At 42.0% G+C, this 72,089-nt stretch overlaps 1 long non-coding RNA gene across 1 annotated transcript; it reads left to right on the top strand.

The window, feature by feature from the left end:
• The first annotated feature begins 14,186 nt into the window (after window positions 1–14,186).
• On the top strand, window positions 14,187–62,163 carry LOC148022528 (uncharacterized). The gene is made up of 3 exons (XR_015693477.1): window positions 14,187–14,292; window positions 14,985–15,398; window positions 62,086–62,163. It is a non-coding gene; the product is annotated as an uncharacterized LOC148022528 (long non-coding RNA).
• Window positions 62,164–72,089: the final 9,926 nt, after the last annotated feature.

Genomic DNA, 72,089 nt, shown 5'->3' with positions numbered 1-72,089 from the left:
AGCAGAGGGCTGAGGATATTTAGCCATTGGAGTGCAGAATTGCTGATTTACAGCAAGATTTGAGTAATGCAGAAGAGCATAATGAAGCCAGGGTTGACACGAAATACAAAACTGTGGATAAGAAGGTAAAGCCGGTAGCTGTACCGCTTCCACCTGACAGTGATCAGCAAATAGAGAGGGCTGCTAAACAGCCAATTTTGAGGAATCCGGAGTATATTGGTCATAAATTTACAGCAGAGACTCTTGCTGAATTGAAAATTGGAAATGGTGATTTTTTGTTACCCATAGAGAAGCAATGCTTTTAGGAGATGCTTGAGCGACATGGAAGGGGATTTGCTTTTTTCCCGCATGAAATTGGATGTGTGAATCCAAATATTGTTGCTCCTATGGTAATTTTTACTATTCCTCATATTCCATGGAATCTCCGACCTATTCCAGTGCCTAAAGCACAACTGCCAAAGCTGATTGATTTATTGAATGAGAAAATCAGGATGGGAATTCTTGAGCCTTCATCTGCATCATATTCAAACAGGTGGTTTACAGTTCCAAAGAAGAATGGTACTCTCCGATTTATTCAGGACATGCAGCGAGTGAACAGAGTTACTATCAGGAATGTTGGTATAGGTCCAGCTGTGGATGACTTTGCAGAAGCATTTGCTGGACGTGCCATCTATTCTTTAGGTGATTTGTATTCGGGATATGATCAGTTTCAGCTGGCTTTGGAAAGCAGGGACATAACCACCATGAGAACTCCTATTGGGCTTGTCAGGATGTGTACCTTGCCTCAAGGTGCCACTAATTCTGTTGCACATATGATGAATGCCATGCATAAGGTCCTTCGAGATTACATACCTCAGCTTACTATGCCTTTCTCGGATGATGTGCCCATTAAGGGTTGTGCAGAAGAAGAGAAAAATGAGAGTCTAAATGATCAGGGATGTAGATACTTTGTGGCTGATCATATTTCAACATGTGAGAAGTTTTGGCCAGGTTAGAAGAAGTGAACTTGACACTTTCAGGGCAAAAATCTATTTTTGGAGTGAATGAGGTTGTCATTGTTGGACATATGTGTGGATATTATGGCAGGAAACCATCACCTGATAAGGTGAATGCTATAGGCAAGATTGCGGAGTATTGTTCTACCACTTCAGAGGTACGGAGATTCATTGGAGCTTGTGTGTTTTATATGATTTGGATACCTCATTTTGCACACATAGCAGATTGTTTATATCAGCTGCTTCGAAAGGGGCAAAAATTCTATTGGGATGAGAGCCACACTAGAGCCATGCAGAAATTGAAGAAGTTATTGTAGAATGCTCCTACTCTCAAGAAAGCGGATTATAATTGTGGAAAGCCTATTGTATTGACAGTTGACACTAGTCCAATTGGCATAGGTTGGGCTGTGGGTCAAGATGATGCAGATGAAAATAGGTATGCTATTTGGTTTGGGACGAAAGTCCTAAACGAAAGACAGAGGAGATATCCGCAAATCAAGAGGGAGTTACTGGGGATTGTTACGGCTCTCAAATGTGACAAGGAGTACTTTATTGGAGCTTCAGTTGTGGTAGAGACAGATTGCTTGCCATTGATTGGTATGATCACGAGTTGCTCTACTCCGGATATAGCTATGCTGAGATGGATTGCATACATCAAGTCATTAAATCCGGAATTTAAACACATAGCAGGGAAGGATAATCTAGTGGCAGATATGTTGTCTAGAGCCAGATATGATGATGAGGAGACTCTACTTGTAGAAGAGGATGATGCAGAAATTTCAGCCACTATGGTTGATCATGTTTGTCATGTCTATGATATTGTGGCTTTCATAGAAGAACTCTGTGTTGGAGATTGGTTGCAAATTGGCAGGTACCTTAGTACACTAAGCAAAAGAGATGAATGGACAGATGAAGAGTTCAAGAAGATCAGAAGGAAAGCCTATGGTTATTTTCTCAAGGACGGATTTCTTTGGAAGCATCCGAAGAAAAGAGGCGGATTACCTTTGCGGGTTGTCTGCGATAGAGAGACACAGTTACAGGTGATGAGGGAGTTTCATGAGAGTCCTTGGGCTGGTCATAGAGGAGTGTGGGCTACTTATGAGAAAATCAAGGAGAAATATTGGTGGAAAGGCATGTATAGAGATGTTTCTCACTTTGTTGAGACTTGCAGAGACTGCCAGATGTATTCAGTAGTGCGTCATCGAGATGAGCTTCATCCGACCTATCCGCTATGCATTCATTATAAGTGGGTAGTTGATTTGGTTACTATGCCTATGGGTCTATGGCAGATGAGATATATTGTTTTGGCTAGAGAGGATCTTACTAATCATGTTGAGAGCAAATCTTTGAGAACGAAGACCACTAGTGCAGTGTGTAAGTTCTTATTGGAGGAAATTTTCTGCAAGTATGGTTGTGTGGGTAAGATCACTGCGGATCACGGTGAATTGGATGCAGATGAAGCTAGGGAGTTTTTCTCTTAGCTAGGAATCAAGTTGGCTCTAACTACAGCATATAATCCAGAGGGAAATGGGAAGAGTGAAAGAGGGCATCCGCCGATAGTGAAAGCATTAGCCAAAGCATGCAGAGGACAGATTGGAGAATGTCCGAGACTTCTATCATTTGCTTTGTGGGCTGATCGTACGACTCACAGTGTTACCACAGGATATATGCCCACGGAGTTGATGTATGGTCAGAAACCGATTATGCCGACTGAGACTTGTGCTTTGACTTGGTCAGTTTTACCTTGGCAGGAGGATTTGACGAGAGAGGAGCTCTTAGCTCTTCGGATTCGGCAGTTAGAGAGAAGACCAGAGGATATTCAGCTAGCTATTGACAGGTTGAAGGTTGCTAGACTAAGAAATAAGGACAGGTTTGATAGCAGGCATCGCTTGCGGCCTAGAGAAATAGAAGAGGGAGATTGGGTATTAGTCTTTGATAGCAGCCTTGAAAATCAGCATACTGCACTTCGGAAGATGGTGAAAAGATGGTTTGGGCCGTACGTAGTCAGACATGTCTTTGATAATGCAACATATGAGCTGACAGAATTGGATGGGACAATGCTTAGAGTGCCTTGCTGGAAAAAGAATCAAGATTTTCAAGAAAAGAGATGATGAAGATTATGCATTGGAAGAATTTTCAAGAGAAGAGCAACGAGAAGAAACTTCAATGGAAGAGACAGATGATATGACAGATAATCTTGTTGATATACCAGAAATGCATAATGAAGAGATTGATCTGTTCGTGGATCTTGATGATAACGATCATGGGTAGTTGGCCCATTCCGAGGATGCGCAGGATTAGAGGGGGTGGATGTCGCATTGCTGCGCATTCGAGGTGTGAAAACCACCCAAAAGTTGTATGTGTGATCTGATACTTTGTACATACTTAGTCGTTATGTTTGCTCTTTTATTTTATGTGGGTAATATAGTGAAGAGGGGTTTGAAGTAAGAGGAAGAAATAAGTCGTGATGAGCAGACATACACGATTGCCCTTCAAGCCTGTGGTGCACTTACAAATGCAGAAGCTATTGTTTGGGAGGAACAATTGCCTCTACTTGGGTTTCTGGAAATTGGCCAGACATTGCATCATGATGCTTGTATGAGGGGTTATACTTCAGATATCTTTGTTGGTAGTGGCCTTGTGAGTATGTATGGAGCACATGGGACCATGCAAGAAGCAGAGAGTATGTTTATTGGCTTACTGTTTCGAAATGTCGTATCATGGAGTGCAATGGCTATCTCTTTGGCTTACTTTTATGGACACCATCCCAAGTTGAATGATGGAAATGCATTTTGCGTGTTGGCTGTTGCTTCTTTTCTTGATTTGCAGGACTTGTGCGCCATTTGTACTGAGTTCATCATTTCTGAAATAGGGACAAACAATTTTATGTTATACTAGGCTTTTGCTGAAAGCCAAGATTATGGGATCTATGGAGAACGTGTCAGGAAGGCTTGTTGGGGCAAGCCACTTGAAGTTTCTTGCAAATACTTTGTATATTCTGGCTTTGAAGGCTATTTTGGGGGGGAAAGCTTTCTCTGGGGAGGCGCAAGAAAATTCGAAAAAGGGGGCTTTTCTATTCAAGGGAACCACTTATTTTTGGAAGGAGATTTGTGTTTGTGATGACGTTGGGGGGAAGTTTTGGGAGGATTGTTGTGAGCTGACGAAAACGAAAGCAAAAGCTCGAAGAAGTTTACAAAGCTTTAAATCATATATAGCTAAGCCAGAGGCCACCTTCAGAGCCACTGAGATATAACCCTGCGAAGACGGACAAGCAAGGGGAAGATTTCACTTGTAGCAGATCTGTTTTTCTGAGGAGCATTAGAGGGCGTTTTCTTCCTCGCGCAGAGGTCACAATGGCAATAGTAATTTGAACGAAGGAGGGTGGCGCGGTTTCCTTATGGGCTTCTAGTCTAAAGGGGAAAGCCATCACATTGGTTTTGCATGAAGGATGTTGTCGACAGGGCAACCCAATCAATTTCATGGTCAGTTGGAATATATGTGTGGAATTCTACCGAAACAACAGATAATGCATCAATCTGATATTTGAGATATGGAGGAAGGTTGCCATTTCTGCTGATAAAACTCTGCAAGCTTGAATGGGCAGGCCAATCAATGTCATCGACAAACTTGTAATCTGCTGTAATCTTCAAATCCACAGAAACAACCCATAATATGGCAATCTAATTTTGAGAGGATGGTGGAGGATTGATAATGCTCTGCAAGCTCGATTGCAAACCACAGGGCTAGGTTTCCATTGTTTTTGGGGCTTTCTAGAAATTTTAGCAAACATTTCTGAATGATGAGAATATGTCAATGAAGTGGCAGACCTGTGAAACATATTCGTGGTCACTGCAAATGGAATGATTGGCTCTGCCTTGCAACATGGGCATCGCACCTGCCTGAACATGTCTGCAAGGTCTGAGGATGTTCATAGCACCACATGGTGTACTAATATCCTCCAAGAGCAATAGTGCGAGGCCTTTGCGCAACAGGCCTTGCACCACCTATCAAACATATACCTTCATGCATTCATTGGGTCCTTACATGAGCATAGTATAGCTTATCACCACAGGAACATGATGAACGTGTGATTTTTTCCAGGCTAGTAACAGAATATGTACGATGCCATGTTTATTATGAAGCTTCTAGTTTCAACTGCAGCCAACTCACAATATTATTTCAGATGCTGCATTGAAAAGTTGAGTGCTTTACACTGCTTTCCTTGCCAGAAGGTGTGAACTGTTTGGCATGGAGAACAGATGCAGAGACAAGGGGCTCATTTGTGCAGCATCGTGTGAGATCGTGAATGTACAGCAACCATTGAAGATGTATTGTTATACTTTTCTGCTGCCAATGAGGATAGATGTTTTAAGCCTTCTGCATTCAGTTGAATGGCACTAGTGTTGCCTGAAGGATGGCATGGTTTGGCACATTTTCAGTTAGAAAGCTGGCGGGCTGTGCTAAGGAAAACCCCTCAAGAGAGGAACTTCAATGAGCTATACATCCTTGAAGAGATAGCTACAAATATCAAGTTCATTTCCAGCCTCCCTTTTTCAAAGAGCCTTGAGTCTTCTAGAGGCCGCCACTATTGACCTTCTATCCTTCTATCCTCAAATTATTCAAAGTCCTCTGTGGTTGCGACTTTGTTTTCACAAACCCTTCGACAACGTGCAAGCAAAAGGGGGTGAACCGGAGTTTGATTTGGGACCTCAGGAGGAGGAATACGTCCTACCACCCCCTAAGCCACAACAAGAGGAAGTGCAGCCCCCTGACACATTTGATGAGAGGAAAGCAGCCCAGGCTAACTACACGAAAGAAATGGTAGAGAAGGCAAGGAAAAAGCTGAATGTTAGACCTGTTCCAAGACAGCCTGCCCCTCTCCTACCGTGCCCTCAAGATCCCCCTGCTGAATTCCATGCCGAGTTGATTACCTGGGAATAGCAAGAATGTAACCGCGACCCCTTCGACTTGAGCTTTGAGTTTCCCGCTATATTAAACAAAGTAATGCCCATTCAACTTGTAAATGACGCCATCGCTATGGGTGCAAGGCTCAAGACCAAGTGGCTAGCGGAGCAAGAGGCCAACCCAACTACTTGGGGAGCTGAGGACCGTGAATTTTGGCAGGATAAAGTCCTCCAGGTGCCTAGATCGGTGGAAGGCTATAATTTCCAACCCACCTAGAGAAGACACATTTTTTACGTCAACCTTGACGCGTGGATGGCATTTTGTAACACCCTCCCTTCTGAGAGAAACGACCCCACTTTCATGCCGTATCCTCGAAGGGTAGGGGTCAACGTCCATCCACGGCGGGTTCGACTTTTCCATTATCTATAACGCCAATAGCACCTCCCATAGAAACACTCTTCTCTTTACCCTCCCTAATTTATATAGCTCTATAGATAGATTTCTTAGCGAGTTCACCTTCTGTCCTGACCCCGCCTTCATAACCACTTGTAATTATCTTAGACTAATTCGATTCCTAGTCCACCAAGAGCCTGCACCTCAAGAACACCACCTCCCACCCCTCTACTTCGACCCCAACGCCATAGATAGTAGCACCATGACTCGCCTCATGATGCGCGCTTCTCTTTTGCCATCCTTCTGTGTTGCACTACTCGAAGATATGAGCGATAGCAGATTCACCCAGTGCAACCACCCCTTCCTTTCCACCACTACTCTCAAAACCCGCCTCAACCTCAAGGGCTACTTGTTGAGTCGTAGATTCCTTAACAAGGCTCCCCGCCCTCCGCCATCCCCTACTCGCCATTCGGATGACGAGGAGTAAACTCCCGTCATGCCCTCGTATCACCTGTATCCATGTATAAGCCTCTTTATATTTATTATTTTAAAAAAAAGAAAAAAAGAAAAAAAAAGAGAGATGACGAAGAAGAAGTAAGTCACAAGACAACAAAAAAAGGGTGAACTGGAAAGAAGAGACGACAGCAAAGCATAGCAAAGCCACGCGATGCATCTACCATTAAGCAAAGATAAGCGGTGAGACCTTCGCAAGATTCGCTTGCAACTCCCCTTCGCCTCGACGTGCACCACCGTCATTGCACCTAGGGTTCTCCCTAGCCCCCTCCCCACTTCACACTTAGGGCACATCAAGGGCAGGACTTTCAGACTTGTCACCCTAAGACTTGCACCACATTTCCAACGACACACGAACTGGGTCCTCAAGTGTGGGACATTACCAAGGGCTTGCCCAAGGTTAGACCCATCTCCCAATTCCATTGCCACGGGCACCACTCACTGCACGATGAAGTAGACACACCCCCTAGGGAGTGCACAACTTTTCTTGCAGGTTATATTCAAGTCTCAAGAACTGGCTACTCTACTAAAGAGGATCATCCACGGCATCCTTTAATGACCAAAACTTTTTCCTTGTACCGGTGTCCAACCATCTGCTTGTTGATGGCTACCATGATTGAACCAAGCCAAGATAGATCTGCCATTGGCATAGATCTTGGAACCTCATCTTCCAAAGATGCATGTCCAATGCCTCAAGATCTACGGATTGCTTATTGATTCCACAAGCCTGAAGATCTTCAACACAGTACTGAAGACCTTCAACTCAAAGATGAAGACCTTCAACTCAAAGACAAAGATCTTCCAATCAAAGACAAAGATTTTCAATGCAAAGAGAGTTTGGGGGAGCTTCTCCTGAATAAATCCCTCCAATACCATCCTCCTAAGGGATTGCTTATTGCTTCAAGCGTTTCTGATACTCGAGGGGCAACCGGCTACATAACGGGCGCCAAAACTGTGTGAAAGATACCGAGTATCTTCATGGAGCCTAAAGCATGCCTGAATCTCTCCTGGTCATCGTCCTTAAACTCCATCACCTGTCATTCACCCAACCACCTTGAAAGTAGTGTCATCCACCTACATGTTCCGCCTAGCAACCGACGTAACTAACCACTATGTCCCACTGCAGTGCCATGGGACTGGCACTTGGCTAGGAGGGGGTAATGTTACCATGTTTCCTGCAGCACAGAGGAGCGGAAAATGAAAAAAAAGAGAAGGGAAATAACAAAAAAGGTGCAGGATAAAAGAAAAAAAATGCGCTTGGCCATTACCAGACCCTGGAAATTTAAATGTTCGGGCACGACCCTCCAAAAGCCTCGGTGCCGCCCCGAGACAACAAAAGAGTAAAAGGGCGCACCATTAAAATGTGGGAGTGCCCCTGAATCTTTGTAAAAGAGTGCCAGGCTCGCTCCTGTGCAAAGTGTACACATTAGTTGGGAATAGGATAAATTAGAATGGTGGGAAATGGAAAAAAGGGCCTAGGCTATGGCCGGCCATGTAAAAAAGGAAAAAGGGGATGACCGCCCAAAAAGGACTTAGGGCTTTGTATATAAAGTTGAAAAGTGAATGAGAAGCTCATTCTTTGGTGTGTGGAAAAAAAGAGTCTTCTTCTTCCTCTCTTCTTCTCTCCCTCTTGCTTGTGTGTGCTCTTGAGAGAGGGAGTGTGAGAGTGTGAGAGAGTGAGTGTGTGGGAGTGAGGGATCAAGAGGGTGAAGCTCTTCACCATCTCCTCTTCTCTTCTCTTCTTATCTTATCTTATCTTCTCTTCTCTTCTCTTGTGCGCGCAGCTATGGAGGATGGAGCTCGGAGATGGAGGAGGCTTGAGGATGCTTGAGCTAGCATCAAGAATCGTGGAGCTACCGGAGTGCAAGAGAGAGGAGGGTGCTCGATCAAGCATCAAGGTAAGCTCACTACACTCGTAGGATCGATGGCGTGTCGGCTATGTGAGAGATAGCCATTAGAGCTCGCTTGGAATGCTTGAAACAATAAGCAGTCTGTGGGTCTTGGCAGTTGAGCGAAAGCTTCCACAATATAGTTACATAAAAGATGACATTTGGAGCATCTGCACAGATAGAGGGCCAATGGAATGCTTGAGGGGTTCACTCATGAATATATGTATATATAACGTGAGTTCAAAATAAGGGGTTTTTAAAACACCAATTTTATACATTTTTTATATACAGAAGGGTATCATATAAAGGGGTTACTTACAAATTGAATAGAAAAGGGTTGTGTTTTATTCAGGAAAATTTCAAAGATTAGGATATTTATAAATAGGCCATGAACACACATTATATAGAAAATATATATATAGTGAACCCCCCGAGATGGAATGCCTCATATGTAGGTTTACAAGAAACCATCTCCACCAGCTTGTAAGGGGCGATAAGTAATGTAGAAAATGATATAGAAAGGCTCTACAAGATCACCCTGATGAAACTCTCCCTCTCTAATAACCTAGGAGCGGCCTTGTACAATGAAAGCTAGCACATAATCTAGTTGGAGGCTTGGAAATTGGTCATGGTGAAACATCAAGAGCTATTCATGGAAGTTGTAATGTCAACTTGCATGCCTCAATCTGAAGATTCAAAAGAACTTAAATCCTAAGTAGGATTGCTCTCCAACACCTTGAAAAGTATGAAAAAGATCCTAGGAATCAATTTGATGATGACAGAAGGGCCAACCACATAAGGCCTTATCTGAAAGTTGAGGCAGAAAGGCTATGATAGGTGTAAACTCAAGGCACTAAGTCTAATACAACCCAAAAAACACAATACTAGTGAGTTTGGGAATCTCCCAAATCCCATTTTTTGAATACTAAAAAGGTGGCACCCGGATAACATGTCCATAAGTTTCTCAAAACCATATGATGTGACCTATCATTGGAAAGCGCTTGAATAATGGAATCTATTGAGCTATAGAATGCTTGATTTGGAGTTATAGTGTTCAAGTTATGACAAATTCAAAGATTTGACCACGTGTCCCAAACTTATGGGAAATTCCCATATTCCCCAATATGGTGTTAAAAATGCAATAATAATCTAGACTTTACAAGCTCAACCTTAGAGATTAATATAATAGGAAGAGAAAGAAAACCTAGAGGAGACATTGCAAAAATACCAAGAGAAGCCGGAGACCAGCCTTGTTGTGTAGTTTGATTTTCAGGTCAATGAGGAGAGTAGGTTTAGAAAACCACACTCTCATTATGCACTATATAGCCACTTATACAAACAACTAAAAACATTGCTATGAAGAGATTGGACCCTTTATACATGGAGGCTTATCTATGAGCACACAAAGTTTAATGAAGTAGGGAGAGATACTTGAAATGGAAGCCTAGGGAAGTGTGCACCAAGACATGGTGCTGCCCCATTTTGGAAGGAAACAAGACAGGTTGGAAATCCTTCATTTACTCTTAAAAGGAATAACCAATAGACTAACTCTTCCGTCCCTACCCAAGAAGGCATAGCCAAGAGCATCAAGAAAAGGAGCATGCTAACAAAACCTACCTATTTGAGCCCATTAACTTGGTCCCTTTTTGTGCTCATTTTGCAAGAGATTTGGCCAGTTGCATGGAGCCTCCTTCATTACCACCCATAATTGTCTTTGCCTCCTCATCAAGCTCCTCCGACAACTAGTAACCACTTATGAAGACAAGCTGCCCCCACTGTGTTTTGATGTCAGTATTGGAACTGATTAAGTGACAATAGTTCACCTTTACCTCTGCACCCTACTATTGCTTACCTATTGTGCCTGGTTACTAGAGGACATGGTGGATAACACTTTTTCATGTGTATATATCCTTTTTATGGGATACCCCAAATATCCAAATCCAACCATGGTAGTCTCTTAGATCTTTGGATTGCACCCACGTGTACAACTTTGTCCACTCGTAAGGCGGTATATTGTAGTTCCACTGAGGCCTAGAAGGAAGCTATATGGCTTACTCGTCTAGTGGGAGGCTTGGGTATTGCAAGAGATCTATCTACATTCATAGAATCTTTACCTTGTAAGTTCTTTACATATTGTAGAGTGCAGATTGGATAGTATCTTCACTATCTTCCTGTACTTCCATAAAGACACATTGTCTTTTAAGTGGGAGGCTATTGGGGTGGCCAATAGCCAAGTTGCCTTTTAGTGGGAGGTTGCTAGGGTAAAGGACAATGGTCAATAGCTGGGTGGCCACTACTTGTATAAGTACATACTATATAATCCGATATAAGTGAAGATAATAAAGAATAAGGATACCATTCATTGTATATGTTAAACTCTATTGTGTGTTTGTCTCTCTCAACCCTCTTGTAGTACTTAATTTCTACCTCACATCCCATTTTTGTTTCTCTCTCATCTACAATGGTGAGTGCCATGAGATTAATACTCATCTAGGAGGTGGGGTAAATGTTGCCCATAGAAAGCAATGATATGCTAATCAAGAATGATTGCAATGTGTTGATTATTATTTGGGGTGGACTCTAATTTTTAGATTATACTATGACAATTTAGGAACCATCATCTATAATGTGCATGAAGTAGTTGCACTGCTGTTTTATGATTAAAATCGGAGAGTTGGGTTCACTCTTGTACAAATTGTATTAGTGCTAGTAGACTCTTACAAATGAGGCAAGGAGCTCTATTTTATTTTCACCTTATGATGCATCATTTACCTTAGGTATGAATCACTCAATCATCATTTGACACATCCAGACTATTGGTGTTGTGTTTTGGGATCTTGATGGCTTTTCTTAATTCTTGGAAATAGCATGAAAAGGAAAATCCAACTAACTCATCCCAAATCTCTTATGGCTTGGCCTAGTATAATAGGTTAGGGATGAGGGGTTGTACTGAAATCTTATAAGCCAAATCTAGCTTTTGGTTAGGGGAGAGATTGGGAAGGACAAGAAAGCGCACTTGGGGTACCATGAGCATGAGATAAAGGAGATATGCCTTTTTTTGGTAGAGGAAAGAGGAAACATGAATGATGTGGGGGTGGCAAGGTGCAACTTGATCATGGGCTATTAGAAACATGTGAGCAATGGAAGCAAAGAGGTGATGCCGCTACATTTGTTGTAAACACAAAGAAAAAAACAACAGAACAACAAGAACACAATGAACTCAGAGGTTTGGGGGGGGGGGGGGGACAACCTGATCTCACTGGCTATTAGAAGCATGTGAGCAATTTATGAAAGCAAAGAGGTGATACTGACATATTTGCTATAAACACAAAGGAAAAAATAACAAAACAATAATAACACAATGAGCTGAGAGAGAATAAACTTGGGAAATGGACAAGGCTCAAGAGTGTGTACAATGGCACGAGTTGTAGGCAACCAATAGAGTGCAATAGTTTCCCTCTTTCAAATGGAAACAATTATCTGAGTGTACAAAATAATGGAGAAAAGGCTACCTATAAACAAGTAAACAGTAATACAATGTTAATGACCAATCGACCAACAATAAATGTAGCCCAAAATACTAGTTAGGCAACATTTGATCACACGTCTAGCATAAAACAAAAATGGGAATTAGGCACTATCACCCAAGATATGCACTTTGCTAAGACCCTCTCTCAGATTGTGGGAGGTCAACACAATAAAATGTACAATGATCAAAGACTCATCGAAGTAGGGCAGCCAACAAGCCACGACCAACATGTCTCAAAAAGAGAGTAATGTCGATGCTGATTGTAATTTTCGTGAATATAGAGAGAGTAGAGATATACTTCCCCTTAAATCACCACTCACATTTGTTTTCATCTTAACTCACCACCCACCTGGTCCATTGGATCTACCATTCACTACTTCCTGAGAATACTCCCAAGAAGATCCTCGAAATCCCCATAACTCATCACCCAGAGCACATAATTAACCCTTTCCCGAGTGAACCCAATGGTGAAGTCCACACAAGCCATCTTATAATCATGTTGTCTTCAAGGGTAGGCCCCTTCTGGAGTCTAAATTGGGAACCGTACCCATGTCCTAAGCCCATCATGGCTTCTCCTCATTTGGTGGCCTTACAACATTCAGGACTTGGATTCAGAGGAGGCATGTGACTTGAGAGGTGCGCATTTGACTAACCTCCAACGCTACGGGAATCGCTATTGAAATGCGTGGAGAAGGCAGGGCTGCATGGCAAGATAGATGTAAGAGGAGCTGTTTTTTGGACACTTTGGGCAACTCGAGGGGCATTTGGAGGCGCCCAAATGCTCACTTTCTGGGGAAATGCCCGAGATATACATCGTTTTGAAGCTATCAAGAACGGAAGACCGCCGAGGCTTTGGACAGCTTGGTAAAAAGGTATCTAGCTACATGGCCTTTTACTACAGGCCTCTTAGGAAAGTTGAGTAAAAAGTCTGGTCTCTCCCTCGGGTTCGCCTTCGGGAATATATGTAAATATCTCTTTCTTATTAAAAATGCCGTTTGATGGAAAAGCCCTTTGAAAAAGAGCCTACGCCTACGGCTATGACTGCGCGTTGCGTGTGCGTGTTTTGGCAAAGGTGCAGGGATGGGTCTCAAAGCGACTCTCTTGGCTTTAAAAGTCAAATGGCAAGAGTGCCGGATAGCGTGCGCCATAAGGCCTTTAATGGAGTAGACACACACCGAGTTCCGGAGCGGCCAACACAAGCTCTCTCTCGCGAGTTGTCTCCGATATACTTACTGTGATCCTTGTTGTTGCTTCGTGGCGGCCGCCGTGATGGACTCGTCGACCGGCAGCAGCAGTGGCAGCAATACGAAGCACGTCCAGAAGTTGTTATGGTGTTACTGCTGTGCGATGATGATGGTGATGCCGTGGACGACGTCGTGGTGCTGCTGCCGGGCCGACGTGGGTGCCATTGTCCCAGGACGTGTTCGAGAAGTTGTTGCCGGCGCGCCACGAGGCCCAGGATCCTAGCGGCAATCGCTGCTCGCCTGGCTTCTACAGCCGCGCCGCCTTCCTCGCCGCCGCCGCCGCCTTTCCGGCATTCGGCACAGCCGCCATCCAAAAGCGAGAGATGGCCGCTTTCTTCGCGCATGTCTCCCATGAGACCGGGAGTGAGTATCCATTCATGTCTCTTGCTCTGAATTCATGCCCAAAACATGTGAAATGGGCTTGGCCATTGTTCTGACTTTTAGTACACTTTTCTTTTAGAACATCCATGCGCCCACGCATTTTTTGATCAAGCTTCCACCTAGTGTAAAGAGGAAAGTTTCCGCCTTGCTTGCACATTGACATTGCGAGAGAGTATCGAGTGCGTTCTCCTTTTCCTTAATTTTTAGCATACAGGGCAGTGTTCGCACGAGCATAGTTTACACGGACTTGCAACTTCCACAAATGTGCTAAAAAGCCCTATTTTGAAACCTTGTGGCATTGTTTAACACATGGGACCATGCCTTGTGTGCCTAGCTTTACCACCTTGATTGTGTATCCTCTTTTCAGGACGTTGCCATGCAAGGCAGATCTCTAGAGCTGCACGTGATGACTACTATGGAAGAGGGCCTCTTCAACTCACTGGGTACGTAGATTACTTATTTTCAGTTGCATACAATGGTACGTATAATTATGCCCCTCACACTAGATTCTTGGAGACAACGTGGGGATTGGCATGGGAATGGATCAAGGTTGAGCATCGCATGCTTTAACATATCAATTTTAGTCTTTTCTTGGTCGAATACATTAAAACATGTTTTGAATTTGTGAATAACATCTTCTAGGATACTCAAGTCCATTCACAATGATGGCGAAGCACAACACATGTAGTCGATAAGCACATTACATCTTGACAACAATGAAGTACATCACATGAAGTAGATAAGCACAATACATCTCGACAAAAGCTTTCACACAACCCTTGCATGTATTGCTCCTTTTGCTTAGTATATTGCTAGATACTTTTTTGCACACTTCCATAGGTGCATGTGTATGCACACACACACACATAGGGCTGTGAATGGATATGTGTGAGGCAGACCACCCTCTTCTACCAACTTGGAAAAGACACCGACATTCATTTCTTTGTGATTACTATCATTGATGCTTGAGATTTGGCTTGTTGTGCTCTTTAAGGCCTTGTGCATGTTGCCTCGATACATAGACAACGTGCCTCAATCTTGAGGTTCCACCTAGGTTAGTGTGTGCTTGCTTGTTTCTTGAGGTGCTCAGCTAGGTGACACAATTGTTGGGATTTTTGTGTATCTACATGAGCAGGAGTTTCACGACATAGCTATGGCAGATGGTACCTTAAAGTTCTCATGGTTGCATATAAGAGAGAGAATATGCATGTGGAGAGGAAAAAGACCACTACAAGGAATTGGGCAATTAGCGACGCCGATTAGCGACGGCAGATATCGGCGTCGCTATTGGCGTCGCAACTGGCGTCGCTATTTGAATAGCGACGCCGCAGGGAAAAAAAGCGCGGCCGAAACCAGAGCGCCGTCTTCATTTTCTTTTCTTCGCCTTTTGAGAGCGAGAGCGAGGGAGAGAGCGAAGGCTTTGTGAGAGAAGAAGAGGAAGAGACTTGCTGCCGCCGCCGCCGCTGCCGCCGCCGCCACCGTTGTTCGTGAAGGAGAGGAGGAGCCCTCGTTGCAAAGAGAAGCCGCCCATACTCGCCATATCTCATTGGTGAGTCTCCCTCTCTCTTTCTTTTGCTTGTTGAAGGTTTAAATCGTTCTCTTTTGCTTGTTTAGGAGAGGAAATGAAAGAGAAGGAGAGGGAGAGGGAGAGAGAGGGAGAGAAAGAGAGGGAGAGGGAGAGGGAGAGGGAGAGAAAGAGAGGGAGAGTGCATTCTCTCTCTCTCTCCCTTTTGCTTGTTTAATGTTTAAATTACTTTCTTTTTTGCTTGTTTAGGAGAGGAAACGAGAGAGTAAGAGAGAAAGAGAGGGAGAGGGAGAGGGAGAGGGAAAGAAAGAGAAAGAGAAAGAGAAAGAGAAATAGAGGGAGAGGGAGAGGGAGAGGGAGGAAATAAGAGAGGGAGAGAAAGAGAAAGAGAGGGAGAAGGAGGGAGAGTGCATTCTCTCTCTCCCTCTCCCTTTTGCTTGTTTAATGTTTGAATCACTTTTTTTTTTGCTTGTTTAGGAGAGGAAATGAGAGAGAAAGAGAGCGAGAGGGAGAGGAAGGGGAAGGAAATGAGAGAGGGATAGAAAGAGAAAGAGAGGGAGAGTGCATTGTATCTCTCCCTCTCCCTTTTGCTTGGAGGATGTTTAAATCACTTTATTTTTTGCTTGTTTAGGAAATGAGAGAGAAAGAGAGATAGAGAGGGAGAGGAAGAAAAAGAGAAAGAGAGGGAGAGGGAGAGGGAGAGGGAGGGGAAGAAAATAAGAGAGGGAGAAAAAGAGAACGAGAGAGAGAGGGAGAGGGTGAGAGAAAGAGAGAAAGAGAGGGAGAGGGAGAGAGAGAGAAAGAGAGAGAGAGAGGGAGGGGAAGGAAATTTAAGATAATAGACTTATTGATAATGGTATGCAATGTGCTTTGCCATGGGCCACGTACTTCATCAAAATGAACCCAAAATTATTGTTATAGAAGAAGAAACCCTTAAATTGAGTATAGAATAATTTCTCTCAAGTCTTATGACTATGAGTAGAATTGATTGAAATAAATTTTATTACTATAGTTATAAAATTTCATAGATGGCGCTCATTAATTTTAAAATGGATTACTTATACTCAAAGCCAAGATATAACAAATAATTATCTACCGGGACAAACAAATCGTTGAGCATGATACAATGCCGAGATATAACATTGGAAAATCTCTTGACTACTATATACAATGCAAGGTTTATGGTCAACTTGCAACTTGACGTACATCTCCATAAAGCTATCCATTTAAGCCTCGTTTGCTGTAATGTAGATAAGATGGCAAACGAAGAAGGTCTTATTGTTCAAGACCGCGAGACGTATCTTAATCAGCGTGTCCCATGTCCTTGCTCTCAATGCAAGTTGGCAATTGTTAGAAGTCAAGCTCCCCGTGTAGTGTGTGACTGTCTTTATGTACTACCGACATGACAGCTAGTGTATAGCTGTCTCCTGCTTGTGACTACATTAAATAAGTTGGTTAGCTAGTCGGTGACCTGACTATGGTTAGTCTGTCTAGTCAGCGGGTCACTTACTCTATGTTACTCTTGTATGTGTGTTTTACTCTATTATGGAATAATGAGAAGAAGGTGTGTGGAACCTGAATGGTTCAGTTAGTGCTCAACCCTGTCTCTCTCTCCTCTTCTAACATGGTATCAGAGCTGGACTTGGTGGATCTCTGAGAGCTGGAGAGAGTGAATATCTACTTCCAGGAAGTGAAGACTCATTTTTTCCTTTGTGCAGACAGGCTGCCATTGTGGACTGCAGGTAGGCATTTGTTCACTACACACTCCAGGGTCAAGATCAGAGCTTGTGGCTTCTTGAGAGCCTTGAGGAGGCTGTTTAGAGTGCATTTGGGTGTGGCATCAACATCACCATCATCATCTTCATCAGCTGGAACAGAAAACAGGGGTCTGCAATCAGCGTGATTGCGCCTAGTTGGGCTGAAGGCCTGTACTGCTTATTGCAATCAATGGTCACCATAAATGGGTTATGAGAAGCATGTATGTCTTCTGTAAAAGGTCTTTGTGAAGTACATGGAGTAACTACTTGTGGTTGAGCTCTGATATGAGCTGAAATAGAGTGGGCAGAACTGTATAAATTGTCTGCACTGCTGTATACACAGCATACATAGAGTCTACAACACTTTGAAGAGCATTGGAAGCTCTAGAGTATGCCCAGAAGCACCTGTGAAGTATAGGTACATGCTGGAGACTACATGTACTTGTCTTGATCAATTGCAAGCTGAGTTTGGTGGCTTAAATACACAGATCTGAAGTTTTTTTTTGTGGCTGAAAACTGTCTTGGATTGTGGGCAGCAAGCATTTTGCTTTCTACTGAAGCACAGAGTGACAGATGCAAACATCCGAAAGACATATATGCTGTCATATGCATGTTAGAATTGTTTTGGGTTGAGAGGAGCATCAAATGCCACTGAATACTGGAAGTTTGCAGCTGAAGTAAAAGAAGTTTTGTCTTCTTGGGGTGAATATAAATTGCAGATATTTTGTTTGACTTACTTGTCAGATGTAGACAGGGTATTGTCACTATATAGTCATGTACTGACGGTGACATACTGAAGCAAATGTATGGTCTGATTTAAGGACTTTGTTGAGCTAGTTGAAGCGGGTTATGCTGGTTTATTGACTGCAATCTTTACATAAACTGTTGGCATTGGCACTTGTTAAGAATACACTGGCTGATGTCTCTAGGCTTATGTCTGAAGTGGCATATGTACCAGCAGTCAACTAAGCAGTTTTGGAACACGCATTATGTGTATTCAGGTGGAGTTTGACTTTGGAAAGGCTGCTGTAATTGCAGTTTACAGGTTTGGACTGCATACTTTTGGACCCTGGCAGTGGATCTGCAGGAGTTAAATCTGAACCAACATCAGGCATATGTATTGGCAGTTGTCTTTATGAGTTGGATCAACCGATTGTGACTTTGGTTGGAGCTGATATTTGACTGAAATTTACTGGTTTTTTTTCTGCAATTAATTGCAGAAAACTGTCATAAACAGTTTCTGGCTGAAGTTGAACTGTTAAGAAGATCTTGGTTTGCAGGTAGCCAGGCAAGGTTTGCAACATGGCAAATGCTGATAGAACTGATAATGTAACCCAGATTGTGGGAGAAAAGCTTGATAGCAACAATTATGCAATATGGAAGTTCCGCATGGAGAACTTTCTGATAGGCAAAGGATACTGGGACTTAGTGACAGGTGTTGAGGCTGAACCTGAAGTTCCAGATAGGAATCCTACAGCTGATCAAAGACGAGCGCATCGAGCTTGGACGGAAAGAGCTCGCAGAGTTTTACATTGGCTATCATTATGTATCTCGGATGCTATGGTGATGCAGATCATGAACTGTAAATCCCCAGCAGATGCATGGAACATATTGGTCAGGTACTATGGCACAACTACGAATGCCAGGAAGATACAACTGAAGCAAAAATTCAATAACATAGAGAGGAAGAACAGATCCATACAGGACTATGTCACGGAGATTAAAACCTTAGCAAATCAGCTTGTATCTATTGGCTCACAGGTAGAAGATGAGGATATGGTTGCAGTGACCTTAAATGGCTTGGGTCCGGAGTACAAGTCTTTTGACACTTCAGTATCTATGCGGGCTGAGATGCCTGATTTTAATGAGCTGGTTGCGTTATTGATTCATGAAGAGGTGAAGCTTGGCTTAGCTACAGGGTCCAGCAGCTCAAAGAATAAGGATGCAGTTTTTTATTCGAATCAGCATGGTCGTGGTAGCCGTGGTAGAGGCTATGGATCTGGCAGAGGAGGCCAGCAGAATGCATCCTATAGTAATAGCAATCAACAGTCATCAAATGCAAGAGGTAGTGGCAACTTTCGAGGCAGGGGGAGATCTAACTCCCGTGGCAGAGGCTCATGGCAGCAGCAGCGTCAGTCAAACAATCCAAATAAAGATAAGGATTGTCACTACTGCGGAAAGTATGGGCATATTGCAAAGGATTGCTGGAAGAAGTAGGGAAATCAGAAGGGCAAGCAGCATGGACATTATGCTACGTCCAGTCAGGCAGATGACTCTGGTGATAGACTGTTTGCCATGCAATATGTCAAAGATAAGGCTGCTAAAAAATCATCTGATGATGCAGTGTGGTACATTGACTCGGGGGCATCGAATCACATGACCCCTCATGGTGATTGGTTCATGGATATGGTGCCTGAAAAGCATGGATATGTATACACAGGTGATGACACGCAGCATAGCATTGAGCATAAGGGCAAAGTGCCTCTGGTTGTACATGATGGCAGGAAGAAGAATCTTCATGATGTTTTGCATGTCCCTTCGATTACGAAGAACCTATTGTCTGTGGGCCAAATGACAGAGCACAACTTGCAGGTTTGCTTCAATAAGCATGGCTGCTTTATTGAAGAGTTTGGCAATGGATGCAAGTTGATCGCGAAAGGCCACAGAAATGGAAGAATGTTCACTCTTGATGCTACACTGCCAGAGCTGAACTCCGCTATGTTTGCCCAGGGTTCTGGCACTATCAGGGACTTAGAGATTTGGCACAAGAGAGTGGGGCATGTCAATTTGCAGAGGCTGCAGACCATGCAAAAGAAGCAGATGGTAACAGGGTTACCTAGATTCCAGTATTTAGATATTGGTCATGTATGCGAGGCTTGCCAGTTTGGTAAGCAGTCACGATTGTCGTTTGTCAGGCATGTAAGACAGAGTACACGACCACTGCAGTTAGTGCACTCTGATGTTTGGGGACCAGCTCATAATGCATCTATGGGGGGTTCCAGATACTATGTATCTTTCATTGATGACTACAGTCGATATACTTGGCTTTACATATTGAAAACAAAAGATGAGGTCTTTGCTGTTTTTCAGAAATTTAAAGCACAGGTTGAGAAGGAATTTGAGTGTTACATCTCTTGCTTGAGATCTGATAGCGGTGGGGAGTATGTCTCCAATGAATTTGCTGATTTTTTGGCTGAAAATGGCATTCGTAGGCAGCTAACCTGCAGCTACACTCCGCAGCAAAATGGAGTAGCTGAAAGGAAGAACAGGGTTCTGATGGAAGCTGCTAGGGCCATGATGAATGAGAAGCATATTCCGCTTTATTATTGGGCAGAGGCTGTTGTGACAGCCGCATATATTCTGAACAGGACTCCCACTGCAGGCATTCATGACATGACACCGTTTGAGAGGCTCTATGGCTATAAGCCAGATGTAAGACACATGAAGGTCTTTGGCTGTCTTGCTTATGTGCACATTCCAGATGAGAAAAGGAAAAAGCTGGATCCCAAAGCGCATAAGAGTGTGTTCATTGGATACTCGCAGGAGAAGGCATACAAATGTTATGATCCCTCTACCAAGGAGACTTTGGTAAGCAGGGATGTCATCTTTGATGAGTTGGGCTCTTGGTATGTATCACCAGTTGCAGTGCCATCCGATATGCCTTTCACTCATGTCTCTACAGTTGATATGCAGCAGAGCACTGCTATGACAGGACCTATCAGTCAGACAGTATCCCCATGGACAGGGAGATTGAGGGGCTCACCGTCCACTGACACGGGTATGTCAGTGAGGGGGAGACATGATGTCTTGGACAGCAAAGGAAAAGAGAAAGTTATTGAGGATGGTATGATGACACCTGGTAGAATGACTTCGGGCTATGAGTCTAGTGATACTTTAGATAGCGAACTTGGTATTCCGACTGTCTATACGCCTGGCACGAGGCAGAACAGGTACATTCCGCTTCATGAGAGAGGTGAATCGAGTAGTGCACCACAGCCTAGACGATCGCAGAGGGTCAGATACCCTGTTGACAGGTTGACGTACTCTGGTTATTCTGCAAAGCATTATGCATACATGACAAAAGTGATGGAGATCAAAGAACCAGGTACTTATGCTGAAGCAGCAAAGGATGAAAATTGGTGCATGGCTATGGACGAAGAAATGAAAGCCTTGGCTGAAAATCAGACTTGGGATTTGGTACCACTGCCTGAAGGGAAAAAGCCTGTTGGCTGCAAATGGGTTTATAAAATCAAATGTAAGTCTGATGGCAGTGTGGAAAGGTACAAAGCAAGGCTGGTCGCTAAAGGATATGCTCAGCAGTATGGCTTGGATTATGATGAAACATTCAGTCCGGTTGCAAAAATGGTAACCATACGAACTGTTATTGCCTTGGCTGCTGCTAAAGGCTAGAAATTACAGCAGATGGATGTTAAGAATGCATTTCTTAACGGTGACCTAGCAGAGGATGTCTATATGGTTCAGCCGGAAGGGTATGTGCACCCTGATTTTCAGCATTATGTATGCAGGCTGAAAAAGGCATTATACAGGCTGAAACAGGCTCCGAGAGCCTGGCATGCTAGGATCAGCAGTTACTTGCAGAGTCTTGGATTTCTTGTTGGCAGGGCTGATCACAGCCTGTTTACAAAGAAGACTGACAGTGGCTTGGTAGTGCTGGTCATATATGTTGATGACCTGATAATCACTGGAGATGATGACATGGGAATTCAATATGCTATGAAGATGCTGAAATCTGAATTTGACATGAAAGATCTGGGAGATCTGAAGTATTTCTTGGGTATTGAGGTTGTACCAGCTAAAAATGGTTTATGGCTGATGCAGAAGCACTATGCCATGGAAATGCTTAAGAAGTATGGTATGGCTGAATGCAAACCACTGGATACACCTCTGGACCAGAATGTAAAGCTAGACATGAACACTGGGGCTGAAGTAGAAGATGTGACTATGTACAGGCAGATGGTCGGCAGTTTGATTTACTTGACCATCACTAGGCCTGACTTGAGCTATGCAGTAGGGCTGATAAGTCAGTTTATGCAGAAGCCGAGAAAGCCGCACTTGGATGCAGTTAGACGCATCATGAGGTATGTTAAGTCCACTGTAGACTATGGGCTGTTCTATGTCAGAGATAAGCCCTTGACACTGATTGGGTACACAGATGCAGATTGGGTAGGATGCTCAACTGACAGACGATCTACGAGTGGCTATGCCTTTGGCTTTGGTAGCGGCATGATCAGTTGGAGCAGTAAGAAGCAGCCTACGATTGCTTTATCTAGTACTGAGGCAGAGTACAGGGGGGCTGCATTTGCAGCATGTGAGATTGCTTGGTTGCTCAAGCTTATGGCTGACTTGGATATCCAGGTTGATGCTCCAGTGAAATTGTTATGTGATAATCTGAGTAGTGTACTCCTGGCCATGAATCCAGTTTACCATGCCAGGACAAAACACATAGAGGTACACTACCACTTTATTTGTGAGATGGTCCTTGCAGGAAAGGTTGATCTTATGCATGTGAGGACTGATGAGCAGGTAGCAGATATCTTTACCAAGTCTCTGGGTAAAGATAAGTTTTGTAGTTTTAGACAACTACTTGGTGTGCAGATGCTGTCTTGAGCTTGAGGGGGAGTGTTAGAAGTCAAGCTCCCCGTGTAGTGTGTGACTGTCTTTATGTACTACCGACATGACAGCTAGTGTATAGCTGTCTCCTGCTTGTGACTACATTAAATAAGTTGGTTAGCTAGTCGGTGACCTGACTATGGTTAGTCTGTCTAGTCAGCGGGTCACTTACTCTATGTTACTCTTGTATGTGTGTTTTACTCTATTATGGAATAATGAGAAGAAGGTGTGTGGAACCTGAATGGTTCAGTTAGTGTTCAACCCTGTCTCTCTCTCCTCTTCTAACAGCAATTAGACGAAAACGCCGATTGTCTATAGAACACGTACGACGATTTGGCGAGTTTCAATCTGAGATCATTGATCAGGCGATTGCGGATTTTCAACAAACGGTAATTTGAAGTTAGCATTTTTCATGCATTGTACTCTCAAGCTAATTGAAAACCATACACAATAAGATTGGGTCTTGTTGGCAAATTTTGTATCCAGGGGGGTGATGTCTCGACCCAAGGGGGAGTGCACCTTTTGCGGCCAATTAGAAGAGTTCGTGGACGTGCGATGGATGGATTGCAGGAGCCAATCGACCACTCGCAAGGCCCATCTATACCGTCAATGCCAGAGGAGACAGACAACCTTCCCGACTTGCCTACAATCTTGGAGTCTGAGATGGAGGCAATGATCGATGCATTGATTCCCATGGTTATTGAGACATCTGACCCGCTTAGAGAGGAAGCATCCATACCATTATATGATGGGTGCCGAGTATCTCGGTTGAAGACATTGCTTGCACTCTTAAGTGTGCAAGCAAAATACGGTTGGAGCGATACGAGTGTGACTGAGTTATTCAGGTATCTTGCACACAGACTTCATTATTTTTTTTAAAAACAGTATTATTGCAAACATTTGTGTTTTTTCAAGGTGTTTTATGATTTTTTTCAGGTTATTGAAATATCATATATTGCCATCTGCAAACACCATGCCTGAGTCTCGTGATGATGTACGACATGTTTTACGGAAGCTTAGCATGGACTACAATAACATCCATGCATGTATCAATGACTGCATATTGTTTCGAGATGAATACGAGACTATGGAGACATGTCCAAAGTGTGGTACTCACAGGTATCGACAGGACTTGCAAGGGCAGACCATCCCTCAAAAAGTTCTCAGACACTTTCCGCTCATCCCCCGCATAAACCGCATGTTTCGCACGTCTGCTATGGCAAGTTTGACAACGTGGCATGTGCAGAATAGGTCCACAGATGGAGTTCAACGAATATCAGCAGATTCGCGCGCATGGAGCCACATTGACTCTACCTTCCCAGGCTTTGCGCGAGAGCCAAGGAATCTTCGGCTCGGTCTCGCCATGGATGGTGTGAACCCATTCGATCTGTGCTCGACTTCTTACAGTGTGTGGCCTATAGTGCTTGTCAACTACAACATTCCTCCATGGCTTTCTACGAAGAAATGACATCTCATCCTTAGCTTGCTCATCCCGGGCCGCTACAAAGTAAAAAATATGGACGTGTATCTTCGTCCGTTAGTCGATGAGCTTAAGATTTTGTGGGAGGAGGGGGTCACGGTGCAAGATATGAGCAGGCGCGATGGTCAGCGGCGGTCAGCTAACATTCGAGCCATTCTCATGTGGACGATGCATGACTTTCCGGGATTAGGAGAGTGCTCAGGTGAGCAGACCTTTGTTCTCGCTGGTAATATCTATATTTTATTTCATTCAATCAAGTATTCACTAGGTCGTGGATTGCCTTGCAGGTCTCGTTACCTCAGGTTATCATGCATGTCCATTGTGTGGGCCACAGTTAGACTCCCGAAGGTCACGAACCTCCCAATGTCTCTGCGCACAAGCATACGATGCAATTTCTACAGTAACTTTTCACCGACCTATAGAACAGTGGCTGCACAGCATAAAACTAGGCCTTTTCCTGAGTGCGTGCAGAAAACTTCCGCCTCTAAAATAGGCCCCGAAATGGCCTTAAATAAAAAAAACAGGGTCGCATATACTGCCCTCTTGCTTCACCGCGAAGGGCGTCTCAACCTGAGACAATGCACTCTTGCAATTTCCGGCTGTGCTACCTGCAGAGATTTGCTCCCAAAACAGAAAATGAAAGCAACACTGCTCCTCTTACCAGAATACCGCGAGCTTGGCTTGCTTTCTTGAGCTCCTTACCACAAACAAGGCTCTGATACCATGTCAAGATTATGGGAGAGAAGGAAGGAGTCTCACTTGTAGCTTTCTTGCTTGCACAATGGGGGAATACACACAAGGGTGGAGGCTGAAAACAGTTTTCCTCTTCTTAGTTGTGTGAGCCAAAAAAGAACTCTCATATATAGAAATAGAAGAACCCTATATATGGATCTCAAACCAAAACTCAACTAACTAAGGTGGCATACTAACTAAGCCACGAACTAGAGTAGATAAGGATAACTGTCATGTAGCTATTATTCATGGGCGGTGTACCAACCGCGTCTACAACTGACAAGTTGGTGACATAAATGCACAACGGTCACCCTGGCATATCACGAGTGGAGCTCGATATCTCAACAGTGAAGGAAGATCTAGGTGCTACAAGGAGATAGGGTACTATTGTCCATGGCAGCCACATGAAAGCTCCAATGAAGGTGAAGGTGAGGTTGAAGTAGGAAATGAAGTTTTGAGCTGATACCAAGTAGGGCAGAAGTGAAAGGGAATTGGAGAAGCAGAGTGAGGAGTTGATCATGCTCAGCTGAGCTCTGAAACCATGTTAAGAATGTCGGATCTAGAGCATGGTAGGATCTATGGAGGTTGGAAGATGAATACTAAATTCATATTGATATAGGCAATGTAGATCACTGTGCACAAGTGAATTAGGTTCCAAGATGGAATCTTGGACTCATAAAGACAATCTTATGTATTGGACTAATAATCAAAATGACACTAACTGAAAGAGGAAAGCATCATGATATTGTATTCATCATCGTGAAAGTGATAGTCAAGTACAATACTTTATAGAAGTTGGGTTGTTCCACTCTCCTCACTGTGCATATGGGATTCAGGACATCTCTTCCTAGAGCATACATCATTTGTCATTTCTCAACAAGAAATACGTACTTGGCTTTTCTTTTGGCTTTCTAAGTTTGAATATGTGCTTGGTAATTTTTTGTTTTAGCATTCACGTTTTTGTTTGGCTCTTGCATTTGTGCTTTTGGATCAAGGGGTATTTGAGGGGTTTGTAGGAGAAGAAACAAAGTCGGAAGAGATAAGTGAGGCAAGAGGACTCAACCATAACCTTGTGTTGCTTCTACCAAGGAGAGTGAAGGTGAAAGAGGAGATTATCAATGTTACGAAGGCCGAGTCTACTCCATTGTTATCCTAGCAAGAAGTCATAGGTACGACTCCCATGGGGTTTTTATGGTTGATGTTACTTGCTTCCTACATTGGTTCAAGTTATGCATGTTTCATTATGTTTGCTTTTATACCTGATCATGCCTTCTTGATGGTTTGGACAAGAGGAGAGGCACATGTTTGATTGGGGCAAAGGCCCCATAGCCATAGGCCCTATAGGCCTATTCAAAAAATTATGTGAGGTGTACGTCAATAGGCCATAAGGCCATCATCTAATAATCAAACAACCAAAAGCTATATGCCATAGGCAATATATCGGATGGCCAAGAACCATAGGCCATAGACCAAATCCAATGACCACAAATCATAGGACATAGGCCATATTGCATAGCCATAACCCATAATCTACAGGCCAAATAGGATAGCCATTTGGACAGCCTTAAGGCTTAGCCAATTGGATGACATAAGCGTAATAAGACTTGGCACATTCGACCATTCAACATGAAATGGCTTCATTCAAATGAGAGCCATGGCATTAAAAAAATAGGATGAGATGATGAGCCAATGATTGGAAAATTAGACAAAGTGATCAAGCCAAGTTTGGATAATCTGACAAGATGAGCATCAAAGGAAAATAGGACGAGAGCCACAGTTTAATCATTGAATAATTAGATGATAACCAACGTTATTGTTGAATAATAGGACAAGACTCGATAATCGGATGAGAGCCAAGATCATCATTGAATAATAGGACAAGATTGAATAATCAAACACTAATCATTCATTGTGTCTTTTTATATAATTTATTTAAGTGGCCACCCATTGGGCTGCATTAATCCATAAGCCCTTATGTAAGGCTCTTGGACCTTATCCTTTCTCAAGGGGCTTCATGTAAGGCCCATTGTCATTAGCCTTGTTAAATGGCTAATTTTTAGCTTTAACTTCACCCCAAACGGCCACATAGGCCACAATTCTATTTTGTTGATGGACCATTTTGACCTTGCCTTTGGCATGTGATCTTGTCTCAATAGGCCAATTTGTGCCTTTAACCTTCCACTCAACCAAAAGGCTACCTACACCTTTGCGACTCAATTGCATGGCTGATAGGCCATTCATAATGTCTAAGGGAGTGGCAAAAGGCATAAATAGCCTTCACATGTCTTGTTGAGACTGCTTTCTTTTTTTTGAAAAGAAAAAATGACCATTGGATGAATTGCACTAGGCATGTTTGGCCATGAGACTTGCATTGGCTACAAGACATTGAGGGCTTGGAATGATCTCATAGGACACTAATTCTTTGAGTACCATGATGTCTCACAAGCAAGGTCCACAATATCTTGTACTGACATGATAGCCCTGACTAGCGATCTGATATGACATCCTTGACCTCCACCTTTCTCTTTATATTTTTCCTTTTTACTGCTTGTCATTCCAAAGCACGGTTTTTTTGTTATTAACTTTTTTGTATTTTCGAGTATCCTCATGGGCATTTTGGCTATTTTTCCATGTGAACCTGCCTTAGTCACCTCCGAATTCAATTCTGATTAGATAGCCTTGTCCGATCTACTCCCCTACACAATTTTTCTTTGTTATCATATGTTTTATATTATTAATTTTTTACAATTTTTGTGGTTGTTTTTCTTATTTTTTCCATGTGAATGTCCCTTAACACTTAACACCACTGAAAATGCATTCTCACCTAATAGAACTGTCCCACCAATTTCCCATGACATTTTTTTCTTTTTGTTGCACTCTGTTCTAATGCATATATTTTCTCGTATTAATATTCGACTCCATTTTCGTCTCTATTTGTATCATTTTTTCCATGCGAACATGCCCTATCACTCTTGGAACTACATTCTAACTTACCCATCCTATCTGCCACTTCCTTATGGATAATTTTTGTTTTCATTCTTCTTTGTTTTGACTGTTAGATTGTTTCATGTTAATTTTTATTCCCATTTTCTTGTGTGTCTTTTGTAAAAATTACACGGCGTAGTGAACAGAATCTGAGAAAGAGATAGAGAATACACAACAGATAAGAGGAGAATTTAAAAACAATTCTCGAGCTCCAAACAACTGATACAAAGATGGCTTTGTCCACTTGTGTGCTTCCACTGTGAAGCTTAGATGGCAATCTAGACGGAAGATAGGTGAAGAGCTTAAGGCTAGCTGTAACAACTGTGACTAGGTGAATATAGATGATAGATGGGTGTTGTGAAGGGGTTTTTCTTTTATAGCCTGCAAATGGGATTAGGTCAGCCTGACCAACCTACCATATGAGCCTCCACTAGTCGGTCAAAGAATATTCAATGGAATATTCCCTTTACCGTAAGGTCACTTCCGCTGTCCTTGGACCCCAAAATAGGGGTCCCTTTTAACTCCGTTACCCTACAACTTGATGCAATGTGCCTCGAGCTGCTACTAGCTTAACTACTCCATCTAACCCAAAGAATAGACCCACAACGGTCACCTTTTCGCCATCCGGTCACATAGACCTCTTCTGACATACACATAAGGACTCAACCAATATCTAGGCTCACATATGGCTTCTCCTCATAATGGGGGCCTTACAACTTTGAGCACCATGGATCATTGGTGGCATCTGATGAGGGTGGGGCATTGAGCACATCTAACATTTTTACTGTTTTTCCCATCCGAACAGGTCCTATTCTCATTGGAACTGCGTTCTGATGTGACAGATTTGTCTGCATATCATCTCAGATATTTTTCCTTTTGCCCGCCCTTCGTTTTGGTCTGGTATTAAATCTCATTTGTATGCTCGGTTTCCTCCTTTTTTCCATGTGAACACTCTTCATTGTCCAAAGACATCTCATTTCCCTCTTTCCCCCTCTTCGTCTTGTCCTCCAGCTTATTTTTCCTTTTTTCTATCAGTTCATCTAGTGCTCGGTTTATTTATTATTAATTTTTACATAAATTTGCATTTTGGCATTTCATGTTTCCACACAAAGACCCGTGTTTTCATTTTCGATGCATGTCGACACGTATATGTCATCGTTTTCCCATTGTGCATATGCCCGCTCATCATGTTGAACATGTCGTTGCAAATTATTTTTACCCCCCGCCCGCATTCGTATGCGAGACAAGGGGAGGATCCTCCTTTAAAAAAAAAAAACAAAAAAACAATTTTAAAAAAGAAAAGAAAAAACCATTTCCCACCCCCCAACCGACACCCTCTTTCCTCCTCTCTCCCCTTTCCCAACCCCCACGTGGCCTTACCCTACCCCTCTACCAAACCTATCCCGCCCACCTCAACGCCCATCCCCCTATCCGCCCAACCCCCTACCAAACCTACCCTGCCCACCCTCCTTCTCGCCCCTCCCCATAGTGACCCCCGCCCACCCTAGTACTAGCCCCCACCCAATGTGACACTTGCACCCCCCCACCAAAAAAAGGGGAAAAAAAAAAGCCCCATTCACACTCTCCCCACCAACCCTCTTCACATGCCCCCTTTTCCACACTGTAATACCCGCATTCCCACGTAAACCCCCTATCATGCGCAGGGTGTGGATGTGTCACCACCCCCCACGTGTGGTGGTATTCCTGTGCTTGTTCATGTGTGCGGGTGTGCCGAACCTTTTCTGCATATTCGTGTTCATGGTTGTTCGCACACGATGTGTATGATGTGCTTGTGCTCGCGACATGCTTAGTTAGCGGGCATTCACACGCAAGCATGCGCGTGAGGTCTGATTCCTGAGGTGGGTGGACTACTTGGCCAGCTATTGTTCACATGCAACTAGCACGCAACCCATTTCCGGGTACATATTTCCAAAATTTTTATCTTTAAAATTGAAAAATCCTAAAAACACATTAAAAGTATAAAAAACCCCATAAAATTCCAAATAAATATGGAAAAATCTTGGAAAATTTGTTGATAAAAGTTTACACTTTCTAAAAAATTTAAGAATTTTCTCATCTGAAAATACAAATAGAAAGAGAGGGAAAAAATAAAAAATATTTAATTTCATGGAAATCTACAAAAAATTCTTAAAGTTTTATTTTAAAAGTCAAGAAAATTTTCCAAAACTTTCAAAAAATCATAGTAACTTTCCTTTATATTTTCAAATCCTTTACATGCATGAAAATTGTCAAAATTAATTGGAAGCCAGTTATTTGAATAATAAAAGCTCTTAAAACATGAAAAATGGCTAGAAAAAGTTTGAAAAAAAACTATTGGACCTTTGCTTAGCTTGTGACCTACATTTTGCTGAATGAGCAAAAGATAAAAATGCCAATCATATATCCATATCGAAACTGATTAGAGAAAAGAAAGAAAATACCAAAAGAGAAACCCCCAAATTGACAAAAAAAAGACAACAAAAAAATTTCACATATTATAAAATGTGACAAAATATAAAAATATCAATAACCGTCCATGGGATTTTATTCATTTATTAAGAAAAAACAATACCAACCACGAACCACACAAACAAACTAAAACACACATAGTAACACCAAATTCAACATATCTCATGGACTTAATTGAATAAAAACATGATAGAGAAACATATCCAAATTTATTGAAAAATTTTCACCACGGTATTTGGTATTTTTAGCTTATATCAGTAAAATTTTCTAGCTTGTTGGATTTTACTATTGGATTCCAATGTGGTTGAATCACATCAGTCAACTAATTGTGCCTTCAGAATTCATTTGTATACACACCCTTCTCCAAGTACCCCGTTCCTTTCCTTTTTTTTGGCCCCAACAAAATAAATAATTATTTAAAAATAGAACTAGTTGATCACATTTTTCACGCGCATTCATGCTAAACACACATTTTGATTAATTAAAAAGAACGAGCCGTTCACGTAGCATGCGCTTCGTGCGCAAAAGACACCTTCTTAATTTATAATAAAATAAAATCGTTGTCACAAGTGCATGCACTAACAAAAAAGTGCTACACACATTAATTTGTAAAAAATAACTTGCATTTAGAGATCCAGAGTTGGGACGTAGTCTAAGGACATTAGTAAGCACCGTAAAACTTAATAAGTTTTTAATGGATAAAATAAATCACCGTTTTTAATTAAGGTTTATCACCTAGTAAAAATTCACCCTTTGATAATTAAATTATAAAATAAACATATAATTAAATTTCCCTCTCCCCTCACATTGCCCATTCCCCTTTTTAATGAAGTGTTACGTGGGGTGGGTGATGTGGTAGTCATGCAAAGTTTATATTGGTCATCTTAGTCTGTTGAGTTTGGTTAACAATTGATTTTGGGTTTTGGTTTGGTATTTGTTGGTTATTTGATTAGATTCAGGGATACAATGTGTATTCTTTTTCTTTTTTGCCTGATATGGGGATATCGGGTACTTGTTTGTATGCATTGCATGAAGCTTTCGATCGCATAAGTGTAGAGGTCATGCCGAAATTTTTCAAGCTTGTGGATTGCTTGGGGTGGTTATTCAGTTGGTCAAGTCCGTGTTAGTTCTCGTGGTCGATATCTTATCTGTCATTATTTTGGTTATTTTGTAGGCATTCTTTGTGATTGTCTGTGTGTGAGTGTGGTGTGTGTGTAAACCATCTGAATGGCACCTTATACTCCTCTTCTGGTCCAATATGTTCCCTTGGTGTCTCATGATTACTCATTGTTGCTGGATTCGGATCTTATTGTTAAGGCAAGGATATCCAAATTTGTGACATTTTTATTGCCGCTTATCCCAAAGGATTCTGATGTATGTGATTAGTTTTTAGCCTCTTACAATAAGGGGTTTGGTCCTATATGGGGTACAGTTATCCATATGATGCCTAAGATCTTGAGAAAAACTTGTCCTTACCATATTGTGGAGAACCTTTTCCTACTGCTTGACAATTGTTCTCCAATGAGGATATTCTGAAGTTGTTATAGAAGTAGACCTAGTATGACTTGGGTCCTAAGAGAGTTATCACTACTTTAGACATTAGTGTATCCATGATCTCCAATCTAGTCTGGAAGAAATTATGCCAATTCCTTTAGGGTAGGTTTATGCTTACCAAAACCCCTTCTAGCTACCTTTTGAAGGAGTTATTTACACCTTTCCATTGGTGCTGAAAGGAATTACCATTGATTGGGGTTCCTATCTCCTGAAGAAGATGGATCAGCATTTTATTAGAGCCACAAGGGGTAATGTGACTAATATCACATTTGGTTCTTACCTTTCTGTTTTCTTGGCATATGCTATCCCTACAAAGGAAGTTTCTACATTACTAGTTGATTCTCTAGAGGTTCCTCCTCCTCCTATTGAAACTACTAGTGTTCTCATTGAGGATATTGATTCCCTCCCTCCTGTGAACATTCAAAGGAAGCAACTTAAATGAGTGGCTGAATGAGTCCTAGTTCCTCCTCCTCTAGTCTCCATTTCTATTTAGTCTAGTAGTCTCGGTTACTTGCTTTCCTCACAATGCCAAATATTTTCAGAGCACAGCAAGATGATACTCTAGAGATTTCCATTCCCTCTGTGCAATGCCTGATAGGAGACACAATTCCTTTCTTATGCAAAGACATCTATAGCTCAATTGAATTCTTGGTTATTGCGTGTATCTAACACCGTTATTCTTCTTGTTATGAAGAAGTTCAATAGTCCAAGGAGTAGTTGAATAAAGCTAATAATGAGCTAGCTTCTTCTCAAGATAAAATTTCTGACCATTGTACACAGATGAGCAATAGACTAAGATCATTGATGCCCAGAAAGTGGAGATTTCTAGTTTGCAAACTCAGTTGGCTGAGATTAAATTCCACATGGTTACTGTGACTGAGGAGAGGGATAGGTTGTTGAAGGAGTCTCAAGAGCTAAAAGCTTTGATAACTACCCAAACAAAAGAGCTTAAACCAGCTAATACCATCCTAGAATAAAGCACTACTAAGATTCAACAACTTAAGGAACAATTGTCCATTCTACTTCACAAACTCCTTATGTGCAACCAATCCATTCCTTATCCCCTGCAGATTTAGTGGTCCTTCAAAGGAATGCCACATTATGCCCTTTATTCCAAGCCAAGGTGGAAAGGATTTAGTCATGAATGGATTTGTTGGGGCCTTTATTTGACTTGTTTCAAGAGTTTGTTCCTCCAGACTAATCTATTTTTTATCCATTATCAGCAACACAAGTTGGCATCCTATATTAAGCTTTCAACAATGGATTTTCCTCTTTTAGAGGATGGTTGAGTGGAGTGAAGCTTAGTCTACTAATGTGTTGATTGAGGTGGCTAGAATGGTTTTTGAAGATTCTATGACTACAAACACCATGCTGATGTCTTATATGTACTTGCGATGTGAATTGTTGATCCTAGATAATGAAGACTTGGCTTGGTATGTGGGGGAAGTGGTATTACAAGCAGTTTTGTATGTTAGAAATTTGGAGTTGTAGATAGATCAAATGTTTTAAAAATATTCCTATAAAGTGGCTAATTGTCCTGAGACTTCTAGCTCTTAGCCCACCTTTCAAAACAACCTCATCACTTTATTAGGGAAATGGTACTTGGAGGCAAGATAGAACTTATCCATGTGAAGACAGAAGACCAGGTAGTGGACATCTTTGCCAAATCGCTTAGTAAATATAAGTTTACTCATTTCGGATTGCTTCTTGTGATACAACATATCACTTGAGTTTGAGGGGGAGTGTGAAGAATCAAGCTTATTAGTTTGACTCCTTATCTTAGCTTCATGTCATGTGTGCTCAATAAATGAGTTGAGACCTAACTCTAGTTAGGAGTATGGTTAGGTTAGCAATGTGGTTTGAACTCTATTGTAGTGTGAGTAGTAAGTGAGTTATAAAATTACTCATGATTGAAGAATACTATGGAGAGCACTCTACTCTCTGAGCTATCAAGAATCGCGTGGTGGGGGACTTTGCTTGAGCTGCTGCGCCAAACACACATTGTACACACAAGAGGAAGCACACCATGCAAGAAAGCATTCTTTACATCCATCTGATGTAAAGACCATCCCTTTGATGCAGCCATAGCAATGACTGCTCTTACTGCTAGGACTGATGCAGAAGTTCAAGGGGACTCTATGCAATCATTGATCGAATTGTGCAGGAGTGAGTGTGGACAACCATCCGGAATACAAGAGTGGCAAGCAAGTGATTATGACCGACATCATGCCGATACCTATGCTCATGGACTTGCCAATCATCATACTTATGGTCAGCCTAGGATGCAAGGAGACTGTTGTAGTAGTATGCTTATGGGGTTTAGCTCCATCCTAGGAATGGTTGGTTTGGTGTCATTAGGTGCTGGGAGAGCCAATGGGGCTCCCCTTCTGAAGAAGTTTTACAGCCTATTCGTAGGTAAGGCTGTCCGTATGGTTGTGAGTATAGAAGTCTTCTCACTAGTTGGAAATTCATGACATCATGACCAAACCTACCACATTTGGTGCAAGGCTAGGACCTTGGGTCCTGACACTCAGCTAGCAAGTGGTTTCTACCACAATACACTCATTGGACATGAGGGCATTAGGTTGCTCTCTAGTTGGGATCCTCTTGAAGAGAAACCGCATGTGGGTAATGTAGTCTTTGATGTGCTCCTTATCTTTCTGCTTGACATTCATCAACTGCATCAGAAGGTTGTTGGATTACCTACACTCGTAGAATCTCTTAATGAAGAGACTCTTGAGGTTGTTGAAGTCGGTCCGCTCAACAGCATCTAGACTCGTGTACCAGGTCCTACCCTTATCTCCTAGGCATAGACTGAAAGCTTGTGAGCATAAAGTAAAATCGGTGAGGCCATTGGCCTCAAAGACTTGCTCAAACTACTCTACAAAACTATATGGGTCATCATTTGGTTGGTACTTGTCTAGTAGCTTAGCCATGACAAGGATTCTTGATTAGCTCTTAGAGCCCTGGTTTACCCCTAATCCTACAAGTAATGAGGTTGCCATTGCAGTGGTGCTCTACTTAGCTGAGGGTTTGTGTAGTAGTCACTTTGTAATAAGCTCACTCAACATGAGGTCACCTACTAGTGCTCTTTCTCTTTCTGCATTAGGTCCTCTCTATTTCTTCTCGCTAATGCTAGTACTCATACTGAATCTCATACATTTCTATGTTCTATCGCAAGTTTTTGGCTTGTTTTTCCTGATTGTAAGCCACTATGCCTTGCAAAGCTTCCCGCACTAGTATCCTCTCCTCCTTGAGGTCCACTATGATATCCTCAAACATCCTACCGTGGTGGTCTATCCGGGTCTCTAGGTCATAGATGGTGACTAGCTACTGGATTTCTATAAGAAACCCAACTAGGTTAAGCTCTTCGTCACGTCCGTGATTAGTGCTAGACTATGCCATGTTTGGCCATAAAGACTTTTCTTCAATTTGCACACTAGGTGCTCCCTGCCAGGTTCTACAAAGCCCTTAGGCTGATCCATATAAATCTCGTCATGCAAGTCCCCATGTAAGAAAGTCGTCTTGATATCCATCTGGTATAAATCCAAGTCAAGCTGAGCAACCAAATCCAAGACTAAGTGTAGGGTGGTTATCTTAACCACAAGAGAAAAGACCTCATCAAAGTCCACACCATGCTCCTACTTAAAACCCTTTGCTACCAATCTAGCCTTGTATGCTGGCTTGGGGTGTCCAGGGGTACTTTTTAGCTTGTACACCCACTTGTATGGCAAAGCCTTCTTGCCCGTAGGCAAGGAAACCAAATCCCAAGTGTCATTCTTATGCAAGGAGTCTATCTCAAACTGCATAGCCCTCTCCCAGGAGTGACTCTCATCCCTGTGCATAGCCTCATCATAAGTGAAAGGCTCGCCTGCATCTGTAACCAAGACATAATGCATCGAGGGCTGAAATCTATCAGGTGGACGTCTGTCTCTAGTAGACCGTCTCACGGCAGGCTCTGCTGCTTGCCCAGTTGCCTGTCCAACACCCTGACCATGAGCATCTACTGCAGCTGTAGGCTATCCAATTGGCTGTGCGGGAGCTCTTGGATCCTCCTAAAATATGACCCTGCGGATCTCAACAACTCTCTCAAGCTACCTATGCATCTTGTCTTCATGGAAGACTACATCATGACTACGGATGACTTTCCGTGCCTGCGGATCCCAGCGATGGTAACCCATCTCATCTACATCCCCATAACCAAGGAAAATGCATTTGATACTCTTAGGATCCAGTTACTTGTCTTGTCCATGGGCACATGGCAAAATACCTCACATCCAAAGACACGGAGATGCGCATAAGAGGGAGGTTTTCCAGTCCATACCTCTTCGGCAACCTGAAAATCCAAACCACTAAAAGGTGATCTGTTTATGATATGCATAGCTGTACTAACTGCCTCAATCCAAAAGCTCTGTGGTAGGCCTGCATGGCTAAGCATACTACGTACACACTCCTCGATGGTTCTATTCATCCGCTCAGCCAAACTATTCTGGGGGGGTATAGGGGGCGGTCAACTGACGCTTAATACCCCTCTCATCACATAACTGCTCAAAAGCACGTGAGACATACTCACCCCTATTATCTGTCCTTGGGTGTTTTAGCTTATATCTAGACTGGTTCTCAACCAATGCAAGCCATCTTTGAAACATAGCCAAGACATCGGATTTCAACTTAATGGGATAAGCCCAAAATTTCCATGAAAAATCATCTATGAAAGTAACAAAATACTTGGCACCACCCATAGACTGACAAGGTATGGGCCCAGAGACATCCGAATGTACCAATGCCAAGGGCTCACTCATGCATGGCCTACCAAACTTTTTATACGTAGACCTAGTCTGCCTGCCATAAAGACAATGCTCACATGAATCAAAACATGCATAATCAAGGGGCAGTAGGTACTGCAAAACAGAAAGCATTTTCATTCCCTTCAAAGACATATGGCCCAAATGAACATGAGCAGTATAGACTTGGCTAGGAACCCTGTGTTCCATGCCAGGACAAAACATATTGAGGTACACTACCACTTTGTGAGAGAAAAGGTACTAGTAGGTGAGATTGACTTGGTGTATGTCAGCACACATAGGATCAGATAGCTGACATCTTCACGAAGGCATTGGGTATAGAGAAGCTTCAAAAGTTTCGAAGCTTACTTGGAGTTGTAGAGATACAATTGAGCTTGAGGGGGAGTGTTGAGATGACAAGATCAACACATGCGGACATTGATGATGGACTGCCTGGTTAGATGGGTCCACATATCTACACTTAGCACATCGATGGTCATTATGACTCTCACATGGCCACTGACTCATTACTTATTATATTCAGGTTATTACGCCTATTTACAGCTGGCATAGTTATAGCGCCGGTCGACTAGTGTAGTCGGTTATGCATTGTTTGCTTAGTAGGCCACTTTTCTTTATGTTGTATCTTATCTATACTTTGTGTACGTTGTAAAGTGTGTGGAAGAAGAAGAAGAAACCATGAAGAAAACGTTTTGGCCTCCATCTTTCTTCTTGTCTCTTGAGTGAGCTTCTCCTTGTGCATTCTGTGTGTGTTCGATGCAGCATCTTGAGCAAGTCCCCTCACCACGCGATTCTTGACATGCATAACATTCAAGGACATGCTTACGAGGGAGTTATAGGTCTTCGTGGACAACTTGTGTGTTCAATCCAACTGGAAGGAATACTTAGACAAACTCCCAGTATTCTTCGAGTGGTGCAAGCTATATCGCCTCTCATTGAATCCCTTAATAAAGTGCCAATTTTGGGTAAAGCACAGATCCATCCTAGGGCACGTGGTGTCCAAGAATGGTATTGCCACTGACTTCTCGAAAGTAAGGGTTATTGTTGATTTATCACCCCTAATTAATTACAAGGAAGTTAAATGCTTCCTTGGCCATATAGGATACTATCAACAGTTTGTGTTAAACTATGCATGGATTGCTAGACCCATGTATACGCTACTGATAATATTTGAGTGGATGGAGGAATGCCAATATGCATATGAGGAGTTGAAGAAGGCTCTAACCATCACACCAATCTTAAGAGCCCTAGATTGAAACATAACCTTCCATGTTTATATTGACACTTCAAAATTCATAGTGGGAGCTGTGTTGTGCCAGCCTAGTGACCACAATCTAGACTACCTAGTGAGCTTTGCTAGTAGACAACTCATGAATATAGAAATGAACTACTGCACAATCGCACGAGAGGGGTTACCTGTGATGTTTGCTGTAAAGAAATTTTGGCATTATCTTCTGGTTACGCCCTTTGTTTTCTTTGTTGACCATCGGAATTGCAAGTCTAGGACACTTTAGTGGATATATGACAGTCGGCTAGGTGCTACAATCTCAACTATGGTGGCCCATACTTTTTTGAGATGTAGCATGATTCGTAAAACACTGTGACAAGTGCCAACGGACCAAGGCGTCAATTTTCAAGGAAAAAATGGAGCTAAGTCCCATAATCATGAGACAACCATTTGAGAAATTAGGGATCAACTTCATTGGGCCTATCAGTCCCACGACTCAATGTTCACAAGCCAAGTACATCATCGTGGCCATCGACTTCTCACGAAGTGGGTGGAAGCTCAAGCCACCAGAAAGAATGATGCACAAACCATCACTAAGTTCTTATGGGAGTAGGTAATCTCTTGATTTGGCTGCCCCATTGAACTTGTCAATGTAATTGAGACACACACTTCATCAATGAGGTGATCGCTCATCTCCTATCCACCTTCTTTGTTGAGATGACAAGCTCAACACATGCGGACATTGATGATGGACCGCCTGGTTAGATGGGTCCACAAGTCTACACTTAGCACGTCGATGGTCATTATGACTCTCACATGGCCATTGACTCATTACTTATTATATTCAGGTTGTTACACCTATTTACAACTAGCATAGTTATAGCACCAGTCGACTAATGTAGTCGGTTATGCATTGTTTGACTTAGTAGACCACTTTGCTTTATGTTGTATCTTATCTATACTTTGTGTACATTGTAAAGTGTGTGGAAAAAGAAGAAGAAACCAGCAAGAAAACGTTTTTGGCCTCCATCTCTCTTCTTATCTCTTGAGTGAGCTTCTCCTTGTGCATTCTGTGTGTGTTCGACACAGCACCTTGAGCAAATCCCCCCACCATGCGATTCTTGACATGGTATCAGAGTCGCGCCACTAAGAGAGGCTGATTTCAAAGGCTGAAGTGAAGGAGAAGAAGCAAGGTTCGAGCAAGCAAGCCACGGGTAAGAAGCTCTCCCATCCTTCCACTCTTTCTCTTGGATAGTGCCTGTGGAGGCACCGTAAGCAGGGCAGAGCAAAAATCTCAGATTGTAGTGAGATTTGGTGTGCGTGAAGAGCGTTGTATATTCTACAGATTTTCCCTTTAGGACTTTACACAGTTATTTTGGGCATCTAAGACCGTTTCAGGCCCCGTTTTAGAGCCGTAAGGTTACAGACAGCAGTTTCGGGGTACATTGTGATTTCGATTGTTTTGACCAAAAGTAGATACACAGGTTACAGATTCGGAATCTGTAATTCTTAAGGTGTTTGCAAGAAGGAAATAAAAGGTTAATCTGCAAACAGGTTGCAGATTGCATGTATTGTTGAGTAGACAGTGAAAAAGGCTGTCTGATGTATTGCTGTGCACTACAGGTCGAGGTTTGCAGAAGATTTGCTTGCTTTTGGTATTAGTTTTGTGATAATGGCAGAGAACAGTGGAAGCCCCATCATTGAGAAGCTCGACAAGAATAACTACCCTTCATGGAAGTTCCGTGTCACGGAATTCCTTATTAGAAAAGGCCTCTATGATTTTATTTCAGGTGAAGAAAAGGAACCGGAGGTGAGTGATCCTCCAACTGCAAAAGAGACAAAGCCACGGAAGGAATGGAATGCAAAAGACAAGAATGCCATGTATTGGCTGTCTACAGTAATTGACAATAATATGATGGGACATATTAGAAATGCAGAGAATTCATATGCAGCTTGGACCATACTTGAAAGTATGTTTTTCGTAAATACAAAGGCACAAAAGATTCAACTCAAGCAAGAGTTGAATACATTGAAGAAAGGGAAGATGTCTATCAATGAGTATGCACTGAAGGTAAGGAGCATTACAGATGCATTGGCAACGATTGATGCAATGCCCGATGATGATGATTTGGTGTCATCTACCTTGGGTGGACTTAACAATGAAAAGGCTTGGAAGTCTTTTGTAACTTCCATATATGTCAGAAAGCCATTTCTAGATTTTGATGAGTTGGTCTCCCTTATGATCACTGAAGAGATTGACATGCAGAGTGAGACATCTGAAAGAAGTGGTGAATAGGTCCAAGCTTTCTACTCAAGTTCAAGAAGGAGACGTGGCAGGTTCTCTTCAAGAGGCCGTGGTACAAGACGCGGTAGTGACAACCAACAAAACAGATTGAATCAGCAATTTGGCGATATGCAGGTTTCAGGAGGTCGTGATAACTTTAGAGGCAGGGGGAGCTTTAGAGGAAGAGGTGGATGGCAGAACAGAGGCTCTAACAACTCTGGTATTGTGTGTCACTACTGTGGCAAAACAGGTCATATTGCAGCCCAATGTTATGCTAAGAAAGATGATATTCGCAGTGGTAAGTTGCAGCAAGGAAACTATGCATCGTCTTCACGACAGAATGAAGACAAAAATGAACATCTGTTTGTTATGCAGCATATGTTGAATACTGTTACAAGAAAGGGAACACATGATGATGTTTGATATGTTGATTCAGGTGCATCCAATCATATGACCAGCCATGCAGAATGGTTTGGAGAGATGCAGGATTTGTAAAATGCAGGTTATGTGCAGACGGGTGATGATTCATGCCACCCAATTTTACACATAGGAAAAGTTTCCTTGTCCTTGCATGATGGTAAGACAAAGAGTTTTTCAGATGTATTACATGTGCCATCTATTACAAGGAACTTGGTGTTAGTCGGTCAAATGGTAGAGCAAGGGCTGCCAGTCATATTTAATGCAAAGGGCTACTTTGTAGAAGACTTCAATGACAAGTGCATGTTGGTAGCAAAGGGAAGTAGAGTTGGATGTATGTTTACTCTGGATGCTGGAATTCCTACTATGAATGCTGCTATGTATGCTAAAGGAAAAGGTGTTGTTGCAGATATTGAAATTTGGCACAAACGCATTGGACATGCAAATGTACAAAGGCTGAAATTAATGTAATCCAAAGGGTTGGTTACAGATTTGCCTACATTTAGAGTTGCAGAATTTCATAAGGTATGCGAAGCATGTCAGTTTGGTAAGAAAGCAAGACAACCCTTTTCGCAGGACAGAGATGTAAGCAGAAATATCCTTGATGTTGTGCATACAGACATTTGGGGGCCTACACAAAATGTATCTCTTAGAGGCAGTTTATACTTTGTCACATTCATTGATAATTGTTCTAGAAAGCTGTGTTATATTTTATGAAGAAAAAGAGTGAAACGTTTGAGCACTTTAGAACTTTCAAGGCTGCAGTTGAAAGAGAAACATGCTTGAAAGTAAAGTGCTTGAGGTTAGATGGAGGGGGATGTTGAGATATCGAGCTCCACTCGTGATATGCCAGGGTGACCGTTGTGCATTTATGTCACCGACGTGTTAGTTGCAGATGCGGTTGGTACACCGCCCATGAATAATAGCTACATGATAGCTATCCTTATCTACTCTAGTTCGTGGCTCAGTTAGTATGCCACCTTAGTTAGTTGAGTTTGGTTTGAGACCCATATATAGGGTTCTTCTATTTCTTTGTATAGAGTTCTTTTTGGCTTACACAACTAAGAAGAGAAAAACAGTTTTCAGCCTCCACCTTTGTGTGTATTCCGCCATTGTGCAAGCAAGAAAGCTACAAGTGAGACTCCTTCCTTCTCTCCCACAATCTTGATATGGTATCAGAGCCTTATTCGTGGTAAGGAGCTCAAGAAAGCAAGCCAAGCTCGCGGTGTTCTGGTAAGAGGAGCAGTGTTGCTTTCATTTTCTGTTTTGGGAGCAGATCTCTGCAGGTAGCACAGTCGAAAATTGCAAGAGTGCATTGTCTCAGGTTGAGACGCCCTTCGCGGTGAAGCAAGAGGGCGACCCTGTTTTTTTTTATTTGAGGCCATTTCGGGGCCTATTTTGGAGGCAGAAGTTTTCTACACGCACTCAGGAAAAGGCTCAGTTTTATGCTGTGCGACCACTGTTCTACAGGTCGGTGAAAAGTTACTATAGAAATTGCATCGTATGCTTGTGTGCAAAGACATTGGGAGTTACAGATTCATCCTTGTTACCTGTTGATGCAAAATCGTCACTAGGAAGTGACTGTGTGGTCAAATACCACTTTCGTCAGTTTTGCAGATTTGCCCTTGTGAGGGTGAAGCTGTGTTTTTTGCAGTGACAAAATTTTTTGCAGTATTCTGTAATGGCATCTGATTCTCTCTCACAGATTGTCACTGAAAAGCTTGACAAGAACAACTTCTAAGCATGGAAGTTTAGAATGACGAATTTCCTTATGGGAAAAGGATATTGAAAATTTGTTGCAGGAAATGAAGAAGAACCAGTTTTTCCTGATGTTCCAAATCAACAGCAAATGCAGGCATTTAAAGCATGGCATGAGAGAGCCAGGAAAGTTATGTACTTGCTGTCTATCAGTATTTCAGACTCTATGATTGTGCATATTCAGGATCCAAGTACGCCAAAGGAGGCATGGGATACTTTGTCAAAAATGTATAGCACAAATACTCAAGCCAGGAAAATGCAGCTCAAGCAAGAGTTGCATAATGTGCAAAGAGAAAATATGAGCATCAATGACTACCACATGAAGGTGAAGAAGATTGCAGATGCACTTGCTTCCATTGGGTCGCCAGTGGAAGATGATGATTTAGTTTCTGTGATCTTGAATGGTCTAGGAAAGGATTATGCACAGTTTCGGACATCCATCTCAGTTCGTGAAAGATTTCCTGATTTTGAGGAGTTGATTGCTCTTCTAATTTCTGAGGAGCAGAGAAATGGTGGTGCATCTTCTTCAGGAGGAACTTCAAAAGAAGCTGTCTTCTACTCAAATGCTGGAAGAGGTAGAGGCAGAGGTAGAGGAGGCCGCTTTGGAGGCCGTGGTAGAAATCAGAATATGGAGCAAACTCAAGAAAACTAGCCCTATGGAGGAGGACGTGGTAACTCTAGAGGCAGGGGGAGCCAAAGAGGTCGTGGTGGATGGCAAAGAGATCAAAATACAAACAGTAATGTTGAATGCTACTACTGTGGTAAAATGGGTCATATGGCTAAAGACTGCTATAAAAAGCAGAATGACATCATGAATGGAAAACTGCAACAAGGAAATTATGCATCTTCTAGTAGACAGGGTGATGCCAGAAATGAGCATTTGTTCATGGTGCAGCACATGAACAATTCTGTGACAAGTGTAGAAGAAAGAAATGATGTATGGTATGTTGACTCAGGTGCATCAAACCACATGACAGGTCATGCAGAATGGATGGAGGATGCAAGGAAAATGAAAAAACCAGGATTTGTGGAGACTGGTGATGATACTGCACATCCTATTGTGCAGATTGGAAAAATTCCCTTGTCTATGCAGGATGGGAAAAAGAAATACATGTCCGATGTATTTCATGTCCCGAATATCACCAAGAATCTGATTTCTGTTGGTCAAATGGTTAAGCAGGACTTGCAGATCAGATTTAATCCTCATGGATGCTTTGTTGAGGATATGAAAAATAAAGGTCGCTTGATAGCAAAAGGAAAGAATAAGGGAAGAATGTTTACGTTGGATGCAGACATGTCTGAATTGAGTGCAGCAATGTTTGCACATGGGACAGTGTAGTTGCAGATATTGATATCTAGCATAAACGCATTGGTCATGTTAATGTACAGCGACTTAAATCAATGCAGGCCCAAAATATTGTTGCAAGATTGCCAAAATTCAAGGTTGCAGAAATGCATAAGGTATGTGAAGCCTGTCAGTTTGGAAAACAGGCAAGGAAACCATTTCCTAGACATGTTCAAGAGAGTAAGAAGCCATTGGAATTAATCCACTCTGATGTGTGGACTACTAAAGCTGCATCTCTTGGAGGCTGTCATTATTTTGTTACTTTTATTGATGACTATAGCAGAAAAGTTTGGGTGTATTTTATGAAAAAGAAAAGTGAAGTTTTTGGGCATTTCAAAACTCTTAAAGCTATGGTTGAAAAAGAAACAGGCCTGCAAATAAAATGCCTAAGGTCAGATGGAGGGGGAGAGTACCTCTCAAATGAGTTTGCAAGGTTCTTGCAGGAGCATGGCATAAAGCAGTAATATTCATGCAGTCATACCCCACAGCAAAATGGAATTGCAGAAAGAAAAAACAGGCATATTGGAGAGGTATCTCGTGCCATGCTCAATGAAAAAGACTTGCCAGATTTTTATTGGGCTGAAGCAGTTGCTACAGCAGTCTATATAATGAACAGGACTCCCACTGCAGCAATACATGGGATGACTCCAGAGGAGAGGTATACTGGTAGGAAACCAGATATTTCTCATTTAAAATTTTTTGGTTGCATTGCCTATGTACATGTGCCAGATGAGTTGAGATTCAAGTTGGATCCAAAAGCTGAGAAGTGCATCTTTATTGGTTACTCTCTGCAGCAAAAAGGGTATAGATACTATAACCCTTCTACTCGTAAGTTTACAGTGAGCAGAGATGTTGTTTTTGATGAGATGAGTAGCTGGTATAAACCAATAAATGTGATTGATAATGTAGATACACAAAATGGTAATGTTGCACAGAATTCTCAGCAGCAGTCACAAGATATTAGTGGACCTGGAGCGTCCTCTAGCAGTGGTTCACATTCTTCGCCATGGACAGGCAGATTGAGATCAGGAGAATCTTATGAAGGCAGCGCAAATAGTGGTATGCAGGTATCACGAAAAGGAAAAGAGAAGGTAGATCAGCCCATGTTTGATGTGAATGCAGGTCACTCACTATGCATATATGGTCAAAGTGATACAGGAACCAGAACCCACTTCTTTTGAGCAAGCCATGGGAAAAGGAAAATGGGAGAAAGCCATGGATGAAGAAATGGATGCCTTGGAAGCAAATGCTACATGGGAATTGGTACCTTTGCCTAAAGGTAAGAATGCAATTGGCTGTAAGTGGGTTTATAAGGTGAAGCACAATGCAGATGGTTCTGTGAACAGATACAAGGCAAGATTAGTAGTCAAGGGGTATGCACAAACATATGGCATTGACTATGAAGAAACATTCAGTCCGGTTGCAAGGATGGCAACCGTAAGAGCAGTCATTGCTATGGCTGCATGAAAGGAATGGTCTTTACATCAGATGGATATAAAGAATGCCTTCTTGCATGGTGACTTGCAAGAAGAGGTCTATATGGAGCAGCCACTAGGTTATGTGCATGATGTTCATCCTGAGTTTGTTTGCAGGTTGAAGAAAGCCTTGTATGGCTTGAAGCAAGCACCTAGAGCATGGTCTGACAAGATAGGACAGTATCTTGTCACTATTGGCTTTCAGATTTCCAAGGCAGATTTCTCACTTTATGTGAGAAAAACAGAGAAAGGTATTATGCTACTTGTCATTTATGTTGATGATTTGATTATGACAGGTGACAGTGATGAAGATATCCTTCATGTGAAAATGCTATTGAAGAAGAAGTTTGAGATGAAGGATTTGGGAGAGCTGCGTTATTTCTTGGGCATTGAGGTGATTAGATCACCAAGTGGGATACAGCTCTTGCAGAGGCAATATGGATTGGACATGCTGTCCAAATATGGGATGACAGGCTGTAAACCTATTTCAGTTCCTTTGGAGCAGAATGTGAAGCTGAGCGCAGATGCAGGTGAGCTTTTGGAAGACCCTACTATGTACAGACGCATAGTAGGAAGCTTGATTTATATGACTATTACCAGGCCAGATTTGAGCTATGTTGTTGGATTGGTAAGTCAGTTTATACAGGCTCCAAGGAAACCGCATTTGGATGTGGCTAGACACATACTCAGGTATGTGAAATCCACATTGCAGTATGGACTATTTTATGAGACTGGGGTTCAGATACAGTTACATGGATATACTGATGCTGATTGGGCTGGTAGCATTTCTGATAGACGTTCTACCAGTGGATATGTGTTCTCTTTTGGGAGTGCTGCAGTCACTTGGAGCAGCAAGAAACAGCCTACAGTTGCCTTGTCGAGCACAGAGGCTGAGTACAGGGGTGCAGCAATGGCTGCATGTGAGGTAGCTTGGTTGCATAAGCTACTTTATGATATGCATGAGCCTACAGATGGGCCAGTTGTCATTTATTATGACAACATGAGCAGTTTACACTTGGAAAATAACCCAGTCTATCATGCTAGAACAAAGCACATTGAGGTGCATTATCACTATGTGCGGGAGAGGGTTTTACTAGGTCTTATTGATCTAGTTTATGTCAGCACAGAGGATCAGGTAGCTGACATATTTACGAAGGCATTGGGCGCAGAGAAGCTGCGCAATTGGTGTGTAGGAATTGGGATTGAGCTCGAGGGGGAGTGTTGAGATATCGAGCTCCACTCGTGATATGCCAGGGTGACCGTTGTGCATTTATGTCACCGACGTGTTAGTTGCAGATGCGGTTGGTACACCACCCATGAATAATAGCTACATGATAGCTATCCTTATCTACTCTAGTTCGTGGCTCAGTTAGTATGCCACCTTAGTTAGTTGAGTTTGGTTTGAGACCCATATATAGGGTTCTTCTATTTCTTTGTATAGAGTTCTTTTTGGCTTACACAACTAAGAAGAGAAAAACAGTTTTCAGCCTCCACCTTTGTGTGTATTCCCTCATTGTGCAAGCAAGAAAGCTACAAGTGAGACTCCTTCCTTCTCTCCCACAATCTTGACAGGGGAGAGTACCTCTCGAATGAGTTCAGTGATTTTCTGAGGTCTCATGGGATAAAGAGACAGTTCACATGCAGATATACCCCACAGCAAAATGGGGTTGCACAAAGGAAAAACAGGCATATTGTAGAAGTTGTTCGCGCCTTGATGGGCTGAAAAGAATATGCCTAAGTATTTTTTGTTTGAGGCTATTCATACTGTTGTTTATATTATGAACAAAACTCCCATAGCTGCAGTTCATGGTATGACCCCCGAAGAATGTTTTACAGGTAAGAAGCCTGATGTCTCACACTTGAAAGTGTTTGTCTGCATTGCGTATGTTCATGTGCCGGATGAGTTGCGGAAGAAACTAGATCCAAAGGCTGAAAAGTGCATCTTTATTGGATACTCTTTAGAGCAGAAAGGGTATCGGTGTTATAACCCTGTCACATGTAAGTTCAGAGTGAGCAGGGATGTCATCTTTGATGAAATGAGCAGTTGGTATGCATCTAGTGGTGATGCATTGGATGATGATGATGATCATGACACTCATGTGTAGGCTGAAAAGCAAGAATCACGGACTCTTAGTGGACCAGAGACGTCATTTGGTAGTCCTTGGTCTGGGAGACTAAGGAGTACCTCTAAATCTTTAGGTGCATCTAGTAGCACTACAGGTAAAGACAAAGGAAAGAATAAAGTGTCAGATGGCATTAATGCAATTCTTGATGGAGACTCCAGTGGCTCAGAGAGCTTGGATGATGAGCTTGGTATCCCTTCTGTCAGGACACCAAGTGTACAGAGAGCTCATAGTAATGTAAAGGCTCCATTGAGTGATCCGGTGGTACGCAGATCTAGTAGGGTCAGATACCCTGTTAAAAGATTTAGTTTTGAAGGTTATGCATCTCACCATTATGCTTATATGGCAAAACTAGTTGAGGATGTTAAGCCCACATGTTTTGAGGAGGCTGTTGGTCATGCTCATTGGGATGTAGCAATAGATGAGGAGATGGCTGCATTAGAGGCCAATAAGACTTGGGATCTAGTATCATTGCCGAAGGGCAAGAAAGCTATTGGATATAAGTTGGTTTATAAGATTAAGCACAATGCAGATGGTTCTATTAGTAGGTACAAAGCTAGGCTGGTTGCAAAAGGCTATGCCTAGACATATGGCATAGATTATGAAGAAACCTTAAGTCCAGTTGCTAGGATGGCAACTGTCAGATGTGTGATTGCTTTGGTAGCAGCCAAAGGTTGGAGGTTGTAGCAAATGGATGTGAAGAATTCCTTCTTGCATGCTGATTTGCAGGAAGAAGTGTATATGGATTAGCCAACAGGTTATGAAGATTTAGAGCATCCCACATATGTGTGTAGGTTGAAGAAGGTGCTCTATGGGCTCAAGCAAGCACCTAGAGCATGGTCTGACAAGATCAGAGAGTATCTTGTCAATATTGGCTTTTATGTTTCTGATGCTGATCACTCACTTTATGTGAGAAAGGGAGATGCAGGTTTGGTCATCATAGTCATCTATGTGGATGACTTGATTATTACACGTGATAGTGATAGTGGGATTGCTAAAGTCAAGGATTTTTTGAAGAAGAAGTTTGAGATGAAGGATTTAGGTGAGCTAAGGTACTTCTTTGGCATTGAGGTGATCAGATGTGATGATGGTATATGGCTGTCCCAAAGACAGTATGGCTTGGATATGTTGTCCAAGTATGGCATGACAGCATGCAAACCACTTTGAGTCCCATTGGAGCAGAATGTAAAGTTGAGTGCTGATGTTGGGGATGAGATAGAAGACCCTACTATGTTCAGGAGGATAGTGGGAGTTTGATCTACATGACCATTACAAGGCCAGACTTGAGCTACGCTATTGGTCTCGTGAGGCAGTTTATGCAAGTACCTAGAAAGCCACATTTGGATGCAATCAGATGCATATTGAGATATGTGAAGTCCACATCACGTTATGGACTTTTCTATGAGGCAGGTACATATGTATAGGTGTTTGGATACACAGATGCAGATTGGGCTGGTAGTATGTCTGATAGAAGATCTACCAGCGGATACATGTTCTCTCTTGGTAGTGCAGCAGTTGCTTGGGGCAGCAAAAAGCAATTTACAGTTGCTTTGTTGAGTACAAAGGCTGAGTATAGAGGTGCTGCTGTTGCACCATGTGAGGTAGTATGGCTACAAAATTTATTGGCTGATTTGGATGTGCAGGTGAAAGGTCCAGTTGTCATTTCTTGTGACAACATGAGCAATATAAAAGTGACTAGGAACCCTGTGTTCCATGCCAAGACAAAACATATTGAGGTACACTACCACTTTGTGAGAGAGAAGGTACTAGGAGGTGAGATTGACTTGGTGTATGTCAGCACACAGGATCAGATAGCTGACATCTTCACGAAGGCATTGGGTATAGAGAAGCTTCAAAAGTTTGGAAGCTTACTTGGAGTTGTAGAGATGCAGTTGAGCTTGAGGGGGAGTGTTGAGATGACAAGCTCAACACATGCGGACATTGATGATGACCGCCTGGTTAGATGGGTCCACATGTCTACACTTAGCACGTCGATGGTCATTATGAATCTCACATAGCCACTGACTCATTACTTATTACATTCAAGTTGTTACACCTATTTACAGCTGGCATAGTTATAACGCCAATCGACTAGTGTATTGGTTATGCATTGTTTGACTTAGTAGGCCACTTTCCTTTATGTTGTATCTTATCTATACTTTGTGTACATTGTAAAGTGTGTGGAAGAAGAAGAAGAAACCAACAAGAAAACGTTTTTGGCCTCCATCTCTCTTCTTGTCTCTTGAGGGAGGTTCTCCTTGTGCATTCTGTGTGTGTTCGGCGCAGCATCTTGAGCAAGTCCCCCCACCACACGATTCTTGACATTCTTGATCATCCATCAAAAGTCCTCACCCTACTACCCTCAGGCTAATGGCCAAGCCAAATCAACAAATAAGATCCTGGTAAATTTCGTGACCAAGGTAGTTTCTATTTTGCGTAGTGACTAGGATAACAAGCTAATGGCACCCTTATGGGCCTATAAGACAACCTATAAAATGGTTGTGGGACAGACCCCCTTCAGATTGACCTACAGAAACTAAGGCAATTCTACTTGTGGAATTATTCATTCCTAGCTTGAGAATCACTATTCAAGAGAGGTGGAAGGGAAAGGAAGCTTGAATGAAATGTCTATTTGAGCTAGAATGCTTATTGCAAACTCTGTTTCTAGCCACCCATGTGCTAATCTCTATGAAAAGGCAGGACACAAGAGTTGATTTGACAAGCACGTCAAGCAACGAGATTTCAAATAGGGTGACCTAGTATTGTTATACTCGATCAAGGGACATAAGTAGAAAATGAAGTTTAGGGGGCTAGGAATGTTTAGAGTCCGCACCATAAGCGAGACCAGTAATGTGGAACTCAAAACCCTGGAAGATGAGGGCATAGGCTTCTTTAATGGCAGCCGCATAAATAAATAATTCCTCCCCACACATCCACTTCACGAACCCTCGATGCTAGAAGCCATTGTCAATGTATGAGTAGCCACCATTATGGAGGTTGAAGGAGGTGAGGATGAGAAAGCCGTAGCTCGAGCTTAATTATGCATGACCATTACAGCCCAACAGGCACATGCCATTGAAGCATTGATCGATGAGGGCACTAACTTTAATATCTTGACTCACAATTATTGGACTTAAATCGACAAACCAAACTTACAGTCCATTAACATCAAACTCAGCCCACTTGGAGGTCGATTGTATACGCTTCAGGGAAAGTGCAAAGTTGTAGTCTCTATCAAGTTTGAAAGCTTGCCCATGGTCTTTTATGTGTTGCCAAACACAAAATATACAGGCATGGAGTCACTGTTAGGTCAAACCTTTAAGAAGTAGGCTCATTGTAATGTTGACTACCAGTCACAGTGTATTCACCTGGCCATCGGCAACGTACAAATCGGCCTAGCCTTCAGCACAGGGTTGTGAGACTCCATCATAGTCCGCAAAGCCATCGATAGAGAATCCCACCATCAAGATTAACGTCACACCCCACCAAACCTCAGCACCACCAAAAAATATGACCACAAAGCTAAAACCCTTGATTACTAGTTCAAATGGGTACCGAAATATCCCAAACCGCTGCCCAAGAGCACCCAACCATGAACCTGCAAGGTTAGGAACCTTCCCTCAAAACCTAGGAGGTCCAAAAGAAACTAGAGGCATCGACGAATGGTCAGGCCATGTTGGATGCCCAAGATCTTGTTGCAAGCACATGGTTATTATGAGGGAAGTACTTGGATTTGGGTACCTAAAGCCAAGATGGCCAAGCATACTACTCAAACACCACCCTCAAGCTTAACCGCATGAAGCATCAAGACAAATCAAGCATCAATGTCACAAAATCCTCTAGCTATAGGGCCCATTACCCTTCCAAAACCATAACCCATCGAGACTCAACAAGTCTATTGACCCAAACCATAGCCCGCTACTCCTGGAGCACCTCAACCTTTCCCTTCTAGTATCCCAATTGCTACCCAAGCATCTAGTAGCCCACTACCCATCGCATTGGCCATGCCTAGTGCGCCAAGGCCACATCCCTAGCTAGAACCACAACTAGAGGTGCACTCAATAGCTGTGGAACCATCAAGCCCAAAGCCACTACCAACGTTAGACCCTCTAACCAGTGGAGATCCATTCTTACCTTGGCCACAAACTTAGTTGAGAATACAGACAATGACTTGATTGCTTGCCTCACACACTTTGATGCCACGTTTACCATGCTTGCTAAAAGTTACAATCAACTGAACTTAGGTCTTTTGGATGAGACCTTAGCAAATGGAAGTGTGCATGCTACCTTGCTCATGGGAGGAATTTGAATTCGTATTCGTCAAAACTTCCCATGCACCTGAAGAACTCATTGCCACTGAGCTCTCCATTGAGCAAGCATGCAAAGAACGCTTAATCACATCTTATGTCAAGAGCGAAGTCCTTTTCACGGATCAAGAAATTGAAAATTTGAAGCAATTTGCTACCAATGACTCCTCTTTCTTACACAAATGGTATGCTCTTTGATTTCAGTGGGAACAAGAAGGCTACCAAATCATGACCAATGTTGAGTAGCAATGTGCCATTAAGACCTTTGAGTATGATTCCACTTACATAGCTCCTACCTCTTTTAGGATATTGGCTAGCAATCATAATCGATCATGTCATGATCCACCCTCACCTAAATTGAATCCTTACAAAAGAAGAGCTACACATTGCTAGCAGGATCAACTCTAGTGATCTTATCACTGATGTCCTCACCTATATCACACACATAGGCACTAGACCTCATGATATGGATTGCCATGCTCAGTTGGAATATAATCCAGAATTCTATGCTTGGCTTTTGCAAGTTAAGGTCTTTCCCACACATGCTTAAATGTCCTTAGCCCTTCACTCTCCTATCCTAGGAAGGATTCAAATCATTCCTAGGGGAGGGAGGAGGTAAGGTCAAAAGGAAACAAGCATGAAAAGATTGGAAAAGAAGAAAATAAACATGCCTTGAATGTCAATCAATGTCTAAATGACAAGACTTCGACTGTAGAAAACTTATCATGAATATTTTTGAAATATGTGGATTTCTTGAAGTGGACACTTCACTCTATACTTAAGCATCTCACATTCTTAAGAGCTTTCATGCATGTTTTATCTACCTCGTGGAAGTTGACTCAACAAAACTAATGGTGAGCTATGGCATATAACAGGAACCTAAAATGGAAAGGCAAGATAAAGGTGGCAAGCTCCCATTCACAGAGGAAGAGCAAGTGAAGTACGGCTTGATGGTAGAAACAATGGGTTATAGCTAGTTCACATTCAAGCATGCCCTAAACCTAGAAGACATTATCATGGAGGAGCCAACCGTAAAACAACTCGTGGACCAATGTAGCCTATAGAAGTATGTAGAGAAGGTTTGATTACAATAAGTGTGCAGAATATTTGAGGAGCTTCAATGCCAAAAGAAAGTGTGGCATGGTGACAATAAGAAAGGAAGAAGAAGCCCACCAAGTAGAGGTGGAGTTGAGCCTTGCAATGATGGAGAAGGCCGTGGGTTCAACCAGTAGGACACTAAGAAATGCCCAATGAGGGATGTGTATAACATGCTCGTGATGAGCAAGGCTACCATGTGCACAATGGATGGGATAAGCTTGATGGACATCCCAAACCCTGAAATCAAAATGCTAGCAAAGATGGTTCATGCCCTCTTCTCTAGTAAAAGATACAATGCCCTTATGAATAGAATCACGCTACTATTGCTAGAAAGCATTGCATCTCGATCCCCAAATGAGGTGGATTGGAATGCCTTCATGCAAAATACCATCGAAAACTCAACAAAAACCTTGGCCATAGGCGCAGCAATAGGGAGTCCCTAGCCTCCACAACAAGGTTAGCTAGGGAAAAGTCCTCCTCCAAGGCATCCACCATCAGGTTTGGTGGAGTAATGATGATGGCTATCATCCAAGAGGCCTTGAAGGATGATGCAAAAGGAGGTGAAGAGAAAGGAGAGGAGACCCCTAACCGATTGCCACACCTCGAGCAAGAGTAGTCCAACAAGAGAACTATAAGTGATAGGGAAGGGCAAGAGACATAGTCTAGCTAGAGAGCGCCCAAGGCACCAAATAAGAGAACCCCATCAAAGTCACAGAAGGAAATAAAAGAAACAATGAAAAAGGAGGAATGGGCCAAGTGGACGAGGACTCAAATAGATTCCAAGAGGGCCAAAGAAGAGAGAAAAAGAAAACCAGAGAAAGAGGCATAAGAGCTTAGGAGAAAGGAAGACAAAGACATAGCCAAGCCCATGCACAGGTTAGTGGAGGAGACTTTGGGTGTAGAAGAGCTAGCCACCATGAGGCCCCAGAGGGAAGGAGAGCCATGCAGTAACACCAGGGCCTTATAGGTTGAAGTAGCCCCGATAGTATTAGGCAAAGGCAAGGCCCCAATGCACCCCCTCCCATCAATCTTCACATCCCACCCCGTGACCACCTTGACTCTACCCGAGACACTGCAACTACCATGGATACTAGCAAGTTAATGTTCATGATGCAGTTTTCGATAATGAAGATGCAAGAGATAGCTCTAGATTCAGGAGTAGGGGTCCACATTGCAAGAGCTAAAAGACCCCACTCACAGGCAATGCTGAGTCAAGGCAGGATCCCAAGAGGAAAAAGCTAGAGGCTTCCACGACTACAACATCCCCCACAATGCCCACGGCCACAACATATGATGAGTATGTCAAAGAGCTTCTAATATAGCTAGAAAAGGCCAAGGAAGAGAAGACAGCGGCAACAACCAAGCCAGAGATTGAAAGAGAAGCCTCAACAACACTCATGTTGAAAGCAACCCGCTAGGTAGCAAATCATCAAAATGAGAAATTCGAGAGCTAAAAGAGTAGCTCGAAGCTAAGGAAGGAGAAGAAGGAAAGTGGGAAGTAAGGTTGGTTGAGGAGAAATAGAACCTCATGAGCGTCTTGTGACTTAATGAGGAGCTAGCAAAGCTGTATGAAGAGCTGCAAGGAGATATGAAAAAAATCCTGGATGCTAGGGAGGGGCTAGAGGCAACAAGAGAAGAAAGGGCACAAAGATATAAAAAAGAGATATATGACTTGAAGAAGAGGACTACCCTATATTTGGAGGAATAGGAGAGACTATAAAGGGAAATCAAAATCTTGGAGAAAGAGAAAAGAAGAAGCCATCAAAGAAGAAACCCGAGAGCTACAGGAGGAGCTAGAGAACCTAGAACAAGAGGTGGAGGAGATCAAAGCCATGGCTAAATCTGAAAGAGAGTGGCAGAAAGGAAGTTAAGAATCCCATGCATAAAAGAATGAGGATATGTCCAAAAGGTAGTCAGAAACTCCCATGCAGCTCTTCGTGGCACAACAAGCCCAGAAGATAGCTAAGGAGCAATGAAACCACTCGACAAGGGGAAAACACACATGCTAGAAGTATGGAATGAAAGCATGGATAAGGCAAGGAGGAGCTAAAAGAGAAAGCCAAATAGTGGGAAGAGCACAACTTCGAACGGGTGAGAGAACTTGCCGAGCGCCTGGCCATAGCAAAATGCAAGTGGGTGTTGGCATAGGCCAGAACAAAAGCCATAGAAAAAAGTTGAGGTGCAATGGCAAGCCTTCTTAAGCACATTGTTCCATGTAATGCAAGTGGACAATGAGGATTCTGTGGAGAGGATGAGAAGGAAGTTAGAAAAGACCACAAGAGCCTTGAAGTATAACCTAGAAGAGCATGCTCTTCCAACCAGCATCGGCCTAATGAGGAAAGAAAAATGCCAATATTTGAGACGAGATGGCCTCTCCACCGATGAGATGAAGGAGATAGGTTTGAAGAGCAAGAGCACCCACATCCACCCCTAGCTCCGACCCCGCAAGAGCAACTGCCAGAGGAAGGACCAAACTTTGAGCAGAAACTAGAAAAGGAGAAACATGCCCGAGAGCTTAGCCCACCACTATCAGTTGTGCCTCAAGAAGATCCAGAAGGCAACCAAGTGCCTGAGTGCATCGTCATAGCTAAGAGAAGAATGCATTAATTGGTAGAGCAAGTGCACCAAAGAGCTAGAGCGTGACCCTAGTAGTTTCCTATAGAACCCATACCACAACACAAGGATTTGGGAGCAAGGAGAAATCCAAATCGGGCCCTTTGAGCTATCATTCCTCTACCCACGGGCCCTGGACTGAGTCCTACCTGTGGAAGTAGTGGAGAATATCATTCAAATGGCCAACAACTTGGCAAATCGATGGGTTAAGGAGTGGAGTGTAGTTATTACTCAATGGAGCAGGGAGGTCCCAGACTAGCAGAACAAGGTGTACCAGATCCCCAAGATGGTTCAAGTCTATGAAGCACAACCCAAGTGGCAAGGAAGGATCTTGATACAAACCTTGATGCATGGATGGCATTCTATGGCACACTCCCTGAATAAAGGAATATTCCTATCTACATGCCCTACCCTCACAGGCATGAAGTGGACTACAATAGGGAGGAGCATGGTAGGTATGACTTTCCCAAGATCTACAATGCCAATGCAAAGAATCCCGAGCAGTGCCTAACCTTCAAGGCAAGAGACACCTTCCTGCAATCACGTGCTTCCTCAAAGATTTCTCATCCTGTCCAAAATTTGCTTTCATACAACTTGTAATTATCTTAGGACCATTAGGTTTCTACTAAAGAAAAAGCCAGCCGTCATGGAGGCCCACCTCCCTCCACTATTTTTTGAACTCAACCTAGGAATAGATAGTTGTGTCATGGCTTGGCTAAGGATGAGGGCTACGTTGTTACCCTATTTTTGTATGAAGGTACTTGAAGACATGAATGATAGCTAGTTTACGAGGTGTGGACACCCCTTTTTGTCAACATACCTCTAAATGTCAGGGCTACTCTCAAGAGCTGCATTCAAAGTCGTTCCGTTTTTAGCAATTTTCCCTTAGGCCACCCCATAATGCATCATTAGAAGAGGATCGAGGTACAACTTGAGAACACCCTTGTAACTATGGTGTCGATTGTGTTTATCTATATAAAAAAAGAGAGGGCAATTAGCTCCACATGTCACAGTCACTACACCTAGGGGTTCTCAAGTTAGGTGCATCCAGTGACTTTGGTCGACTGACTTTGTCCGTAACCCCCTATTCCAATTTGATGCCCCACTTCATGCTTAGGGCACCTCAAGGGTAGGACTTCCAGGCATGTCTCCCTAATCTTCACACCACACCTTCAACAATACATACATTGGGTTCTGAAGTGTGGGACAACACCCAGGCTCAACTCCCAATTACACTCCCACGAGCACCATGCACCACACAGTAAGGAAGACATAGCCCTAGGTAGTGCACCTTCTTTTATTTTTAGGTACAAACCAATGTAGCAACCCACCAACTTTGAAGGCCCCATTATCCATGCAATACACTCTTGATTCCCACCACTTCAACGAGTTGATTGATTTCTTCCAAAGACCAATCCCCCCACAACCACATTGGCATCAACTTCCACTATCCATGTTGCCCATGTCACCATGCAATCAAACAAAGCAGAGGAAGACTAAGAGATTCCAATTGAAAAAGTGAATGATGAAGCTCATTAAAAACCATGTAGGAGATGGCAACCTTAGAAACAACATGGGGGAGTTTTGACTACTTTGGTGAGGTTCTCTCAAGGATGAGGGAAGTCTTGTCAAGGACGGAGGATGCTTTCTCATGGATGAATGAAAATGCTAGATATTCTAGCAAAGCTCTCTCAAGGATGAGGGAGAACCTCTGAAGGCTCTCACAAGGAAAGTGCGAGGTGCAATGTAATTCATTTTATGAGAAAGATTTGGTTTCCTTCGATGCAAGTGGGAAACTCCGCACGGGCATAGGTAAAAGGGGAAGGCAACTCGAAGGGAATAAGGGGAAGTCATGTTATAGCAACCTTGGAAGGCACGAGGAGGCATCTATCCAACACCATTGTCAATTTAAAAAATAGAATAGTCCATCCACAATTAACCAAGAAGAATCCGTCCAATATTATCTTCAATTTTAGGGACAAATCCACTCAAGGTCAGCATCAGGGATAGACCCGCCCCAAATTTATCTTCAATTTCAAAAAATAGATACCCCTCTGTCAATGTCCATGAAGGACTAGGGCTCAACACCATCTTCAATTTTAAGGGCAGGTCCACCCGACACCATCCCCCGCAAGGGCTTGTATACAAACTCAAAAAAGCCATCTGGCTATACCCATCCCACATTCCAATCACTTTCCATCAGTACCATGGGATTGGAACCAGGCTAGGAGGGGGGTAACGTTAACCTCAACACAAGAAAAAATGGAAAAAAGAGAAAAAAGTCAAAAAGTGTAAGTCGAGACCTAAAAGAGGTGGCCCAGAAGGAAGAAGGGAAACAATCGAAAGTGCAAGGGCAGACTCAAAAGCTAAGGCAAAGGCAAAAGGGAACTTTTAAATGCAAGGTGCCCCTAAAGCTTCTTGTAAAAGGGTACCAGGCTCCTTCCTATGCAAATTGTACAGGTAGATAGACGATAGGAAGGAAGCTAGGAAGATAGGAGGACAATGGAAAAAATTGCCCATGGCCGACCATGTAAAAGAGGGAATGAACACCCCAAAGGGATAAGGGTTTTGTATATAAACTCAAAAAGTGAATGAGAAGCTCATTCTTTGGTCTGTGGCAAAGTGTACTCATCTTCTTTTCTCCTTGCCTGCTTGTGTGTGGTTCAGAGAGGGAGGGTGAGAGTGTGAGGGAGTAAGTGTGTGAGGGTGAGGGATCAAGGAGAAGAAGCTCTCCATCATCTCCTCTCTGCTTCTATTCTCTTCTCTTCTCTTGTCTTGTGCGTGGCTATGGAAGATGGAGCTTGAAGGTGGAGGCTTGAGGTTTCTTAAGCTTGCATCAAGAATCGTGGAGCTACTGTTGTGCACAAAGGAGGAGGGTACTCAATTGGGCATCGAGGTAAGCTCACTACAGTCATAGAGAGAGACAATGCATCGGCTATGTGAGAGGTAGCAATTAGTGCTCGGCTTAAAACACTTGAACCAATAAGCAATACGTGGGTCTTGGTGGTTGAGCATGAACTCCCAACAAAAAATCATAACCAAAGGTTAAGTTCGTCTTACTATATTACTTTATCATATATTACGTCAACTTTTAAAGCTAACCCCATAAGTCTATTGCCAAGTAGAAAGGTTTTCCAAGTAAGGACAACGTCATTTGTGGGGGGTTTAGTGTCATGCTTAAGAGACTTTTGTGAGCTTGAGAGTGAAGATTCTTCTTCTTGTGGCATTCTTTATCTCTTGAAACCCTAAAGCTTAGTAGAGCAACCATTGATTCTCTCTTCAAGCTTCAACATTCTTCAAGGTAGCTTCATTTCTTGGTTAAATCACTCCCATACATCAAGAACACTTGAAGAATCTTCAATTATCAAGTATGCTTGAAGAAGCTTCAAGGTTTCAATGACTTCAAGATTACAAGGGGCAAAAAAATTTGGAAATTTTTAACATTTTAGCCCATTATTTGTGATTGAGATTAAACTCAAATGAGAGCATTTAAATAATATAATGAAGGCACATACAAAGTCCCATACCAACCAAATTGATCTACACAATGTATTTTGCTCCTACAAGCTTCATTTGACTTCAATACAAGAGGTATAGCTAAAGCACTCCAAAAGCTTTCATTTACAACCCATAAGGGTGAACACCAATTCACAATATCCCAGGTATAGCTAAAGGTGTTGAAATATTGAGGATGCATGCTAAGGTGGATCATTGATGTGCAAATAGAAAATCATAATGAGGCATAAGTAATGACAAAGAAGAACAACTGATATTATCCAAGCATAATGCAAGTACAACTGAATGAGAATGATTTTATCAAATGAGTGTGGGAATGAGTGCCTTTTATAGGCTTATAGTAGGTGGTATGAGTAGGTTGAAAAAGGTGGAAAGGGACCCTGATATTCACCAATGGTGGTTTTAATAAAGCATGTATACATGACCTAGTATAAGGCTTTATTTGCAATGTGATCCTTTGCCTTATTGTTCCTCACAAAGAGGCTATAGTGGAAGTGATTGGACATATCTCAACACCCCTCCTCAATCACAACCAAGAAACACAACCAAGAAAGACACCGAGTATACAGAGGCTGTCATGAGTAGAACCTTGCTACATGTAGATATGGAAAGAAGCAACCATATAAAGCTAGAGGCTGTCACAAGGCCTCACTAAAAGTGCATAGAGGTTGTACTGTGCAAGGGCTACATGAGGAGTACACGAGCTTATGGTAAGAACATTAGGCAAGTACACATTTAAAATCTAAAAAATTCTATCAGAAAATGAGCTAAAAAGGAGGGATTGGTGGCGAGTCCTATCCTTTTGTTCTTGGGTGTCTTCTTCTTCTTCTTCTTCTCCATTGTTGTCTTGTTCTTTGACCATTTTAAGTTATGCTCTTTGAGATCTTTTCCTAGCATTACAAAACTTCTAAATATGACCAATTTTCTTACAAAAATCACAAACTATGCTATTCTTCCCTTTTTCTTTTACATAGAGGAGTTGTTGGTCTCCTCTTGGGGTGCTTTCTTCTCCTTTTCTCTTGATCTTCTTATCTTCTTCTAGGAGAGAGACTTTGATATCCACAAGCTTCGGCTTCGGCATGTTGATTAATGTGGTAGACACATTATTATACTCAGGTGGAAGATTTTTGAGAAGTACTCCAATACAAATATATTCATCCATCTTCAAGTTGATTCTTGCAAGTTGTATCAACAAGCTTTCCATATAATTTTAATGAGTTGCAAGTGAGGTACTATTTTTTATGTCAAGCCTAAAAACTTCAATTAGTAAGCCATATTTGGAGGATTTTGAGTGAGCTCCAAACATGGTTTCTAATTGATCCCATGTTGCTTGAGAGGTTTCATAATCATCAACATGATAAATGTAGCTATCATCAAGTTCAAGCTTGATAATTGCTTGAGCCTTATCATAATTTTTATCCAATATTACTGAGAGTGAAACTTCCCTTAGTTTCTTCCCTTGACCACGTGATTAACCACAATCATTTCTTCATCAAGATTAGTTTGATTCTAGTTTAACACAATATTAGAGAGTTTGGGAATCTCCCAATTTCCATTTTTTGAATACTAAAAAGGTGGCACGTGGATAACATGCCCATAAGTTTCTCAAAACCATATGATGTGACCTATCATTGGAAAGCGCTTGAAAAAAAGGAATCTATCCAAAGATTTGACCATGTGTCCCAAACTTATGGGAATTTTCTATATTCCCCAATATGGAGTTGTTTGCCATGTATGGAATCCGACATTGTTGAATCGGCATGAGGGTGAATCTTTTCCCATTTTGTTGGTAGGAGCAGTAGTAAATAACTGAGAATAGACTAGCAAAAGAGTTTAATTTGAGTGTGTCAAAGCACACAAGAAGATTAGTGTTAACCAACACTAGTTAGTATCGAGAGATACTATGTACTTGATGTTGATCTTGATGTTGACTCTTCTTCTTGCTTATTTTAAGTGGTAGCTTTATTGAGAACTAAGTATTGTAGTAGATCAAAGACTTAGTGACATCATTGAGCCAAAGGAAGGGAGAAAATGAAGTAAAATATGAGCTTGGAGATCAATGGCCATGGTTGCCCTCTTTAGGGTTTTGACAAGCGACTGGTATTTTGCTTATTACTGCACACAAAGGTAGCCATTTGAGAAACCCTATGAGTAGGAGAGAGTTTAGATGTATATCTTCAAAATCCCTATGATAATGGTTAACATCATTGCACGTATGGACTGAATGGGTGATATAAATAGGAAGGGCACAGATCTGGACAACGATCTATTGCAGATGCAATACTGAAGCATTAAGTGCACAAAGGCATACTTTGAGGTGATAGGAAGAAGCATCCTTAGTCAAGGAAGAGTTCTTCAAGAGGGAGCACAGGCTGATAATGCTTGGGAAGAGAGATTCAAGCCCTCCAATGAGGTTGATAACTATGGAGGTAGGTGAGAGATTCACGGGAAAGTGGAGGGAGCCAAAAATTCAAACTAAAATGACCTAATTAGTGGCCTAATGACTCATTAGCTTGAAACCCATTATGATATCATGTTGAAATATTGAGGATGCATGCTAAGGTGGATCATTGATGAGCAAATAGACAATCATAATGAGGCATAAGTGATGACAAAGAAGAACAACTGATCTTATCCAAGCATAATGCAAGTACAACTAAATGTGAATGTTTTTATCAAATGAGTGTGGGGATGAGTGCCTTTTATAGATTTATAGTAGATGGTATTGGTAGGTGGAAAAAGGTGGAAAGGGACCATGGTATTGATGCCAAGAGGCATATTTCACGGTGGATTTCGTGCCATGGTGGATTCCGTGAGGTTTTACGGTGGATTCCGTAAACTTTGTTGACCGGGGCTCATATACAAAGTGGATTCTTTGTGCGAGAAGTTGATGGGGACGTCTATCCTTTTCGGGCGTTTCATTAATTTAGTGTGTACATGGGTGATTCCATAGCGGGTGATTCCGCAAAATACATATTAAATTAATAAACGTTCATGAGTTTAGAGTGCACACTCGTGATAAATTAAGGTTAGGATTGATTTCTAACCAGTTTATTTATGTAGTTGAAGACTGCTAGGTATTCACTTTTGTCGGTTTAATTTTATTATTTTACTAACGATTGTGAATGCTTCAGTTGATGTGTAGAGATAGCAGCAGTGGCAGAGGAAAGCATTGGAGGATAGCGTGTATTCAAGTTATCATGGGTGCATACCTTAGGCATGGCGCCTATATTTTGTTGCGCCTATTTATTAAGGCGTTGGATATTTATTTATTATTTTGTATGCGCATGGACGTACGATTATTATCATATTTATATTTGGACATTGTATTGGGTATGCTTGACTCTTTGGGCGCCCGTCCATTAGCTTTATTTCTATTTTGTGCTAAAGCAAACTCAAAAGCCAAAAGCGTGCTATTTTGTAATTTGGGCTATTATTTGAGCTTGAAGATGATTAATACATAAAATAGATGCTTTGTGGAGTGCTCACACAAGGCATGGGGGGAGATTGCACCCAATTGGTCTCTTGTTCATGTCGTGCATGCTTTCTACCTTGAGTTTTGTGCAAAACGTAGAGTTCTTTTGTTCTTGGGGACCTTCCAACGCTCACTACGCGAGCATACAACATCCGATCTGTGCACCAGGTATTCACCAATTGTGCTTTTAATAAACCATGGTATTCACCACTTGTGCTTTTAAATTGTGGTAGGCTGGGTGGGTGAGAGGCAACTCGATCATCTTTTCAGCTCTCATTAGTTAGCCTACAGCTCTAATTGTTTCAAATATTCTAATACGAGTGTGAGCACTATGTCCAATATGCTGATATAAGTGTTAGAATGGCTCTAATATGATATCCAACTTTTAGGGTTAGATTTACCTATAAGACTTGCGGTGAATTTTCCTATTACGGGTTGCACTCTTTGTCATTTCAGATGCACTAAGTTTGTTAAGTTTGATGTGTTAGAATCTAGTCTGATTTTGCAGTGTCAAATTATATAGTGTCTAATTTTAGGAATCAGATGTCTAATTTGACAAGTGTTAGAATTTAAAAGGCCTGGTTTTGGGATTTTTGATTTTGGGAATCAGACAGGTATGTCTGATCGGACAAGTCAGGCTGGTCTGATTTGAGTGTGTCTGATTCTAGGAATTGGATAGTGTGGTCCAAATGTTTGATTTTAAAAATTGGACAAGGTCAGGTCTGAGTGTTTGATCCTCAGGATCAGACATGTAGTAGTGGTCCAATTATTGGGGTGTCCAATTTCGGTTGGTCTGATTGGCCGATTAGACCGTTCTAGTCCAAGGGGTCTGATTTTGGTTGGGGTCTTTGGGATGTTTGATTGTGGGAATTAGACAAACCTAGGGTGTCTAAGTGTTCAAGCATCCAATTCTGGGAATCAAACCCCTGTGGATTGCATTCGATTCCGCCATTCCTACAGCATGTAAGCCGTGGGAATGAAAATTGGTTCCTGTGCCACTGATTTTTGGCCACACTACAAGCAAGATTTACCAGAGTCAAAGTTAGATGCACCGAGAGGTTTCTACACACCTAATTCAAGAAAAAAACTCATGTGGTCGTCACCGATCAATTCAACAAAAGCACCAAGTCTTGCACAAGCTCTCAAGCCCTCTCTCTCTCTACTACAGAACTTGAAAATGAGGTCTCCCCTTGCCTCCTCCTTGCCTCCCAGGGTCTTAAACCCTTGCTAGACTCAATCTTAGTTCACTTGATTAGTTGTTCAATTCTAACACCTCCAAACACACTTTTTTCCCATTGTTCTTCCTATTTGTGCCCTATTCTGGCATGTTCAACAACAAAAACCCTAAAGCTTTTTCCTTTAGTTTCTTTGTTCTAACCTACTCCAAATGCAACAAAAATAAAAAACTAAAGCCTGAAATACTTTCTCCTACTTGCCTAGTCATTTAAAAAAACCAAAATACTTACTTGTTTCCAAGATTAAAACCCAAAACTTCCTACCTATCTTAAGCTCTAATTTAGGGATGAAACCCTTACTTCATTGCTCAATTTTAGGCACCCAAGTGCTTAAGCTTGAATTTGTTGTCCTGGAAATGGAACCAAAATGTAGAGACAACGGAGTTCACACTCAACCACCAAGACCCACCGACCACTTATTCTTTCAAGCATTTCAAGTGAACACCTATGGCTATCTCTCACCTAGCGGATGCACTTTCGATCCTACCGGGATGTAGTGAGCTTACCTTGATTCTCAAACGAGATGCCTCCTCCCTCAAGCATACAAATGATTCGTGATGCAAGCTCAAGCAAGCTCAAGCCTCCGCCCTCAAGCTCCATCCTCCATAGTCATGCTCAAGATGAGAAAATAGAAGAGAAGAGAAAAAGAAAGGAGATAATGAAGATCTTCTTCTCCTCCATCCCTCACTCTCACACATTAACTTCCTCACACTCTCACACACTCTCTCTCGAGCACACATAAGCAAGCAAGAAGGAGAGAAGAAGATGAGTCTATTTTTCCACACACCAAAGAATGAGCTCTTCATTCACTTTTCAACTTTATATAAAAAACCCTAAATCCCTTTTGGGCAGTCATCCTCTATCCCCTATTTTACATGGCCCTCTTTCCCATTGTTCTCCTATCTTCCTAGCTTCCTTTCTACCGCCCATCTACCATAAGAAGATGAGTCCATTTTGCCACACACCAAAGAAGGAGCTCTTCATTCACTTTTCAACTTTATATACAAAACCCTAAATTCCTTTTGGGTGGTCATCCCCTTATCCCCTTTTTTACATGGCACACTTTCCCATTGTCATTCTATCTTCCTAGCTTCCTTTCCCATCGTGGCCTAGGCCCTCTTTTCCATTGTCCTCCTATCTTCCTAGCTTCCTTTCTACCGCCCATCTACCTTTACAATTTTCACAGGTGGGAGTCTGACACTCTTTTACAAAATGTTTTAGGGGCATCTTGCATTTAAGAATGTGCTTCTACCTTTAACTTAGCTTGTTAGGCTGCCCGCCCACTTTCAATTGTTTCCCTACTTGCTTCTTTCGTTGTGTTAGATTTCCTTATGGGCCACCTCTTTTAGCTCCTAACTTGCACTTTTTTGTTTTTTTCACTTTTTCTTGTGTGCTGAGGTTAACTTCTACCTTGCTTAGAGCTTTCATATCTCTCAAACTAGGCCATATCTCACTAACCTTTATTCTAGGAAATTATTCCTCTACTTCCAAAGCTTCTATGTGGCACTTCAGTTTGCTGAAATTGGTGGATTGTACTTCTAGTATTGCAAAAATTCACATTCACTACCCTATTTGCACCTCTTCCTATTCATACTGATGGCCCGTTGTTGCTGTGTGCAAGTCACGATCCTGACATCTATCATAGGGCAATTGAAGAACCTCACCCAAGCCCTCTCTCACTCAAAGGGTTTCCCAAATGGCCATCTCTGTAAGCTTCATTAAGAAAAAAATCATGTCCATGTTCCTAAAAACCCTAAAACTCCATAGTTAGTTCACCTAAATCTCTTTTTCACTTCATATACTCTCACTAGTTCCAACACGCTGAAGGTCCTGTCACTCAGATATGAAGGTCCTAGCATCAAATCAAGGAGAGAAAGATTTGGATTTGGAAGAACTTGAAATATTTTGCAAATTTGAAAGACTCAAGGAAAAAACATAATGTCCATTGACACTCATCTAGTGCTCTTAGCACTTGTGTCTTTTGACACATCTCAATCAACCCTTCTGCTACTCAAATTTGATAAATTTGAAGTTGATTTACTACTATCTCTATCACTCTAGAATGGGCAAATACTCTCAAACTATTCCATTCAACAAAGTTGGGTTTCACACTTGGTTAACCCACATCAAACTCATCCTGATGAAGAAGGGTCTATGGGCCATTACCAATGCACAAGAAAAGAAGCCCTGAGATGCAACTTTTGCAGCTACTTGGTAGAAGAATGATGACAAAGCATAGGCCATTATCAAATTGGAGTTGGATTATAGCTATATCCATCATGTAGATGCCTATGACACATCCCATGACACTCGGGATAGATTAGATACCTTATTTGGTGCACAGTCCAAATCCTCAAAGTATGGTTTACTGATTGAATTTTTTCAACTTGATATGAAACCTAATACACCCTTGGTATCTCCTCTGAACTACATGAAAAGTCTCCTAACCTAGCTTGCAGGGGATAAATCTCAAAATGGATGAAGATATTTCTATTGGTGTGTTGTTAAAAAGCTTGCCTCCTGACCGTAATAATGTATCAAGTACATTAATCAACATGCCTACACATGGGTTCCACCTGCATCACCAAGATTTGGAATCTATCACCATCATTAGAGGAAACCTCACCCTTATACACAAGTCAATATTCACATAATGGGATCATTTGGATCTTACATAAAAGCTTACAAGCATGGATCCCCTCGATCATATGCTTATATGTAATTGTATATATATGAGGAACTAAAGTCAAAGCAGCTTTTGGAAGCCCTTTTTTATAATTTCAAAACTCCCAAAGGAAAGTGAATTTCAAGAAAATTCTCACATGGACCCAATCAGTTTCGACTTGTATACAAAGTTGTGGAAGATATTTTTTTCTGATTCTTCACCGATTTGAAGTTACAAACGTGCAGACTGCTGGCTACATGCAATTTTCTTCTCTCTTTTACCACATCAGCTTTTCATTTTATCCTTCTTGTAAATATATTATTATAATGTGCTTTGGGCACCCACCTCTTGTAATCTAGCTCATTTTCTCTAGCTTGTCTACCACCATCCTTGGCTTCTTGCATGGTGTTCAAGGTGGGGACTTGTCCCATCCACTATTCTCCAAATTTTCAAAGATACCATACATTATCTAGAATTATGTTAATAAAAAATATTATCTTAATCTAATCCCTCATGGAGGATATATAAGGAGCCCATGGACATGTAAATAAACACAATGACAAGCACATGAGAGCACTCTAGAATACCCTCATGTTAGTCCATCTCTTTGAGGTAAGCTATGAGAGAGTCTCTTTTATTATGTAGCATAATGGCAAGCTTCCTTACCTCTTCTCCTCTTGTCTCCCTCTCTTCTCATCTCTCTCTTTCTCTCTCTCATATTCTAATATGATGTATAAATCATATGTACTCTCTTCTAATTCTCTCTCTACATTCATACTTAAACTTATTAAGTAAAACTTGCCATATACTCTATTGGTGGAGAATCCTTATTTTCTCATGTTATATAGATATTCATGGGAGAATTTAGGAGCCATCACCTCTCTTAACCTTCCATCATCTTCATTTCCACTAAGATGGGCTACAAATTCTCTCTTTTGAAGTTGTATTTTTTATTCTTTCCATTCTCTTTGACGAAAGGGATGTCCTAGCCTTTGGCTAGGTGGTGCCTCTCTTTAGCTCTCTTAGTGATGAGGATTAGAGGCTAGGTGGGTAAGAGGCAACCCATTCATCTTTTCAGCTCTCATTTTTTACACCCTCCCCTAAGGAGTTCTCAAGCTATGCTTTACAATTTCTATGATGAAAGAAACATCTAAGGAGTTTTCCTTTTCTTCAACGAGTGTTTGTTAAGGGATCACTAAGGAAGAATCTTCATCAAATCCTATTCAAGCACTACAACAGAAACGAGGCATAGATGCGCATGTTAGACGTGCAAAGTCGAGCGCATCTATCAGTGCGTCTATATGTGAGTGTAAAAGAGCGTGTAAATAGACAAGAATTTTGCGTTGTCAAAGGGTTTCGAAAGCAATGTCGCAACTTCAGAAGTCCTTGATAAATTTCAGGCTAGAAGATTAAACAAGTGAGATCAGGCTATACCATAGTAAACTCTAGACTCTTCATATTGAATACAAAGATTGTTGATTTAACATGCATTTGTTTTATAAATTTGCTGTTCACAGCCTCAAGAGCTATTGAATCTAGGCATCATCGGAAGAGTATAATACTTCAAAATCTAAGTCTTTGTAATCATTGAGAAGTGATTCAATATCCTCAACCTGTAAATCTCCAACTTTAGCATATAGAAAAGGGAATTCAATTGCAAGATGATATACTTTATTGGCTTCCAGGACAGCACTAAATCCATCAGTCTATAACTCTTCCAATCTGTTAACAAAGGTAATACTTCTCAGGTATGGTGAATCTCTTTTGAAGCATCCAATCTAGCAAAATTCTTCACCCTCAGAACATGTATAAAGAACAGTCTTCAATGTTTCATCTTTCAGCACTATTTAAACAGCCATTGAATTGTTGTAACACCAACTTAAGGCTTTTGTACCCTTTTAAAGATCTTCAGACCATATGCAGTCTCTTGATTGTTGTTCTCTTGCAACTTCTGTTATCAACCCCAGGATCACGAACCACCAAGAGATACTATGTAATTCTAGAGCAAGATCAAGCAATTTCTCCCTGTTTGTGCCCTCCACTGATGATGAGCAAGGCCAATTCTCTCCTTCTTGGTTTCTTTATCGGACTGTTTCTGCAATGACTTGGAAATGTTCTAGGATCCTTATTTATCACAATCCTTAACCTGGTTATCTGCACTATCTGTACATTTCAAAGGAGGTAGTACTTTAGGAAATTTTATCTTAGTAGAGAATCTTGGACGGATCTCTCGTTAAAATGCCAAACTTGGCAAGCTTGCGCTCCAACTCTGGTCGGAACACTCAGAAAACAATTGCAATATATGGCTTCACTTAAGATTTTAAAACCAAGTTCAAGAGTTCAGAGTGGCCCCTTCAAATCAGGTCTTCAATTTCATCTTTCGCATCAAAGAGCGATGCCAAGCTGGAAATACAGGAGGTATAGCCTGTTGATTTACCACGACATAATAATCCCAATGTTCTCATGGAAGCATGGATCAAAGTTCTGTTGCAGCCTTCCAATTTCTTTGCATCACAATAATGTTTTTGTTGAAGACATTGCATATACTCTTGATGGCAACAGGCTCATTGGCGTCTCTCTTCTATAATCGGAGTTTGTGAGATCATTTAGTTGATCTGATCCTCTCTTTTCGCATCAAACGGCCTTGCTTTTCAATTAATTAGTGCAAGCTCTGTCTTTACGCAATCACCAGCACATATTGCCAGATATTTGTGTGCATCTACTGTATCAACAAAATGACCCAAAGGTTGTAGAATAGCATCTGATGCAATAAGCCCAAAAACCGTTGATGAAACCCTCCATACCCTCCATAAGCTTCTACCAGCTTGGGCAGCAGATTGAACTGCAGACAGCGTCCTCTTGTTCACAACCACCTCATGTATCCCAGTCATGCCAACGCCTCCCTACGATAGGTTAATGTCTTCAATATCCGCAGAAGATGTTGATTACTCCTTATAATACGTTCCTTTCATCCTCTTCAATGTTCGTTCCTCTAAGCTGTTGCAGATTAGAGACGACCTTTTGCGAGTTCCCAAAAACATGCAGCATACTGTTGCAAGATGCTCTCATTGACGGAAAATTTTTTTCATGTCTGTCTCTTTTCTTATAACAGAGAAAAAGAAGAGAATTGCCATCTGTTGAGGAAGGTGCCTTGCTTCCTCGAAGCATAGAGTCGAAGGCGTTGCAGTCCTGGTCGACGTGCCTCCTTCACCTAAGCTCGAGCCCTTTCAAAATTATTCACCACGACTCCCCCAATTTAGCATTTTCTTCATGAAGTTCATAAACCAGTAAAACCTGCGTATCTGAATCTCCAAGGTTTTTCCAAACTGACATTGCATCCCCCTTCCATAGGCGGAACATCTGCTTTTTTCTCTGCGTGTCGACTCCTCTCCTCCCCCTATTCTACGCCCGTATTGTCCTCCTTTTTTTTCCTTTTTCCAGACTCCTTGCCTTTTCCCTCTCACTTTTCGATTAAAAAAAAAAAACTCCCTTTTCAAAAATAACCATTTGCTTTTCTGCCTTTTTTAGACCCTGTTCCTCCTCTGAAATATAGGTTAAAGGATAAAAGAAAGCAAGCACTGTCATATGAGCACGGTCCAAACCAATCTTTTTGGATCTTCATTACATCACAAGATGGTGACCAAAGTACCAGTCATTAATCAAATCATCCTCGGACTACCAGCTAGCCCATTGGAAATGGTGGAGTCTGGCTCAAATACAGTCCAACCAAACAGCACAAGCTTGCATAGTTCCCTCTTCATCCAATTAGGGCGCACCATGACAAGTAGGGAGGAACAGATACAGGGATGATGTCCCAACTTCATTAAGTTTACCTACATGTATGGCATTCAAAATCAAACTGACTTCATTCGCTTGTTCTAAAAGTCTGTCAAATACTTGATAAGCCTCATCCATTTATAATTATTAGAAACATCCTCACAAAGCCCATAATCGGCATTTCTTCTCCGTCTTCGGCATAGAATGAAAGAGCAAACATAACAACTAAGTATGTACAAAGTATCAAATCACACACATGACTTTTGGGTGGTTTACACACCTCGAATGCGCAGCAATACGACATCCACCCCCTCTAATCCTGCGCATCCTCCGGATGGGCCAACTACCCATGATCATTATCATCAAGATCCACAAACAAATTAATCTCTTCGTTATGCATTTCCGGTAGATCAACAAGATTATCAGCCATATTATTTGTCTCTTCCAGTGGAGTTTCTTGTCGTTGCTCTTCTCTTGAAAATTCCTCCAATGCATAATCCTCATCATCTCTTTTCTTGAAAATCTTGATTCTTTTTCCAGCAATAGGCACTCTAAGCACTTTCCCATCCAATTCAGTCAGCTCATATGTTGCATTATCAAAGACATGTCTGACTATGTATGGCCCAAACCAGCTTTTCACCATCTTCCGAAGTGCAGTATGCTGATTTTCAAGGCTGCTATCAAAGACCAATACCCAATCTCCCTCTTCTATTGCTCTAGGCCGTAAGCGATGCCTGCTATCAAACCTGTCCTTGTTCCTTAGTCTAGCAACCTTCAACCTGTCAATAGCTAGCTGAATATCCTCAGGTCTCCTCTCCAACTGTCGAATCCGAAGAGCTAAGAGCTCCTCTCTCGTCAAATCCTCCTGCCAAGGTAAAACTGACCAAGTCAAAGCACAAGTCTCAATCGGCATAATAGGTTTCTGACCATACATCAACTCTGCAGGCATATATCTTGTGGTAACACTATGAGTCGTACGATCAGCCCATAAAGCAAATGGTAAAAATCTTGGCCATTCTCCAATCCGTCCTTTGCATGCTTTGGCTAATGCTTTCACTATCGGCGGATGCCCTCTTTCACTCTTTCCATTTCCCTCTGGATTATATGCTGTGGTTAGAGCCAATTTGATTCCTAGCTGAGAGAAAAACTCCCTAGCTTCATTTGCATCCAATTCACCACGATCCGCAGTGATCTTACCCACACAACCATACCTGCAGAAAATTTCCTCCAATAAGAACTTACACACTGCACTAGTGGTCTTCGTTCTCAAAGATCTGCCCTCAACATGATTAGAAAGATCCTCTCTAGCCAAAACAATGTATCTCATCTGCCATAGACCCATAGGCATGGTAACCAAATCAATTACCCACTTATGATGAATGCATAGTGGATAGGTCGGATGAAGCTCATCTCTATGACGCACTACTGAATACATCTGGCAATCTCTGCAAGTCTCAACAAAGTGAGAAACATCTCTGTACATGCCTTTCCACCAATAATTCTCCCTGATTTTCTCATAAGTAGCCCATACTCCTCTATGACCAGCCCAAGGACTCTCATGAAACTCCCTCATCACCTGCAACTGTGTCTCTCTATCGCAGACAACCCGCAAAGGTAATCCGCCTCTTTTCTTCGGATGCTTCCAAAGAAATCCGTCCTTGAGAAAATAACCATAGGCTTTCCTTCTGATCTTCTTGAACTCTTCATCTGTCCATTCATCTCTTTTGCTTAGTGTACTAAGGTACCTGCCAATCTGCAACCAATCTCCAACATAAAGTTCTTCTATGAAAGCCACAATATCATAGACATGACAAACATGATCAACCATAGTGGCTGAAATTTCTGCATCATCCTCTTCTGCAAGTAGAGTCTCCTCATCATCATATCTGGCTCTAGACAACATATCTGCTACTGGATTATCCTTCCCTGCTATGTGTTTAAATTCCGGATTTAATGACTTGATGTATGCAATCCATCTCAACATAG

This window comes from Lygodium microphyllum, chromosome 16, assembly GCF_053477565.2.
Source record: "Lygodium microphyllum isolate KBCC chromosome 16, Lygodium_microphyllum_v1.1.10, whole genome shotgun sequence".
NCBI classification, from domain to species: Eukaryota; Viridiplantae; Streptophyta; class Polypodiopsida; order Schizaeales; family Lygodiaceae; genus Lygodium; species Lygodium microphyllum.
The sequence above is the reverse complement of the archived record's forward strand: the minus strand, read 5'-3'. Positions and strand labels throughout refer to the sequence as shown.